At 39.0% G+C, this 72,089-nt stretch overlaps 1 protein-coding gene across 1 annotated transcript; it reads right to left on the bottom strand.

Annotated features, from left to right (window-relative positions):
* Positions 1-12,077: 12,077 nt before the first annotated feature.
* Positions 12,078-49,520, bottom strand: Vsig4 (V-set and immunoglobulin domain containing 4). The gene is given in 8 exon segments (XM_074062268.1): positions 12,078-12,121; positions 12,124-12,311; positions 14,924-14,945; positions 21,314-21,411; positions 30,460-30,544; positions 31,044-31,106; positions 48,150-48,431; positions 49,115-49,520. Coding segments are annotated over 8 exon segments (1,188 nt in total).
* Positions 49,521-72,089: the final 22,569 nt, after the last annotated feature.

Here is a 72,089-nt window from a genome sequence, read left to right as displayed (position 1 = left end):
TGTTACATGATACTTAAATCCTGCCTCTGCCATTTACTAGCTATGATGTAACCTCCCTGAACCTGAGATCCTCAGCTATCAAATAAGAATATGGTATCTCCCTAGTAAGGCTGTGGTGAAGACTGCATAAACTAATATGTGTGTGTGTGCGTGTGTATGTCTTGAAATAGTGTCTTGTACTTAGTGAGCTCACAATATTTCTTGATTATTGTGATCAGAGTACAAAAGGGATCTCTTGGTGGGTCCAAGATCTTTTTCCTGGTTTCTCCCAGAACCCATTAACTATGCTGGATGGGCCTTTTGGCCATTAGTATTCTAGTACATCCCTCACTAGTCAAAAATACTCCTAGGCTTAGATTTACCCCATTGCATCATAAGTCCCTTTAGTCACACAATTTCATTATGTCCTTCTTTACCTATGCACTTTTTCTTTTTGGTGCTGAGGAATGAACCTTGGGCATGCTAAGCAAGCACTCTATCATTGAGCTACAGCCCCAGCCCTACCTCTATACTTTCACACAGGTTCCTCCTGCTTTCTGTTATCTTCAAAGTTCTTTTTAAATGCTGCTTCTTCTGCAAAGTCACTAATTCAACCAGTTGGAATTAACTTTTCTTTCCTCTTTGTCTCCGTTACCTAAACTCCTCAAATCCAAGGCTTGGATATAGAAAGGTACTCTATTGTTTATGTCCTCTGTGGCTTCTCATGTCTCATTGGTAAGTCCCAAATCCTCAGCAAGCATACAAGACCTTCCTCTGTTTGGTTCCCTGCATAATTCTCTACCTGTTTTGTGCTGTTCTTTCTTTTGTTCACTCTATTTCAGGCCATATCAGCCTTTCCTTATCTTCTTGGAGTATGACATATTATTTCCCATCTCAGAGTCTTCATATATGCTATTTCTTCTGCCTGGAACTGCTTTTCAACTATTATTCATTTGGTTTACTCCTTTTTATTTTTCAATCTTACCTCAGAAGTTATTTTCTCTGAGAAGTTTCCTTACCTATTCAAGCCTGGTAGAAACCACTCTTATTATATGTTCTCCCAGTTCTCTGCAATCCCCCTTTTTTGTCACACCTATTTATGATTAATAGCTATTTTCCACCACACTAAATGCCAAGAAGGCAGACATCTTATCTGTCTTGTTCACTTCTATATCATGAGTTTGCATCACATTTGCCTTACAAAATACCTAATACTTAGAATAACATTCAACATGTAATTTGCTCAGTAAATGAATCTAGTCTAGGCTCATTTTAAAGTTGAAAATATGGAGTCCCAGAAATGGAGAAGGATTTGCTCAAGGTCATACACAGAATTAGTGTCAGAGAAAAGACTACAGCTTAGGTCTCCTGACTCCTGGTGCAGTGCTCTTTTCTACACATGCACTTCCAGTATGGTATTCATTCCTTGCATATGCTTCTGTAGCAGTATATGGTTCCTGGACTAGGCTGTGAATTCCTTGATGGTAAAGACCACGTCTTATACTTGTTCTGTTCAATAAGGTAGCCACTAGCCACATATGGCAATTGAACACTGGAAATATGGCTAGTTCAAATTGAGATGTACTGCAAATGTAAAATATCTTATTAATGAATATTTATATTGCTTACAGATTGAAGTAACATTTTGATACATTGGGATAAATAAAATATATTATTGAAATTATTCTCACATATTTATTTTAAAGAATTTTAATGTGGGCCAATAGATGTGCAATACAACTTTGTTGAATAAAGTTGATTTGTAGCTGGTGAATTAATTGTTGCTGCCTGTCTTGTCAATATCATTGGCTTTGAGGAAACCTTCACGGTGACACCCTTGTCCTTAGACTCAAAGTACAAGAAGTTCTTCAGTCCTGGTCTGAGGGTATCCTACACATTGCATTAGCTTTTGGGATCCTCTCAGAGGAAGCCTAGTACAATCCTATGCAGAGCAATCACCAGGGTTGAGGTGGAGTGTGTGGACACCAACCTCTTGCACAGGAAGTGGTCATAGCTTTGCAACTGTCCCTGGGCCTCTTGAAAGGCTTTGGAATGGAGGTGGGGCTGAGTAAGCAGAGAGATGAACTCCAAGGAAAAAAATGTGTGTGTGTGGGGGGGGAACCTCTCAGTTTCTTCATGGAGGTAAGATAAACTAAGGAATTTGGGGAATTTGGACCATGAAGCCTCCTTCCTTTGCTTGTATACTGACTCATTCATTTATTCCACTCACAATTCTGGAGAAACTATTTTATCCCTTGCCCTGGGAAGACAATAAGGAATCAGAAATAGTCCTTTGTCTCCTGGGAGAGACAGATACATAACAGCAGTCTGTAAAAATTTTTTTAGAATAGAGGAGGACAAGCTAGGGAGCAACTAATTTGTTGGAGGTGACAGTGAGAGAAGACTTTTCAAAGAAAAGGAGCATCATTTTTTCTCTGTATCTTTCAAGATATAGCTAAAATCTTACGCTTGTAAGAATTTTCTAATTTCCACTACCTCCTTGTCCTTCCTTTTCCTTCACTGGAAGAATCATGTCTTTCTTCTCTACTCCTCTGATGGCACTTGTAACTTTGTCAAATCATTTGTCACCTTCTGTAGAGTGACATAGTTCCTTTGGTAGAAAGCTGTCTCCCTTTCCCCTCTAGGCTGAGAACCCCTCAATTTGAGGCTCAGATAGGCAGTGTGTGATTATTCAAGTTCATATAATTAATGAGTTGCATAGCTGGGTCTATAATCCAGGGGTTATAATTTAGCATCTAAGACACAAGGACTCTCTTTCAAACAGAGTTCTTTCCACTTTATCCATTAGTGGATAAATGAATATGTCTATAATGTGGGTTCCCAGAACTGCCTGCCTACTTTCCCTGTCAACTCTCTTCCCTTTTTCCTCATCTCACTTCACAAGCCAGGCATGCCTGTAATCCCAGCACTTGAGAGGAGGCAGGAAGATCTCTAATTCCAGGCCAGCAAAGCAAGTTCCTGTCTCAAAAATTTTTAAAAGAGGTCCTTTATGCTGTTGTTGCAAATTTGGCTTTTCCCAGCATGCTTTGTGTTTATCAAGTAAAGAGAAACTCAAGTTGCTAAGTGCCCTTTGCTCTAATTCAGGCACTCTGCATAGGTGGCATGATTTGTGGATCTTTCTGGTACCTAATGCTCTCTTTCAAGGACCTGCTGTGGAGCTTAAAATGGACACTATTCATTACTCATTTAGGTGAAGATTTTGTGTCCAGAAAACTCTTGTTTGAAAGCCAGTAGAAAGAGGCTGGGATGTAGTTTAGCAGTCAAGTGCTTGCCTAGCATGTGTGAGGCCCTGTGTTCAATCCCCAAAGCTGCAAAAGCAAAAGATAGAAAGAATTTAAGAAAGAAAGAAACAGAAAGAAAGAAAGAAAGAAGGAAAGAAAGAAAGATAGATAGATAGAAAGAAAGAAAGAAGGAAAGAAAGGAAAAGAAAGTTAGTAGAGTAGCTTTACTGATAGGGCAGAAAAAAAGGAATGAGTAACTAAATTTAACTTCTATGGTATGAGAAGGGAGAAGGAGGGCCTTTCTTAGCAAAGTGCCCACAGGACCATCCGGCTTCCTCCCCAAGCTTTAGTTAGAAACCAAAAAGAAACAGGAACTGAATCTTCTGTAGAAGCCAGAACTGGAGAAATTGGTCCAAAGGCCTAAGCCAATAAATTATTCTGATATAAGGAAGTTTTTTGCAAAGTGATGTGAATGCAAATGGATCACTATCCCAGGCTATCCCAGAGCCTTAGGCCCTGAAACCACAGTGAGTAAAGAGGAGCAGGGCAGGAGGATTCATGAAGGAGCCAAGGAATGTTTGAATTGGAGAGGCCAAGATCATCTGGTCCAGCCTCTCATGGTTAAGAAGGGATAGAGTTGGGACTAGGGTTCAGGGCTCCTGGCTCCCAGGATATAGTCTTTTTTTCTTCTTTAAAAATTTTACTTTATTTTTGAATTAGCATGCATTAATAATATGAGGGTATTTCACTGTGATTTGTCTTTTTCCATAAGCCTGGATTTATAAGACTGTATGTGGTTTGGATTATTCACCATAACCTGAGTACTGTCCAGGGCCCTTGTACCACTAGTATAGGTTGAGGACTGTGACCCAGGCACAGCAATAATTGAAGGCTTTCCCAAATGTATCTCTGAAAGAATTGCAGGAATTGGCCCTTTTATCCTCTGTGTCACTAGAATTTTTGGTGGCTGTCACTGCATGATGGGAATCCATCATCTTCCGGGTTGTGAATAGGGACTTGCTAGGGAGGCTGTAAGACACCACTCATTTTCTTCACATCCTTCAGGTCCCTTTCTCAACCTTAAGATCACAGTTGAATTAGGGGTCTAGTACTATCTTTTATTTCTCAATGTCAGCGACTTTCTTTTCCCTTCCTGTGGCCAATATGGGGGAGTAGAAAAAGGCTAGCATTTGGAGTGTGCATTCTGCCTTTTCCATTATTTCCTTGTTTTGTTTGCTCAAACAAGCCACTTTATTTCAATGGTCCTCAGTTTCTTCACCTATAAACAAGAATAATGATAAAGCATACCAGAGGGCTCTTGAGTAATTAATATATGTAAAGCACATAATAAATACTGTGATCAATGTGAATTTCCTTTCTTTCATTTTGTAGATCTTCTGGATGCCAGAAGGTGACCTGTGGTCGTAGCTGTGACAACAGGGCCAGCTTCATAAGTGCAGTTTCACAGAGTGCCGTACTGAGAAGGACCCCACACTTGGTTTAATATTCTGTCTTCACCATCTTGAAATTCTTAAATTTTAAACAAAGGACCTATCATTTTCATTTTGTACTGGGACCTGAAAATTATGTAGCTGATTCTGTGTGCCAGGGGAGAAGTTGGAGGACCAGAAAGCATTATGACAGGATGAGAGAACACATGATTTTGGTAGAAATGGGATTAAATTTCAGCTTTGCCACAGCATGTTTCATGATGTTGGACCTTTCCTTTCATCCTTCATTGGTTCAACTTTTTAATTTTGACAACAGGGATTTTCATTAGATAATGTGGCAGCTGTGACATTCTAGGATTCCCTCAGCTACTCTAGGGAAATAGAGTCTAAGGATAGTGGCTTTCTGCTTTGCCTGTTCTGCAGCATGGGAAGCCAGTGACTTGAAGGCTGGCTGGGAGTGGGTGGGGGCACAGAAGTGGGGACTATTGCTGCATTAGCAGCCCCTTTCACAACAGTCCTGTTTTGTCATTTTGCACCCAGATTTCCGTTGCCTAACCTCAACCTTATCTTCCTCATTTCTCTTTCCTCTTCAAGACATCAAGGGCCCTTCAAAACACATGACCTTCCTGCTCACAACATAAAGCCCAGCTCTCTCTGGCTGCTAGAGTTTGGCTTGGAACCAGGGAACCTGAGTCCCCTGAAGACCAAGGCAACACTCCAATTAAAGGTATCGTATCCATTTGCTCTCTTCTTGGATTTCCAAGCCAGGGCATTGTCCACAGCAGACAAGAGTGGCTTGGACTGCCATGCCATTCTCCTCAGATCCCTGTCAGAGGTTCAGGATCAAGAATAAGCTGATATAATTTCCTACTGGCCCTCTATCCTGGAGCTTCTAGATGGGAAACAGATGGATGATATTTCCTAGCAAAGAAATATATTTAGGAGATAGTCATATGGGAGTGAAAAATTCTCTGGATCCAGAAGTCAGCAAATCTGACTAGTAGTCCTGGTTTTGTCATTTAACCAATGTTTGTCTTTGGATGAGTCTGTTCTCTAGTCTAGGATTTAATTTCTTTTGCTAAGAAGAGGAAGAGAAGGATTAGTTGGATGCTGTCTAAAGACTTAGTTTTTATATCTCTTATTTTGATGGTTGTCAACCTTCTGTTGAGAAAGGATAGTGGTGCTTGAATATGTATCTCTCAACAGGGCTGAACACATCCAGGAGAGCTGGTAGTAATTCTTTAGCACTCTCTGAGATAAAGCCTTTCTTCTCTAGTCTTATTTTGTGGCTAAAATAACAGAATTAAAAGGACCACTAGACACAAAAGGGAGGTCCAGAGAGAGGAAGGAAGGTACTTGTCCAAGGTTATGCAAAGATTCTGTGACAGAGCTGAGCCTGGATTCCCAGATCAGTGCTCTCTTTGTTCTATCTGAGGAGGACTCAGACACCAAGAAACAGGAGCCTCCATATAGATAGTCCATCCAGAGGTAGTCTGGATTTTTGACATGGTCCTGAGGACTTCTTTTTCTTCAATGCTTTTTCAAATTATTTTTCAAATCCCCAGATGCCTACTTATACTTCCGTCCCCAAGTCTATGTCCTCCAATTCCCTTAGTCATAATTGATCTATCCTTTGTCTCAATAACAATGGCTTTGTGGAGATCTCCAGTGGAGGATTTTGCATTTCAGATGAGGACAAATGATGATATTTCAGATAGTATAACAAACCAACAGAAGAGCTTTCAGAGTCCTTCAATATCATCTCATGTAGGTAACCATCTCTTCTTTTAGTTTGTATTTTTTTGGCAGTACTGGGGTTTGAACTCAGGTCTTTGCGCTTGCTAGTCAGGCACTCTACCACTTGAGCTATACCTCCAGCCCTCCATCTGTTCTTTTAATCTGTCTAGTTAATGTTTTTCAACTGAACCTGTTTTTCTTTTATGTATTCCATTGCAGAAGTATGAACTAGAACAGCAAGAGTGGAAATGAAGCTACTTTACTTCTGGCATACCCACTCACTGCTTCAATACTGGGGCAACACTGTCTATTATGGTCTTCAAAATCAGTGTACTAGGAATCAGTCCTTTTCACACTTCCCTTCCAGGCTTCCTGGGATGAATGAAGTCAGAAAGGGCAATTTGGGAGGCTGTGAATAGCTTTAGATTATCCAGGTCTTCTTCCTGCAGTTGGTAGGTAATGGAGACAAAAGAGGGGTACCAGTCCATTTCTCTCTCCTCTGCCACCCACAATTTAACTCTTTTAATCAGCTTCTTTGGCTAGTTTTCACTGACAGCTCCAGGGGCTGAGTCAAGTTCTTGCTCCAATATAGGAAGTTCTGGAAAACTCAAGAAACACTTTCAACAACTCTACCAGGTAAGTCTTGTCCCCATTTCTAGAGAAGACAACTGAAGCCCAAATGAAGCCGTGCCCAAGCCATGATTGGCTAATTGGTGGCCAAGACATCATTAGAACCCAAATTTGAGCTTTTGTTATACCATATATGGTAAAAGTGACTGCTGCTTTGGCTGATAGCTACACTTCTGGGAGGCTTAGTCTGAATTGGGTAGGTAGAGAGGGAAGTTAGGGAGTGGAAAAGAAATTTTTGATCCTTATCTTTGAAGTCATTCCTGATATCAAATTGGAGGGGCACATTACTCTCTTACATTTAGCTAAAACAGTTGAGAAAAAGCACTCTCAAGTATTTTCTTGCTGAAAAACTTCATTGAAAAGCTTTTCATTCTTGGTAATCTTGGAATGTTTGCCACTTTTCTTGCCAATATTTAATATAGACTAGCTACTTTCTTATAGAACAACTGGCACAGCTAGGAAGGGCAAGAATTTGACAATGGGAACATGGCTAAGGGAATTCTTTAAGAAGTTTCATGCCCAACTCTGCTCCTGGTAGCTTTTTTATTACTCTGGTGGCCATAGATTCAAGGATCCTAATGTCACACTGCCTGTTTTTGCTCATGTGTCTCTCCCCTTTCCCAGATATATATTAAGCAAGAAGATAAAAGAATAAATGAGGAAAGCTGGAGGGCACAACAAGGTGATAAATGGCTAACTATAAATGACTTTTTATATAACTTTTAGCAAGTCTCTTCCCTAATATGAATCTTCATTTCCTCATTTACAACCTTTAGTGGGTGAGACTAGATAATCTCTAAGGGCACTTTTATTGCTGTCATTCTTGAGCCCTTATGGGATAAGGGGATCATATTATACAAGGTGAAGGCCATAAGAAATCACTTGCATCTATCACATGTTTTTATTTTGTGGTTCTGGGGAATGAAACCAGGGCCTTGAGCATGCCGGGCAAGCACTCTACCACTGAGCTACATTCCCAGTCCTTGGGTTTATTTTTATGAGACAGGGTCTTGCTATGTAGCCCAGTCTGGACTTGAACTCACAATCCCCCTACCTCTACTGCTGGAGTGTTGGGATTAAAAATGTGTACTTCCATGTCTGGCTATAGCCACCATTTTTGAGCATTTGTTATATACCAAACACTAAAGGGTTTATATGCATAATTTCATGTCATTCTCACAATAATTTTATGAGGTCAGTACTATACATATTATACACATTTTGTAGCTGTGGAAAAACTAGGTTCAGGGAGATGAAATAATCTATCCAAGTTGTCCATCTAGTTAATGGCAGAGCTAAGATTCAAGCCCATGTTAAAATTCACACTCTATGTGCATAATGGTGACACTGTGAGAGCACATCTTGGGAGAACTAAGCAAGAAGGGGGGGCAGTGATAATGACTAAGGGCCTGGCCATTTCCTTAAATCAGGGAGGTAAGAAGTGATAAGATTGTCCTCTCTCTGATGCAAAGAGGAACCCATTGAAGTTGGTAATCCCTAGAGATGACACAGCTACAGGATTCAGGCCAGCAAAGTTCCCAGTTGAGCACTTAGGATCTCCTTTCTGGTTAGGAGTCTTATGCCTGTTTTTCTCACATCCCTATGATGAAATTTTGGCTGGTCCCTTAAGCTTCTTCAGGTTGTTGAGGCTTAGGATGTGACTTCACTATTACTTTTTCTCTTTCCTTCCAGAGCCACATCTTCCAAGAAGATCTCCCTGCCCCACAGGAGCCCCTGTCTGGCCTCCTGCAGTGCCACACTCCGTGTATTTGACAAGCTGAGTTGGACACTCCATGTGGTAGAGTGTCAGTTTGTCAAATACCCCAAGTGCGGCACATGCCTAGCAGCTCCAGGCCAGGGCAGATGGGACACAGCAAATAAACTGCTGGCTGGATATAAGAATGCTTACCAAACACCATGCTCTCTTGTTATTTTGTGTGACTTTGAGCTAAGGCATTGCATTTGAGGGGAAAAATGAGTGAGCTCTAGGAGCTACAACTCTGGGTTGTGTCTACACACATCATGAGAATGCTGAGGAGTGAATAATGATCTTGAAAAGTCATAAAGGGATACTAGGATGGAAGTGCTCTTTGATTCATTATTCTTTTCATTCTTCACACCCCCACCCCTTTCTCACAGCCAGGGCACCAGAATTCTCATTCAAACATCCTGGCTTATGTGAGAGAACAGGGCCAATATACCCACTTTCTTGACATTCATTCTTGCCTTCTAAATACAGCTTGACCTTGCTTTTTATTCCCTTTTCCTCCTGCTTTTTCTCCTTGTTGAAGTACATTTTCCATTTCTCTTTTTCTGTACAGTTCTTCCCTATATTTCCTAGCCCCACCACAGTCTAGTCTCTCTGGAGTCTTTGAAAAGTCAATCTATACTTTCCCTTCATTTGCAAAGCACTTCTTGCCTGGATCCTGCTGTGTGCCCTTATATCTCTTACCACCCAAAATAACCTTTTGTAATGCTAGGAAGTTTTCCAGGGGATGTTATTCTTGAAATCCTCACTGTACTGTGAGCTTCTAGAATAAAACACTGTTTCCTTGAATGATACCACCCCTACCATTGCTCAGCATTTTGACTACAGAAAATATTCAATAAATGTTTATTGATTGATTTAATTTCTACTAGTCCATTAACTTTGGGTTTGGGGGCTAAATGTCACCCAGGAATTTATGGGAAAGAAATCAAACTGTGGACACCACAATGTTATAGGGTATATGAGGTAGTAGCCAGCCCAGAGAATATTTTGTTCCTGAGAAATAAGGCCAAGGGTTGGAGGAAGAGGGCAAAAAAATAGGCTCAGAGGGCAAATAAAATTTGGAACTACTTGCTTACACAAACTCATGCAACTGCTTTATTATAGGATTTTTCAGAGTCTTTAATATTCTAATGTTGCACTGGGAATTTCTGAGATGGACCTATAGAGTGGAGCATTTCCCATGCTTATTGATCATAGAAATTTTTTCCATTGGCTATCTCCTGGGTCAAACATTCCATGGAACAAAATTTTGGAAACTTCTGTAAAGAAACTTCACCTTCCCTCTCTTCTGGAGACTTCTCTTTTCACTCCTCCATTTTCCCCTGACCAGACATTTACCTAAGACAGGCTCCATGTTATCACTCCATTGTTTTTAGACCCTCCAGAAGCTTCAGGCTACTTCTATATTTAGAAATCACTTACTGACTTATTCTGTATGGAGAAAATTTTTAGTTTGGGGATAAAGATGATCTCCAGAAGATTCCTGCTGTGATGAATGTATACTATTAGAAGTTCACAGACTTGACCTTTGGTCTCTGTTTTACCACTGACTTGATATGTATGACTTCAGAAAAGTCACTGTTTCTCTCTGGGCTTCATTTCTTTATCTGTAATACAGAAGTGTTGGGACCAGTAATCTCTAAACTCCTTAAGATGAAAGACTCTTGAGACATCCTTGGGGATTCACAGTTCCTCTGGATGGGATTCTCTGAACTTGTGATTCATTTTATCAGGAGAAATGTGACCAAGATTCACTCCTCAACCCCAGGAATTATTTTTTCTAAGGGTAGTAGAAAAAGAAAATGGGTATTTTCAAAGACTGGGGGGGTGGGTCTGGACACAGAGGTGTTTCATGAAGGAAGCTGAAGTATCCATAGAATGGGAGCCCTGTTTCAGAGGCTTGTAAATATGATAGGGAAGAAGTTGCTTCTTTCACCAATTGTGTGAGGTTATCATTTAGAGGTGAGGAAAATGCTGAGCATGGATTTGGCAGTTTGAATGGTGATTAAGTGGAGAACTCCTTGTTCACTTTTGTGTACTATTCTGACTTCTATAATCATTCCGGGGGGCAGGGCAGTTCTTGATGACCTGACTGTGTGGCTGTACTGGAACAAGAAGTGGTAACATGGCAGTTTCCATGAAGAGTAAGGAAGCTGATTTGATATGAATTACAATTGAGGAAAGGAAGCAATGTAAACCTGGCTCAAAAAAACAAGTCCTCACATGGTGACGTGATTTAAAGATGGATAAACATGTACATACAAAATGCACACACACACACACACACACACACACAGACCCATTTTTTACTTGAGGAGAAGGAATTTGTTGCTTTTACCCTACCGACATTGTAAGAAAACGTCAGGAGTTAGAGAAGATGACCTATGAAGAATGCAATTACCCCAAAGATTTTAGGATTCAAAGAAGTGAAAATCCTTTGGAGTGTAAAATCCTTAGGAAATCTCTTCATCTTTACATCCACAGTGTGCTGAGACAGAAGTAGGGCTCCTTCTCTATTAGACTACCAGTTGCCATTGGAAGAGTCATCCAGCAGAGCTAGCAGGATGACAGGGAGGAGAAATGGAAACCAGTAGAGTACTGTTTAATCAAAGATCCACTGTACTCCAGCTGGTGCTACTTGTGTTGTGAGAAGGGGTGCCATGAATGGGAAAGATAAAGACTGAGCAAAACAAGACAAGCAAAGCAAAACAAAACAAAACAAATCCAAAGGTACAATCCATACTCCCAGGGGTCCCGACAATATTAACTAGTCACACTTTGATCACTCTTGGTATGTTCTACCATACCCTGAGAGGAGACCAACACAACTGAGGTTGCTATCATTAGATGTTTATTAAGCACTAAAAGAATACCAGAATATTTGACTCAAGTATAGGAGAAGAACTGAACCCCAGCCTGTGACATGACAATCAATTAAAATCTGTCTGGTCCTATAGAAAAGGAGGTGATCCTGGGCACAGGTGGTCCCCTGAACTAGGAGAACTGAGCCTCTTCTGGTCTTCTAGTGGCACCTGGAGGCATAATAACCAAGCAAACCCTAGTGCTACAGGCATTTATCTGGTATTTGGAAAGGACCAGTGGATGTCCCAGTCAGAAATATTAGAAGGACCCAGGGCCAAATTCAGCAGCTGGCAAGGTAGACACTTTGGGCTATCCAGGAAGAGAGGTAGCAGGGAAGGGGGCTATGCAGGCCGCAAAAACTGAATAGGCAATTATGTCAGCAGACCTGGACCTAGTAGGGCATTTTTAGCAGACGCTCTTACCTTCAGTGGCCAGAATCTCATAATTGGGGGAACTGTGTGTAGCAGGCAGGCATAGTCACCATTGATCCGAGTGATGATCTGGTACTCCTGGCTCAGGCAGGGCTCGTCAGAATAGTCATTCTCAGAGCCTGGGAAGCTGGCTTGTCGTGGAGCAGCCACTTCCAAGATGGCCACTGTCATGGTTTCTCCAGAGTCGCTGGCGTCCCTAGCATGCACCCTATGACCCAAGACCCCACCACCCATAAGAGGGGGCTTTGGGCTTAGATCCTGGTTTCCTACCCTTCTTCCTAAGTTCTTACCAACTTATTCCCAGGCTCTAGCATGCTAGATAGGGATTCTGGGAGCAGAGGGCTGACACACCTAAATCTTGTGTGTTAAGTGGGCCAGGACAGAACCTCAGAGAAAGTAAAAAACTGTCCTGACCTTGAAGGCCTCTGGCTTTAAGACTAGCTCTATGTCACATCCCCTTCCTCCATGTTTTCTGCCAATATCCAATACAATTGAGGGCAAGAAAATGGGTCATAAGATGAAAAAGGAGAGGCTATCTTCCCTGTTCATTTCATAGACATGCTCCAGAAAAGAAGAAGGAATTATGTCAGAAGTTTCTATAAGGAGTGGACAAGGGCCAACCATGGACCCTGGGAACCAGTCAAAAGATGAGGGAAGAGGACAGAAAGGAGAATTCAATATGTCTCAGCTTTCTAATACTGGAAGATATTATGAGATTTTCAATACATAGGCGATTAGTAGAAATACAGGGATGAAGATTTATCAGAGAAGGGAAGAGCAAGCATTCTTGGTCACTGTCGCTTTGACATGTATGACTCGGGATATTGGTCTGGAATTGTTGCTTGGTGTGGGTGAGGGGAGAGCATGGGAACTTGATCTGCTCTCCACTCAGGAATCTCACCCATGATCCTCAGAGAATCCCTGTGGGAAATGTGACTGCCAGAGCCCAGGAAGAAAGGGCTTGAATAGTCAGATGTCAGGGACCATAGTGCAAGCCACAGCCAAGTACACCCACCTCCACTGCTTACCCAAAAAAGGCCCCGAGTCTGTGGAGGAAAATTATCCCATATTTCATATAGGCTGTAAGGCTTAGCTTGGCACTAAAGATGGGTATTTCTTGGTTCTTCCCTTTAGGTGCTTATACTCTTTCAGGTAAGCAACTGGAAATGTATATATAAAGTCACAAAAAAGTAAAAAGGGCAAGTCACAGACCTTCTTCCTTCTGGTAGGGCCTTGAATTTCTGTTTTACTTCCTTCATTGGCCTGAAGGCTCCTGTACTACAGAGGTTGTATCTTTTCATCCTTACACGCACAGTAGCTGTTTGGTTACTACATGTTAAATTTATGTCCTGAGGCTGTCTCCCTTATAGAGATATAGAAAACAGGAATTCTGGGAAAGCAAATAAGAAGGGGGAAAGCATAAAGGCATGATGGGTAAGGCCTACTTGCTTGTTTGACTTCAGTGACGGGAAATGAGAATAGGTAAAAGGGAGTGGTGGAGGTTCAAAAGGTAGGCTAGAATGGAATGCTACATTTTGGCTTCTATCCTCTAAGGCATGAAGAGCCAAGGAACATTTTTAAGAGGGAAAAAAAATCTAATGTGGTTATTGTTCATGCCCAGCCTCATCAAAATTATGATGAATGCTTTCCTTTTAGTTCTTCTAGAGTTTGTGGCCATTTGAAGTATCTCCACTCTCAAGTTTTTCCTGATGGGTCATAGCCATGCTAATGGGCTAGGACCAGAGCTTATATTTTGAGACTCTAAGGAAGAAGACATTCAAGATCTTTTTGTTAGCTGGAAAGACCCATGTAAAAAAACATTATTTATGAGTGGGAGATGCTACAGAGAAAGAGAAAAGCTAATGCTAGGCAAAATGACTAGTGCATTGGCACTGAGTTATAGCTAGGTTTTTCTTGAATTTTTTTTCTCCTCTGTTGGCCCATAGTTGTTAAACAGATTTGACAATAGTGTCTCCATCATGCCACTACCTTGTTCAAAAAAAAATGGGTGATATTTAGTGCCTTTCAAGCCCTACTGAAGAAAGTGCAAATTCTTTAGTCTGGCACTCAAAGCCTTCTATAATTAGAATGAAACTTTTGTAGAGCAATAGAGAGGTCGAATATGGAAATATCACAGAGAGGTCCTACTGCAGAATTAATATATGCTAATAAAATGTTAACTAAAACAAAGAAATGAACTTTGGTATTCCCCTAATGCTCATCTACATAAATTTTATTTATTGATGACCTCACACACAGTTGCATTGCATTAGGCCTTTATACTTCTTTTTAGTGTTTTTTAAATTTCTTTCTTTTATTCATATGCATACAATGTTTGGGTCATTTCTCCCTCCTTCCCCCCTTCCCTCTTCCCCCACCCCCTCCCTCTGCCTCCCACCCTCTGGCTACCAGGCAGAAATCATTTTGCCCTTATCTCTAATTTTGTTGAAGAGAGAGTATATGCAATAATAGGAAAAACCAAGGATTTTTGCTAGTTGAGATAAGGGTAGCTATACAGGGAGTTTACTAGCATTGCTTTCCTGTACATATGTGTTACATTCTAAATTAATTCTTGAACTAACCTTTTCTCTAGTTCCTGGTCCCCTTTTCCTATTGGCCTCTGTTGCTTTAAAGTTTCTGCATTAGTTCCTTTGCATTGAGGACATCAAATGCTATCTTGTTTTTTCTTTGTCCTCATATGTCCCTTGTGTGCTCTTGCCTCATCATGTGATCAAAGTCCAACCCCCTTGTTGTGTTTGCCCTTGATCTAAAGTCCACATATGAGGGAGAACATAAAATTTTTGGTTTTCTGGGCTTAGCTTACTTTGCTCAAGATGATGTTCTCCGGTTCCATCCATTTACCAGCAAATGATTAAGATTTCATTCTTCAACATGGCTGAGTAGTATTCCATTGTGTATAAATACCACATTTTCTTAATCCATTCATCGATAGTGGGACATCTTGGCTGTTTCCATAACTTGGCTAGTGCTGCAATAAACATGGGTGTGCAGGTGCCTTTGGAGTAACCTATGTGGCATTCCTTTGGGAATATCCCCAAGAGTGGTATTGCTGGATCATATGGCAGATCTATGTTTAGATTTTTAAGAAGCCTCCAAATTTTTTTCCAGAGTGGTTGTACTAGTTTGCATTCCCACCAGCAGTGTACCAGGATTCCTTTTTCCCCACATCTTCGCCAACACCTATTGTCAGTGGTGTTGCTAATGATGGCTATTCTACCTGGGGTGAGGTAGAATCTTAGTGTGGTTTTAATTTGTATTTCCTTTATTGCTAGAGATGGTGAGCATTTTTTCATGTGTTTTTTGGCCATTCGAATTTCTTCTTTTGAGAAAGTTCTGTTTAGTTCAGTTGCCCATTTCTTTATTGGTTCATTAATTTTGGGAGAGTTTAGTTTTTTGGATTCCCTATATATTCTGGTTATCAGTCCTTTGTCTGATGTGTAGCTGGCAAATATTTATTCCCATTCTGTGGGTGGTCTCTTCAGTTTAGAGACCATTTCTTTTGTTGAGCAGAAGCTTTTTAGTTTTATGAAGTCCCATTTATCTATGCTATCTCTTAGTTGCTGAGCTGCTGGGGTTCCATTGAGAAAGTCCTTGCCTATACCTATTAGTTCCAAAATATTTCCAACTCTTTCCTGTACCAACTTTAGAGTTTGGTGTCTGATATTAAGGTTCTTGATCCATTTTTGAGTTAATACTGGTACAAGGTGATAAACACAGATCTAGTTTCAGTTTTTTGTAGACTGCTAACCAGTTTTCCCAGCAATTTTTGTTGAAGAGGCTGTCTTTTCTCCATTGTATATTTTTAGTGCCTTTGTCAAAGACAAGTTGGTTATAGTTGTGTGGCTTCATATTCGGGTCCTCTATTCTGTTCCACTGGTCTTCATGTCTGTTTTTGTGCCAGTACCATGCTGTTTTTATTGTTATTGCTTTGTAATATAGTTTGAAGTCAGGTATCGAGATACCTCCAGCATTGTTCTTTTGACTGAGTATTGCCTTGGCTACTCACGGTCTCTTGTGTTTCCAAATGAACTTTAAGGTAGATTTTTCAATCTCTTTGATGAATGTCATTGGGATTTTGATGGGATTTGATGACTTTCTATAGTCTTCCTCAATCTCTTTCTTCAGAAGTTTATAGTTTTCCTTGTAGAGGTCATTCACATCCTTTGTTAGGTTTACACCTAGGTATTTGATTTTTTTTGAGGCTATTGTAAATGGAATTGTTTTCATACATTCTTTTTCAGTTTGTTCATTATTAGTGTATAGAAATGCTAATGATTTTTCTATGTTGATTTTATATCCTGCTACCTTGCTATAGCTATTGATGGTGTCTAGGAGCTTCTGAGTAGAGTTTTTTTGGGTCTTTAAGGTATAGGATCATGTCGTCTGCAAATAAGGATATTTTGACAGTTCCTTTTGAATTCCTGATTTTACTGATTTGGGTTTTCTCTCTCCTCATTTTAGTCAGGTTTACCAGGGGTCTATTGATCTTGTTTATTTTTTGAAAGAACCAACTTTTTGTTTCATTAATTCTTTGTATGTTTTTTTTGGTTTCTATTTCATTGATTTCAGCTCTTATTTTTATTATTTCTCCCCTTCTATTTATTTTGGAATTTACTTGTTCTTGTTTTTCTAGGAGTTTGAGATGTATCATTAGGTCATTGATTTGAGATCTTTCAGTCTTTTTAATATATGCACTCATGGCTATAAACTTTCCTCTCAGGACTGCCTTTGCTGTGTCCCATAGGTTCTGGTAGGTTGTGTTTTCATTTTCATTGACTTCCAGGAACCTTTTAATTTCCTCTTTTATTTCATCAATGACCCATTATTCATTAACCAATGAGTTGTTCAGTTTCCAGTTGTTTGCATGTTTTTTGCCTTTATTTTTGTTGTTGAATTCTAGTTTTAATGCATTGTGATCAGATAGAATGCATGGTATAAGAGCTGAAAGGATCTAGTGCGTGTCTCTTGCAGACAAAGCTCATCCATTCCTGTCTTACACCAAGGGATTCACACAGGATACAGTACCCTCATTGAAAAAGAATTTTGGGTTTAAAAACATGTGTATTCTTAGTTGTTGAAGTAACTGATTTGTTGTTGGTGGTGGTTGTACCAGGGTTAGAGACATTGACTATTTTTATAACAAATTCCTTCCCCAATAAAGCAAATGTCCACCTAAAAAAAAAAGAAAAGAATGCATGGTATAATTTCTATTTCTTATATTTGCTGAGGCTTGCTTTGTGCCCTTAGGATATGATCTATTTTGGAGAAGGTTCCGTGGGCTGCTGAGAAGAATGTATATTTTGTAGAAGTTGGATGAAATGTTCTGTGGACATTGACTAGGTCTATTTGATCTATGGTATATTTTAGATCTAGGATTTCTTTATTGATTTTTTGTTTGGGCGACCTATCTATTGATGATAGTGGGGTGTTAAAGTCTCCCACAACCACTGTGTTGGAGTTAATATATGCTTTTAGGTCCTTCGGGTATGTTTGATGAAATTGAGTGCATTGATATTGGGTGCATATAGGTTGATAATTGTTATTTCCTTTTGTTCTAGTTCCCCTTTTATTAGTTTGGAATGTCCTTCTTAATCTCATTTGATCAATGTAGGTTTGAAGTCTACTTTGTCTGAGATAAGTATTGCTACTCTTGCCTGTTTTTGGGGGCCACTGGCTTGGTAAATCTTTTTCCAACCTTTCACCCTAAGCCTATGCTTGTTTCTATCGATGAGATGGGTCTCCTGTAAGCAACAAATTGTTGGATCTTCCTTTTTAATCCAGTTTGTCAAACGATGCCTTTTGGTGGGGGAATTAAGTCTATTAACATTAAGTGTTAGTACTGATAGGTATGTGCTGATTCCTGTCATTTAGTTGTCTTAGTGGTTTGAGGGTTTGATCGTGTGTAGCTAAATCAATGTTACTCTCTACTTTCTTGCTTTTTCTTTTCCTGTATTTTGGTACTGCCTGCCATTTCACGGTTTTGCTAGGTTTCACTTTCTGTGTGCAGAATCCCTTGAAGGATCTTTGCAGTGGTGGCTTTGTGTCCATATATTGTTTTAGTTTCTGCTTATCATGGAAGACTTTTATTGCTCCATCTATCTTGAATGATAGTTTTGCTGGATAAAGTATCCTAGGGTTGAAGTTATTTTAATTCAGTGCCTGGAAGACCTCATGCTAAGCTCTTCTTGCTTCTAATGTTTCTTTTGAGAAGTCTGCTGTGATTTTGATGGGTTTACCTTTATATGTTATTTGTTTTTTCTCTCTTGCAGCCTTCAATATTCTTTCTCTAGTCTTTGTGTTTGGTGTTTTAATGATAATATGTTGTGGGGTAGATCTATTTTGGTCAGGTCTGTTTGGTGTTCTGGAGGCTTCCTGTACCTGTATGGGCATAGTTTTCTCTACATTGGGGAAATTTTCTGTTATTATTTTGTTGAATATATTACTCATTCCTTTTGCTTGCACCTCTTCTCCTTCTTCAATGCCCATGATTCTCAGGTTTGGTCTTTGATGGAGTCCAGTAAGTTCTTGCATTTTCTTTTTACAGGTCTTGAGTTGTTTAACTAATAATTCTTCGGTTTTCCTTTAATTACCATTTCATCTTCAAGTTCTGACATTCTGTCTTCTGCTTGTTCTAGTCTGCTGGATTGGCCTTCCATTTTGTTTTGCATTTCTGTTTCATTCTTTTTTCTGAGGTTTTCCATATCCTGAGTTTCTTCCTCTTTAATATTGTCTATTTTCGTCCTGAGTTCATTTGTCTTTTTATTTATCGTGTTCTTTGTTTCACTTTGGTGTTCATACAGTGCTTCTATAATTTTTTTTATTTGTTCTTGTGCTTTCTCAAATTCTTTATTTTTGTTGTCTTGGAATTTCTTGAGTGTCTCCTGTACATTTTGGTTGACCATATCCAGTATCATCTCTATAAAATTCTCATTGATTACCTGTAGTATTTCTTCTTTTAGATTGTTCTTGTGGGCTTCTTTGTGTTCTTTGGTATAGTTTATCTTCATTTTGTTGGAGTCTGGATCTGAGTATCTGTTTTCTTCATTTCCCTTTGGTTCCTGTACTAATTTATTGTTGGGGGGAAATTGGTTTCCCTCTTTTTTCCATCTTCCCATCATTGCTCTTGCTACTGTTACTGTCTCTGTAATGTGTGTAATTCAGTATTTTCTAGCTTATAATAATAACAATGATGATATCTAGAATGGAATGGTGAGAAAAGAGGAAAAGCAAAGAAGGTAAAGAAAAAGGGAAAAAAATACAACAAAACAAAACAAAAAACAGAGCCAAAGAAATAAACAGGGAGAGTTAGTGTACTAATCATCAGTGAGCTAAAGAGGCATTAAAAATACAGCGTATTAAAAAATAATAAAAAATAAAAATAAAAATAAAAAAATTCCCAAGTTCAAATGCAATAAAGTTTCAGTCTTAATAGATTTGGTGCTAGTCCTTCAGCATCCAGTTCTGGTATTGGTGTCTGAGTAGTAGTTCTGCTGTTGTCTCATCAAAGGGGAAAAAGAAAATATCCCAAGTTCAAATGCAATACAGTTTCAGTCTCATCAAAGGAAAAAAAATGGAGTCTGGAGACAGCTTTGTGATGTCTATCTGAGGCTGCAGCTCACCTGCCACCTCCTGTCAGCCAGCTGCTGCTACAGGCTTTATTTATTGCAGATCTCAGGAATGAGCTTTACACTCACCTAGCCCCACAGGCTTTGTTTATTTAGAGTACTCCTGGATGCATGCCCCTTTTGTTTTCTCCAGTATACAGCCCTGCCCGCCTGTTGCAATTGCAGTCTTTTTTATTTAGAGTTCGTGTGGGGAGGTGCCCCTCCCCCACTCTCCAGTGGTGCGTGCCACACTTTAGCCGCTGTTGGACACCTTCCCCTTCTCCAAGCAAACTGGGAGAGATGGCAACACACCTGCCTTCTCTGGCTGGCTTGTTTATTTACAGTTTGCATGGGAGAGTTCCGCTTCCCCCCTCTGGTGGAGCTTTCCTCATGAAAGCCACTATTACAAGCTTTCCCTGCTCCAAGGTTGCTGGGCAGGGGCCGCCACTATTGCCATCTCTGGCCAGCTTGTTTATTCACAGTTCATGTGAGGGAGTGCCCCTCCCCTACTCTCTGGAGCTCAGGGTGCCCCACCCTTTTTGTTATGTGTCTTTTTTTTTCAGCTGCTTGTTTATTATTCAGTTTTTTTTCCTTTTTGCCCTGGGCAGGGGTCAGTCTGTCTAGGGAGCTATGCTGATTTGTCCCAGGGAGTACCACATGCCACTTATTTGCTCACCTGGTGGTCTCCCAAGCAGGGTAGGAGCTGGCCTCTGGTGGCACGGGAGCACTCCTGGTTTCTCCATTTAACGTGGCATGGGGATGCTGTGCATGGGCTGGGGGTGTGGAAGTGTCAGAATTTTGCCTCCTCTTGGTGGTTTTTCCTGCCAGGTGTATCTCCAGTGTCTATCCAAGAGTTTACTTTAGGAAGCACACTTTCTGCTTCCTCCCTCTAGTCGCCATCTTGGAATCTCTCAGGCCTTCATACTTTTGCTCATGTAGCTCCCCTTCCTGAAATATAGTTCCCTTATACATGATTTTCATTCTCTATGACCTGGTCTCATTTTCACCTCCTGAAAAGTCTTGTTAATTACTCTAGCTCTAACTGACTGTCTTCTCTCAGAATCCCTTTAATATTGATTGTTTACTCTGGGTTTGAGTTTGGTACTCTTTTTTTTTGTTTGTTTGTTTTGATACAAGGTCTCACCAAATAGCCTAGACTGACCTGGAACTCACAATCTTCTTCTCTCAGCCTCCTCAGTTCTCGATTACAGTGTGTGCAACCACATGCAGCTGATTTCATAATCTTTAATATTATGAATTGTTATTGATAAATTCCATGCTTTAACCTTGAATCCCCTAAATTAATTGTAAGCAAATTGGTGGCAACTTACCTTGCATCCTTATAAGGCAATTCATTACAAGGATGGCTGCACTTGACTGGACACCAAGGATTTTTGCATCAACTACCATAAGTTTTATGTCATTGTTGGCATCAACATCTGTCTCCATAATCTCTACTTTCACTCCAAAACTTGGCTTGGAACTCACTAAAGTGTCTTGCACAGTGTCTCATGCACAGGGTAGGCAAATATACCACCAGAAAGAATGAATGACCAAAAGCCAACCAGCCATATTCGTCCCTCACCTTGTTGGGTTGTCTTCTGGCAGAGCATGATATAAGCCATAGTGACAATAACCACACAGCACAAGGAGATGATGAGGATGGTAGCAAAGCTAGGCAAAATAAGACCATAGGGAATGTGGTTAAAAATAAAGACAGAAACAGAAACTCTGGACAGAAACTCAGTCCAGATTAGTCCAGGCTTTTCTCTTTTCCACATACATCTTCTAATCTTCTTAGCTACTAAGAGAGATAAACAAAACTCCAGGCCCATGAAAAAGTCTTGAAAGCACAGAGATACCATGCTAAACAAGTTCTTCCACATTCATTTGTTGATAATTGATTCTGAGCATTTGAGTGAGACTTCCATGCTTTCTGTAGGACCAAGACAGGTTTTCCCTTTCCCTTAGAAAAAAAAGTGGTGCCCTGACTTCTCAGCTTTACCAAAATGCTATCTTATTGAGATTCTGGTCAGTTGCTTCTAGTCACAGAGATTCTTTCCATTGCAATACTGGGCTAAGTTCCTAGTTTCCTTCATTCTCAAAACATATTTCCAATGAGCCACTTGAGGTACATAATTCCATCATGACTAAAAACTGAAGGAACTACTGTACTGGGCTTCTAGTGCTGAATCTGTTATTTACTTGTTGTATGACTATAATCAGAATAATGGCCTTCTAGAGATGTTCACTTGAATTAAGGTTTCAAGGTTGATAATTAGCTGGTATTGAGATAGGGAGGTTATACTCAATTATCTAGGTGGGCTCAATGTAATCACAAGGATCATTTAAAAGTGGAGAGAGGAGAGCCAGGTGCTGGTGGCTCATACCTATAATGCTAGCTTGGGAAGCTGAGATCAGGAGGATTGTAGTTCAAGGCCAGCCTGGGCAGATAGATCATGATACCCCCATCTCCAAAATAAACAGAGTAAAATGGACTGATGGTATGGCTCAAACAGTAGAGCTCCTGCTTTGCAAGCATGAAGTCCTGAGTTCAAACCCCATCCTACCAAAAAAGTGCAGAGGGGAGACAAAAGGATGTACAACAGGAGGTCAAAGTCAGAGGGAGATTTGAGGATGCTAACATAGTTAGTTTTTAAAAAATTATTCATTTATTCACATGTTTATACATTGTTTGGGTCATTTCTCCCCCTTGCCCTCCTCCCCTTCCCTCTCCCCCACCCCCAGTTCCAGTCAGATCTTGTTCTGCCTTTATCACTAATTTTGTTGAAGAAAAGACACAAACCTAATAAGGAAGACAAAGCATTTTTGCTAGTTGAGTTGAGGATAGCTATAAAGAAATATTCCTAGCATTGATTTCTTGTACACATGTGTTATGACAACACAACATCTCTAACTGATCTTTACACTGTTTCCTGATCCACTTCTCATGTTAACCTCTGTCCCTTTCAGGTTTCTGTATTAGCTCATCTAGTGGGGACATCAATTGCTTTCATGTTTTGGGTTTTCTACCTATTTCTATATCTCCCATATGTGCTCTCCCCTTGTCATGTGATCCAAATCCAACCGCATTGTTGTATTTGCCCTAGATCTAAAGTCCACATGTGAGGGAGAACATATGATTTTTGGTTTTCTGAGGCTGGCTGACCTACTCAGAATGATGTTCTTGAGTTCCATCCATTTACCTGCAAATGATAAGATTTCATTCTTCTTCATGGCTGAGTAATATTCCATTCTGTACAAGTACCACATTTCTTGATCCATTCATCAGTAGTGGGGTATCTTGGTTGTTTCCATAACTTGGTTATTGTGAATAATGCTGCAATAAACATGGGTGTGCAGGTGCCTCTGGAGTAACCTGTGTTGCATTCCTTTGGGTATATCCCCAGGAGTGGGATTGTTGGTTCATATGGCAGGGTTATGTTTAGATTTTGAAGAAGTCTCCAAATTTTTTCCAGAGTGTTTGCACCAGCTTGCATTCCCACCAGCAGTGTATGAGGGTTCCTTTTTTCCCACATCCTCACCAACACATGATGTTGGTGGTGTTTTTGGTGATGGCTATTCTAACAGGGGTGAGGTGGAATCTTAGTGTGGTTTTGATTTGCATTTCTTTTATGGCTAGAGATGGTGAGCATTTTTTCATGTGCTCTTTTTGCCATTTGAAGTTCTTCTTTTGAGAAAGTTCTGTTTAGTTCAGTTGCCTATTTTTTAATTGGTTCATTGATTTTAGGAGAGTTTAGTTTCTTAAGCTCTGTGTATATTCTGGTTATCAGTTCCTTGTCTGATGTATTGCTGGCGAATATTTTCTCCCACTCTGTGGGTGGTCTCTTCAGTTTAGAGACCATTTCTTTTGTTGTACAGAAGCTTTTTGATTTTATGAAGTCCCATTTGTCCATCCTTTCTCTTAGTTGCTGGGCTGCTGGGGTTCTATTGAGGAAGCCCTTGCCTATACCTACCGGTTCCAGAGTGTTATTGCTCCTTACTGTAGTAACTTCAGAGTTTCATGTCTGATATTTAGGTCCTTGATCCATTCTGAGTTGATACTAGTACAGCATGATAGAAATGGATCTAGTTTCAGTTTCTTGCAGACAGGTAACCACTTTTCCCAGCAACATTCATTGAAGAGGCTGTCTTCTCTCCATCGTATGTTTTTGGCACTTTTGTCAGAAATGAGGTGGGCACCGTTCTGTGGATTCATATCCGGATCCTCTGTTCTGTTCCACTGGTATTCCTGTCTGTTTTTGTTCCAGTACCAGGCTGTTTTTATTGTTATTGCTTTGTAATATAGTTTGAAGCCAGGTATTGTGATACCTCCAGCATTGTTCTTTTTGCTGAGCATTGCCTTGGCTATTCGTGGTCTCTTGGTTTCAAAATGAACATTAGGGTAGATTTTTCAATCTCTGTGATGAAAGTCATTGGGATTTTGATGGGAATAGCATTCAACATGTAGATTGCTTTTGGTAGAATAGCCATTTTTACTATGTTGATTCTACTGATCCATGAGCACAGGAGATCTTTCCATCTTCTGTAGTCTTCCTCGATCTCTTTCTTCAGGGGTTTATAATTATCCTTGTGGAGGTCATTCACATCCTTTGTTAAACTTACTCCTTGGTATTTGATTTTGGGGGGGCTATTGTGAATGCAATTGTTTCCATATATTCCTCCTCAGTTTATTCATTGCTGGTGTATAGAAAAGCTAATATTTTTTGTAGGTTGATTTTGTATCCTGCCACCTTACTGTAGCTGTTTATGGTGTTTAAGAGTTTTTGGGTAGAGTTTTTTGGGTCTTTAAGGTATAGGATCATATCGTCTGCAAATAAGGATATTTTGACAGTTTCTTTACCTATTTGTATTCCTTTTATTTCTTCTTCTTGCCTAATTGCTCTGGGTAGAAATTCCAGTACTATGTTCAATAGGAGTGGGCATAGTGGCACCCTTATCTCATTCATGATTTTAGAGGGAATGGTTTCAGTTTTTCACCCTTAAGTATGATGTTGGCTGTAGATTTGTCATATATAGCCTTTGCAATGTTGAGGTACATTCCTTGTATTCCTAGTTTTCTTAGGGCTTTTATCATTAAGTGGTGTTGGATTTTGTCAAAGGCTTTTTCTGCATCTATTGAGATGATCAATTGGTTTTTGTCTTTGCTTCTATTAATGTGCTGTATTACATTTATAGATTTGTTTATGTTGAACCACCCCTGCATTACTGGCATGAAGCCAACTTGGTCACAGTGTATGATCTTTCTGATGTGTTGTTGGATTCGGTTTTCCATTATTTTATTAAGGATGTTTGCATCAATATTCATTAAGGAAATTGGCCTGTAGTTCTCCTTTTTGGAGGTGTCTTTGTCTGGTTTTGGGATGAGAGTTATATTGGCATCATAAAGTGAGTTAGGCAGTGTTCCTTCCTTTTCTATTTCTTGGAACAGTTTAAGGAGAGTTCATATTAGTTCTTCTTTAAACATCTGATAGAATTCAGCAGTGAATCAATCAGGTACTGAACTTTTCTTTTCTGGGAGACTCTTTATTGCCACTTAAATTTCTTTTTGTGTTATAGATCTATTCAGGTGATTTTTATCATCTTGGCTTAGTTTTGGTCATTGTAAGTTTCTAGAAATCTGTCCATTTCTTCAAGATTTTCGAATTTGTTAGAGTATAGGTTCTCAAAATAGTCTGTGATGATTTTCTGGATTTCTGTGGTGTTTGTTGTTATCTCCCCTTTTGCATTTCTGATATTACTGATTTGGGTTTTTTGTCTCCTCATTTTAGTCAGGTTTGCCAGGGGTCTGTCAATCTTATTTATTTATTCAAAAAACCAGCTTTTTGTTTCATTTTTTTTCTATGGGTTTTTTTTTTGTTTCTATTTTATTGATTTCAGCCCTCATTTTAATTATTTCTTTCCTTCTGCTTGTTTTTGGATTTGCTTGTTCTTGTTTTTCTAGGAGTTTCAGTTGTAGTATTATGTTATTGATTTGAGATCTTTCTGTCTTTTTAATATATGCACTCATGGCTATAAACTTTCCTCTTAGGACTTCCTTTGCTGTCCCATAGGTTCTTGTAGGTCATGTTTTCATTTTCATTAACTTCCAGGAATCTTTTAATTTCCCCTTTTATTTCATCAATGACCCATTTGTCATTGAGCAATGTGTTGTACCACTTCCAAATGTTTGCATGTTTTTTACTGCTGTTTTTGTTTTTGATTTCTAGTTTTAATGCATTGTGGTCAGATAGAATGCATGGGATTATTTCTATTTTCTTATATTTGCTGAGGCTTGCCTTGTGCCCTAAGATATGATCAATTTTGGAGAAGGTTCCATGGGCTGCTGAGAAGAATGTGTATTGTGCAGAAGTTGGGTGAAATATTCTGTAGATATCAGCTAGATCCATTTGATCTATGGTGTGATTTACTTCTTGGGTTTCTTTATTGATTTTTTTGTTTGGATGACTTGTCTATTGGTGATAGGGGAGTATAAAAGTCTTCCACTATTACTGTGTTGGAGTTTATACATGTTTTTAGGTCCTTCAGAGTATGTTTGATGACATTGGGTGCATTGACATTGGGTGCATATAGGTAGATAATTGTTATTTCCTTTTGGTGTATTTCCCCTTATATTAATATGGAGTGTCCTTCTTTATCTCATTTGATCAATGTAGGTTTGAAGTCTACTTTGTCCGAGATAAGTATTGCTACCCCTGCCTGTTTTCAGGGGCCATTGGCTTGGTAAATCTTCCAGCATTTCACTTTCAGCCAGTGCTTATTTACGTCGATGAGGTGGGTGTCCTATAGGCAGCAGATTTTTGAATCTTCCTTTCTAATCCAGTTTGCCAATTAGTGTCTTTTGATGGGGGAATTAAGTTTGTTAAAATTCAGTGTTAGTATTGATAAGTTTGTTGTGATTGCTGTCATGTACTTGTCTTTGTTGATTAAGGGTTTTATTATGTGTACCTGAATCATTGTTACTCTTTACTTTCTTGCCTTTTCTTCTCCTGTGGTTTGGTAATGCCTGCCCTTTCATGGTTTTGTTTGCTTTCATTTTCTGTGTGCTGAATTCCTTGGAGAATCTTTTGTAGCGGTGGCTTGGTGGTCATATATTGTTTTAGCTTCTGCTTATCATGGAAGACTTTTATTGTTCCATCTATTTTGAATGACAGTTTTTCTGGGTAGAGTATCCTAGGGTTGAAGTTATTTTCATTCATTGCCCGGAAGACCTCACTCCATGCCCTTCTTGCTTTTAATGTTTCTGTTGAGAAGTCTGCTGTGATTTTGATGGGTTTACCTTTGTATGTTATTTGTTTTTTCTCTCTTACAGCCTTCAATATTCTTTCTTTGGTCTCTGTACTTGTTGTTTTAATGATAATGTGTTGTGGGGTAGTTCTATTTTGGTCGGGTCTGTTCAGTGTTCTGGAGGCTTCCTGTACCCATATGGGCATAGTTTTCTCTAGATTTGGGAAATTTTCTGTTTTTATTTTGTTGAATATATTACACATTTCTTTTGCTTGCACCTCTTCTCCTTCTTCAATGCCCATGATTCTGAGGTTTGGTCTTTTGATGGAGTCAGTGAGTTCTTGCATTTTCTTTTCAGAGGTCTTTAGTTGTTTAACTAATAGTTCTTCAGTTTTTCCTTTAATTGCCATTTCATCTTCAAGTTCTGAGATTCTGTTTTCTGTTTGTTCTATTCTGTTGGAATGGCCTTCCATTTTGTTTTATATTTCTGTTTCATTCTTTTTTCTGTGGTTTTTCATATCTTGGGTTACTTCCTCTTTAATATTGTGAATTTTTGGCCTTAATTCATTTATCTCTCTGTTTATGGTGGTCTCAGTTTCAGTTTGGTGTTCATTTAGGGGTTCTATGATTTCATTTATTTGTTCTGGGTTTTCTCATATTCTTTGTTTTTGTTGTCTTGGAATTTCTTGAATGCCTACTGTACGTTTTGGTTGACTTTGTCTATTAACATCTCTATGAAATTCTCATTAATTATTTGTAGGATTTTTTCTTTCAGAGTGTTCTTGTGGGCTTCATTGGGTTCCTTGCTACAGTTTATCTTTGTTTTGCTGAAGTCTGGATCTGGGTATCTGTTTTTTTCATTTCACTCTAAATCCTGTAGTACTTTATTTTTTTTGGGGAAAATTGTTTACATCTCTTTTTTTTTCTTCCCATATTTCCATTAGGTACCATTTCTGTCTCTGGACTATGTGTAATAGCTGGGTTGCAATATTAATACTAACAAAACCAAGAGAGAAGGATAAAAAAGAGAAAGAGATAGAAAGAGAAAAGGAAGAGATAAGAGAGGAAAAAAAATAAAAATGGGAGTGCTGGTGGGTGATCCAACAGCAAACCAGGCATCAAATACTTAAAGGAGGGGGAGAAAAAAATGGGAGAGATGATGGGTGATCAAATACCAAAGGAGGCAGTCAAACCTTTAAAGAAAGGAGGAAAAAAAAGAAAAGAAATAATAAACACCAGTTATGGAACAGTAGAATTGCAGGCAGTCTTAGTTGCTCTGTTACTCCTTTAGTGTCCAGTCTTGTCTCTGTGTCTCTTAGGCACGTTTAGAGCTCTCTAGTGGTGGCCTGAGTGGAAGCCTGGTGGAGCAGTTATCTGGAAAGCCTGTAGAGCTGGGGCCTGGGTCTGCCCCAGGGGTGGGCATCAAGGTGGACTGGGGGATGCGGTTGTCTCATGCTAAGCTGGTGCCCAGCCCCGAGGCACAGGGATCCTGGTGGGGCGTGGCTCTGGTCATCCCATGCAGAGCTAGGGCCCTGCAGAGCCTGAGGGGTGGAGGGTTTGAGGGGAAGGGGTCCCGGTTGTGTCTGGATCCTGTGCGGCCCAAGAGGTGGGGGTCCAGGCAGGGCATGGATCTAGTGTGGGGCTAGGGCCCAGCACAGCCTGAGGGGTGGGGTTCCTGGTGGTGGTGGTTTGTGGATCCAGCATGGAGCTGTGGCCTGGCACAGCCGGAGGGGCAGAGATCCCAGCAGAGCAGAGAGGCAGTTCTGCAGGCCTATGGGGTGGCGACTTGGCAGGCCACCTGTTCTTACATTAGATCATGGCGTGGAGAAGACTTCCACGATCTAAGGGTTTAGAGTGCCATATTTTTGGCTCTCTCTGGTGCTTTACCTCATCTAAGCATGTCTCCAGCATCTCCGCAGAGTGCCTGGTTCAGGAGCTCATGAGGTCTGCAGCTTTGTCTCAGTCGCCATCTTGAAGAATCCACATTGTTAGCTTTGAAAATGATGTCAGATTAGGAGCCAAGGAATATGGGTAGCTAAGCTTCCAGAAGGAATGTAGTCCTGCTGCTACCTGATTGTAGCTCAAAAATAACTGTTATACTTCTGATTTGCAGTAAGTTTTTACAGTCATTGAAGAAAAACCAATACAGTGACTTCAGTTAAATCATTCTTTCACTGGGCCTTAGTTTTCCCATAAATTCAATGAAACATTTGGATGACACACTTTTAGCTATACTATTATGAATCTAGGTGACTAGGTCATGGGATAGAAAGGAGTAGGGAAATGAATTCTAGTACCCTTCAGAGATGATGCTGAAACTGGATTTTTATTAGATTGTGGGATCCTGTTTCATAAATTGACTATTTGTGGTTCTCTGAGCTTCTGATTATAACTGAGAGAGCTCAAGTTATAAACTGGTGCTGATCAAAGAAAGATTCCCCTTGACAGGAGTCAAGTAATGAAAAACTTGATAAGAACAGAATACATATCCAATATCTGAGATCTTATACTCCTCCCAGGATAGTCTCATCTTCTCAACTCAATTTTCCAAGGGCCATATTCTAACTTCCCTTTTCCCAGTGGGTGCTGGTCTGGGAGAAAAATGGAGCTGTGGAAGCTTTCAAAATAAAATTGGCAATGCAAAGATAGCACACAAAGCAGGTTTGGAGCTATGCCCAGAGACAGCTAAGAAACTGTACAACCAGGAAGGGAGACGTACAAAGTGCATTAAGAAGTCCACCCCCAATGATACAGAGCTAGGGGATGAGACACAGAGTGATAATCAAACTATCTCATACCATCTAATCAAATCATACTATTTAATCAAAACAGATACCTGATGTAGAACTGGAGTCTTAGAGATCCCTGGTATATTAGGAATTGACATTTTATTTGCAGGGCCATGAGGTGGTCTGGAGAGATCTGTCAGATGGACTATGGCAGCCCCAGGTGATAATGGAGAACTCAGGGCTTAAGGGAAGTAGCTGATTATCAACTGGTTTGAAAGTAATCCATTATTTTAATAATCAATTCTGTTGTGTTAGTGCATACTAGCTATCAGTTTGGGGTAAAAATAAAATATCTTTTCTTTGATGTTTCAAGGATTCCTTGATTTCCTTCCCTGACTTGGGAATCCTTGAGACTTTGAAGGAACAAAAAATTACTTGCAAGCTGCTGAGAAAGCTCTTGGTTAATGAGGTACTGCTATTATCCTTATCTGTCCTAATGTCTGTCTCCCTGTGACAGCTGACTGGGCTCTATCCATATTCTTGTTCATAGTGTTTTAGAAGTATTTTACTGTGGCAATAGGGAACAAGCTAAGAATACATTTACCACTCCCTCAAACTGCACTACCTTTGTTCACCCCTGTATCTGTACCTGAATCTCTCTATCTCTATTCCACTACTGCACTCAGCTTTAGGGCCCTTAATGGTTTTTAGAGCTGACTACACAGAACAATGTGCATAATGCACAGCTCAGATGCCCTTACCTGGCCCAGGAATGGTCTCCCCACAGTAGCCATCCACTCCAGCAGTCCAGTCCCAGGATGAATTCACTGTAGATGTTGCTATGACAACAGGGAACCAGGGTCAGAGGCTCCTTCTTCCAGCAAGGAGCTATGAGGTAGGGTATGGCTGAAAAGATTGGGGGTCTTCTCTGGGAATCCATGCTAGGATTTCAAGATTGTCTGGCCATATCATTGATCACTAGTACTATGAGTAAGGCATATTAGTTTCTTACTGTTAGGTGTGGTCAGTAGAAGAAGTTCCATGGAGGGGAAGTAATATACCTAAAGTCACACAGAAAGTCAGACTAGGAGCAAAATCTAAACCATAGCATTCTCTTTTGCTACAGTTGTCACAAAGAAAAGTATATATTCATGATTCTATTTCTTCATTACCCTTAACTCCTTGCTACCTTTCTTTTATTTCTATTCATTTACTACTATTCTTTCTCTGAGTAACCCACCTCTTTTTCGTCAGTAAATGACACTGGGGCTCATGCCTTGGTTCACATGATACTATTTGATACCTTTCCTACTCCCACAGAACCCTAGTAAAATTCACCTTCCAAGGTGAATTGCATTGTTGTAGGTGTCTCAGTCTTGGTCTTAGGAGGATTTGAGAAGCCTGCAAGGAAAAGGGAGCCCAGTCAGAGGCCACGGTACCACTGAGTGAACAGTTTAATGCCCTAGAAAAATTAGGAAGTAAGTAAAGGCCAGTAAGGTCCATAGTTAGACTTCTCAACACATCTCATGATGCTAATAAGTCCTGTTGCCTGGTCATCCTTCAAATATCAGTCTAGGGCAGAATTTTTAAGTCAAGGTTGGTAGACCTGCAAGGAATCTGCCTAGAGTTCAGAAGGTATTTGGCAAATATGGACAAGAAAGTATATTTTAGTTTTACTAACTTTTAACTGAAATTTAGTGATTTATTCTCTTAAGAGGGACTTTAGAAGTCTCACAAAGGTAATAATGTATGACATTAGTGAAAATGTTGGAGTGATAATTTCTAAAAATTCACCCCTTCACAAAAGCAATGAAATAACTGGAAAATTTTGTCATAACCAACTTTTTTCCCCTAGAATTTTGGAAATTACCTAAAGATCTGTAGCAACTTATGGAGGATTTATGGATGAAAAACATCCCAATTTTGGTAAGAACATCAAGATTTGTAACATTTTACCTTATCAGAATCCTATCATGCCTTCTCAGCTCAGAGGTAGTCAGAAAAGAGAATCCCATTCCAGATACTGGAGTGAGCAGAATAGACTTAATTTCCAAACAACTGTTATTATTTGGTTGTTCCCTGAAAGACCTGACTCCAAAGGCTTGTTTTATTAGTCATTCAGGACTAAAAGATTGCTTGAGGCCATGGATAACAGTTTGGGGAAACAAGACACTAACGAAATAATTATAAAAGGAAAAGCTAGGAAATGAGATGTTCATAGGGGCTTCAAAAACCTTTGGCACATTCCTGGGAATCTAGAAGGCTACACACATCTACAGGGATGTGTGCTTTGCTCATGAAAAAACATGAGAAAGCCATAAGCTCCTATCTGTGGTTAGCCTTGAGGTGCTATGTAAGCAGAAAGTGAACACGAGGGCACAATTGTAAATTGACTGGATAAGTGTTGAAAATATGGCTCAACAGACAACAGAGTTCTCTGGTAAAGATTAGAAGATTTATTGGATTCAGGACTTTAAGAAAATCTCCATCCATTTATTAGCTGACCACTAAGCTAACCAAGTAGATTTCAGTAGTCATTTGGGAAAATGAATACAAAAGACTATATGGAATTAGTTTAGAAAAGTCATTAAACAAAAGAAAACTATTGGAACAATCAGTGCCAATAAGCCTGAGGGGGAGGATAAAATTTCTAGACATGCCACATTATATTATTCTAAATTCCAATTTTCAACAACAAAATATATGAGTCATACAAAGATATTAGAAAGTAGAACCCATAAACAGGTGTAGAAAAATCAATCAATAGAAATTGTCTATAGGAAACACAGATATGGAATTTACCAGACAAAACAATTTAAATGCTTTCAAAATGAAAATAAAACATTTTGAAATAACTAAAAGAAAGAATGACAATGATTTAAACCAAACAGAAAATATCAATAAAAAACTAACATAAAAAGTATCCAAATAGAAATACAGAAGTTGAAAAGCAAGATCGAAAACTTGAAAGAAAAACTGAAAGAAAAAGTTCACTAAGAAGGGAGAAAAATTCACTAGAGCAGATTTGAGCCGGCAGAATAAAACATCAGCAAACCTGAAGACATAACAAGTGAAATAATCAGGTTAGTGGAAGAGAAAGGAAATGAATTTTAAAAATGAACAAAACCTCAGAGAACTTGGGATACATCAAGTATGCCAACATACATAATGGGAGCCCTAGAAAGAGAAATGAGAAAGGAGAAGACAGATTATTTGAAGAAATGATGTCAAAAATGTCTCAATTTGATGAAAAACATATCTGAGCATCCAGGAAGCTCCATGAACTTAAAACATTCATACTTAGGCACATCATGATCAAGAGCCAAATCTAAAGAGAGAATACTGAGAGCAGCAGATAGAAGGAACTTATGTGCATGAGATTGCCAATAAAATTAATGGCTGGTTTCTTAGCAGAAACAAGAGAAACAAGAAAACAGAATGATATATTCAAAGTGCTGAAACAAAAATCCTATCAATCAATTAAGAATACTATATTCAGTAAAATCACTCTTTGAAAATGAAGGAGACATCTGGACACAGTGGCATACTCTTGCAGTCCAGTTAATTTGGAGGCTGAGGCAGTAAAACTGCTTGCTCCCACAAGTTTGAGACCAGTCTGGGAAACATAGTAAGACTCCATCTCAGATAAAAACAAAACTAAACCAAAACTGAAAACCCTGAATGAAGGAGAAATTAAGACATTTCCAAGATAATCAATGACTGAGAGAGTTTATGATTAGCAGATGACCTATAAGAGATGTTAAAAAGCATTCTCAGGTTGAGACAAAGGACATTAGACACTAACTCAAATCAACATGAAGAAATAAAAAAGCACTAGTAAAGGAAGGTAATTCTGAAGGTAAATATGGAGTATGAATATATTTTTCCTGTCTGCTTAAAAAGAAACTGCATAAAGCAATAATTATAAATCTGTGCCCATGTTATATAAAGAAGTAATTTGTTATAATGACAGCATTAAAGGAGATGGAATTGAGTTCTATAAAAATTGTATACTATTGAAATTAAGTTGGTATAAATTCAAACTAGATTGTAAATTAATAATCTATGCGGAAACACTGAGCAAATAACTAAAATATTTAGTAAGAGAAATAATAAAGGAATTACATATTATGCTAGGGATTAGCTATTGAATATCAAAGATAGCAACAATGCAACATCCCTGGTGGTAAAGGAAATTCAAATCAAAACCATGTAAAGATTCCATTTCATTCCTGTTATAATGACTATCATCAAGAACACAAACAACAACAAATGTTGGTGAGGATGTGAGAAAAAAAGAACCCTCATACAGTGCTGGTGCGAATGTAAATTAGTACAATCACTATGGAAAATGCAATGGAGGCTCCTCAAAAAACTAAAAACAGAGCTACCATATGACCCAACAATACCACTCTTAGGGATATACAAGTTACAACAAAGACATCTGCATGCCCATGTTTATTGCAGCGTTATTCACAATAATAAGGTTGTGAAAACAGTCAAGATGCCCACTAATGATGAGTGGATTAAGAAAATGTGGTATTTACATGTGATGAAATTTTATTCAGCCATAAAGGAGAATGAAATTTTGCCATTTGCAGGTAAATAGATGGAACTGGAGAACATTATCTTAAGTGAAGTTAGTCCGGTTCAGAAAGCCAAAGGCCACATGTTTTCTCTCACACTTAGAATATAGACTCAATACAAATGCAAACAATATTATATATACATAGAAATATACACAGAGCATGTATCCAAAAGTGGAACTGGTAGAGGAGACTAAGGGAGAAAGAAAAAAAGATAGAAAATAATGAAATACATTACATCTATGTAGGAACAAGACATAAGGAAACATGTTAAAAACTGTTAAACAACACAGGATAAGGGGAAAAGGATGAAGAAGTACAGTGGTGGGGCTACATTGACATATGCACAATCCAAGTACAGGTATTATACTAAGGCAAAAATCCCACTGGTCAATAAACGGACACCTAAGCAATGAAGGACAAGAATGAAAAATAGGTCATGCTAAGGAGAGGGCTCAAACAGGAGGGGACAGTAAAAGAAGGATGTAAAGAAGGTGAATATTGTGATATACTTTCTAAACAAAGATGAATATAGAATTTTTAAACCTGTTGAAAGCACAATTAGAAGAGGACTAAGATAGAAAGGAGAAAAATGGAGGAGATGAACCAATTTGGGATACAATACATATATACATAGAAATGTCATAAACTTTCTGTATAGATATCTTAAACAAACAAAAAAAAGATGGCAGCCATGAAAGAATAAAGAAATAAGATAAAAGATAAATAGAATAGAAATAGAAAATTGGCAGATATAAATCTTAACTTGTTAGTATTCAAATTAAATGTAAATAGATTAAACTCAAATTTAAAGGTAGATATTGGCAAAGTAGATTAGAAAAGCATAATCTAATTATATGCATACTTACGGTTGCATATCATACTTACTTAGGTTTTAAAGACACATGATTTGAAAGTAAAAGGACAGAAAATGATATACCATGCAAACATTAAACAAAATATAGCTGGAGTGGCTATAGTAATATCTGACAAAATACACTTTAAAATGAAAAAATGTTGCTAAAGACAAAAAACTATTTATAGTTATAAAAATCAATCCATCAAGAGAAATTCAATTATAAACATATACTAATAACAGAGCCTCAAAATTCTTGAAGAAAAAGTGACAAAATTGAAGGAAAAATCAGTCAATTTAACAATAATAGTTTGAGAGTTCAATAATCCTCTTTCAATCATGAACAGAAAATCAGAAAAGAAGTTGAAGACTTGAACAATATTGTTAACCAACCAGACCTAAGAACAGACATATAACAGAGTACTTTATACAATAATAGTAAAATACACATTATTCTTAAGGAAATATGGAACATTATCTAGAATAGACCCTATTATAGGCCATAAAACTAATCTTAGGAAATGTGAAAGATCTAAATAATGAGTATGTTCTCCAACCACAATGAAGTTAGAAATTAATTTCTGAAGAATAGAAAACCTGAAGTGACAGGATTTTAACCAGTAAAAATATTGGATTGCTCATCAAACAACTGCCCAGAAAGAGAAAATCAGGGTAAGTAGCTTCACTGGTGAATTCTACCCAACATTTAAAAAAAATTAATGAACAGTAGGCATGATGGCACATGCTTATAATCCCAGCACTTGGAGGGCTGAGGCAGGAGAATTGCAAATTCAAGGCCAGCCTGGGCTACATAGGAGGACATTATCTCAGAAAAATAAGTTGTATTTCTATGCATTACAATGAATGATAGTAAGAAAACAATTCTATTATGTAAGCATAAAAATAATACAAAAGCCCAGGTCCATCCATGCTGTCACAAATGATGGGATGTCATGCTTTTTATGGTTGAATAATATTTTATTATGTATGTATATCACATTTTCTTTATCCATTCTAATGTAAAAACTAGTACAATACTTAGAAATTTAGCCATTGAGAGTACAGAAATAAATCCATATCATTGGTCAATGATTTTTCAACAAGGCTGCCAAGACCTATGCATGGTAAAGCACAGTCTCTTTAGATTATGGTCTGGAACAAATGGATAGCCACATGGAAAAGAATGAAATTGAGTCTCTATATCATACTGTATACCAAAATTAACTAAAAATGGATTAAAGACCAAATTGTAGGGCTAAAACTATAAAACTCTTAAAATATAGGCATAAATTTTCATGACCTTGTTTTAGGTAATTGATTATCAGATATACACAAAAACCCAAGTATTAAAATAAAAAATAGGTAGGAGTTTATCAAAATTAAAAACTCTTTTGCCTAACAAGAAAGGCACAAAAAGACACTAACAAGAAAGTGAAAAGATAACATAAAGAATGGGAGAAAACATTTGCAAATAATATATTTGATATATATTCAGTATTCCAAGTATATAAATAAATCTTACAACTCAACAATATCTTTATGTTCAATTTAAAAATACACTGCTGGTGGGAATGTAAGCTAGTACAACCACTATGGAAAACATTATGGAGGCTCCTTAAAAAACTAGACATAGATCTATCATATGATCCAGCAATACCACTCCTAGGGATATACCTGAAGTAATGTGACTCAAGTTATAACAAAAGCACTTGAACACCCATGTACAGCACTATTCACAATAGCAAGCTATGGAAATAGCCAAGATGCCCCACTACAGACGAATGGATTAAGAAAATGTGGTATTTATACACAATGGAATTTTACTCAGCCACAAAGAAGAATGAAATTTTGTCATTCGCAAGTAAATGGATGGAACTGGAAAACATCATCTTAAGCAAAGTTAGCCAGGCTCAGAAGGCCAAAAATTGTAGGTTCTCCCTCATATGAGGATTATAGACCTAAAACAAATGCAGTAATATTGTTGGACATGGGTCACACACTAACAGAAGAATGAGCACCAGAGAAATAAGAAAAGGGAAGGAAACCTAAAACTTGAATATGGTTGATGTGCTCCCTGTTGAGTGGATAAAGTTATATTAAATTAGCAGAGGACACTATGGGAAGGGGACCAAGAAGTAGTGAAGAGGTCTGGTAGAAATGAACCAATGTGGATTGCAATACACATGTGCATGGAAGCAATGCTAGGAATCTCTCTGTATAGCTTCCTTATCTCAAACTAGCAAAAATGCTATGCCTTTCTTATTATCTATTATGTTTTCTCTTCAACAAAATTGGAGAAGAAGAGGACAGAATAGATTCTGCCTGGAAGCGAGGAGAGGGGCAGATGGGGGGAGGTAGCACAATGTATACACATGTGAGTAAATATAAAAATGATAAAATAAAAGGAGGAAAAAAAGGCTAAAGGAATTGAATAGGCAGTTCTCAAAGAATGCCAGAGGTACCCTACCTAATACCCAAAATCAAGAGGCACAGTAACCAAAACAGTATAGTACTGGCATAAAAATAGACACATAGGCCAATGGAACAGACTAGAGATTTCAGTAAATTCACACATCTACAGTGATTAATTTTTGAGAGAAATGCCAAAAAAGAATACATTGGAGAAAGAACAGCCTCTTCAACAAACAGTTCTGAACTGAATGTCCTTATGTTTGAAATGTGACTCTTACTTCTCACCCTGTATGAAAATCAACTCAAAATGGATAAAATACCTAATGTAAGACCAGAAATCCTACAACTACTAAAAGCAAACATAGGGAAACACTTCAAGATATTGATATAGAAAATTATTTTTTAGATATGACCTCAAAAGTACTTAAAACAAAAGCAAAAAGTGACAATTGGGATTACAACAAAATAAAAAGCTGCACAGAAAAAAAATTCACAGAGTGATGAGACAAGTTATAGAGGGAAAATATTTGTCAAATATTTGTTGGACAAAGGGCTAATATCCAGAACAACAAGACTTAAAGAGTCAAAAAATTTAATAACAGGAAACCAAGTAATCCAAGTTAAAAATGGACAAATGAGTTGAATAAACACTTCTCAAAGGATGAAATACAAATGACCAGCAAATATATTTAAGATTTTCAATATCATTAGACATGAGGGAAATGCAAATCAAAATTAAAATGAGATAACATCTCACCCCAGTTAGAATAGCTACTATATTAAAAAAAAACACAAATGTTTGTATGAATGTGGAGAAAAAGGAATTCTTACATATTGTTGATGAGTATAGCCATTATGAAGGACAGTATGGAACTGCCTCAATAAACTAATAATAGATTGTCAGTATGAACCAGCAATCCCGCTTTTGGATATATATTCAAAGGAGATGAAATCAGCACACCAAAGAGATATCTGCATGACCATGCATTATTCACAATAGCAAAGATGCAGAATCAGCCTAAGTGCCCTTCATCAAATGAATAGATATGAAAAATGTGGAATATATACACAATGGAATGGTTTCAGCTATAAAAAGAAAATCCTGTCATTTGAGGCAAAATGGATGGAACTGAAGGACATTATTTTGAATGAAATAATCTGACACAGAAAGACAAATTTTGTATGTCCTCACATGTAGAAACTGAAAATGGTGGTCCTGAACGTAGAATAGTGATTAGTAGAGGTTGGGAAGGGTATAAGAAGGTGGATAAAGGGAGGTTGCATTTGATCAGTGCACATTGTATGAATGTGTGGAAATATCACATTGAATCCCATTAATATACACAATTAATACATATTAATACATTTTATTATTTCATTAATAAAAAATGAAAGAAGGCATACAAATGGTCAATAAGTACATAAAAACATGATTAACAACACAGTCACTAGAGACATGCAAGTCATAACCACAGTGAGATTCCACTTCACACATAGCAGGAGGGCTATAATGTAAAAAATAAAACCAAAAATAAGTGTTGGTGAGAATGTGGAGAAACTGTAACCCTTATATACTACTTGTGGGAAGTTAAAAATTATATAGCTACTCCAGGAAAGGGTTTGAAAGTTCCTCAAAAAGCTACTATATGACTTAGCCATCCCACTCTTAGTCATATACCTAAGGAAATTGAAAATACATGTTCACACAAAACTTTTACACAACTTTTCATAACAGTTGTTCATTCATAATGGCCAAAATGTAGATGCAATCTAAATGCCATTGACTGAAGACTGAAGAATAGATAGTGTGGTATATCCATGCAATGTTATATTTTTCAGTAATAAAAAAGAACAAAGTACTGACCTATGTTACAACATGAATGAACCTTGGAAACATTATAATAAGTGAAAAAATGAGCACAAAAGTTCACATATTCTATGACTCAATTTATATTAAAAATTCAGAATAGATAAATTTATAAGGACAGAAAACTGATAAGAATTTTTTAGGGCTTACAGGGATAGAGGAATGGAAGAGACTACTTAGTTGGTATGGGGGGGAGCTTCTTTTGAGGGTGATTGACATATTCTGAAAGTAGATAATGGTGATGGTTACCCAACCATATGAACCACTGAACTATATATTTTAAAATGTTGAGTCTTTCAGCATGTGATGTAAATCTTAATACTAAAGGAAGGTATCAGTGATAGGTCAATAGGATTTCTTTAGACTGAGAAGGTGGAAAATATAGCAGGCAGAGGGAACAGCATGCTGTTTCAGATGTAGAGAGACAAAGGTAGGCTTGGGACAGATAAAAAGAGTTTGGACTTTGTTCTTTGAATGGGAGAATTTTGTAGAAGATTTTTGAAGAAGGGGGTAAAAACTTTTCAGTTGAAGTTTTAGGAAAATAATTCTGGCAACAGTGTGGTGTAATTTTGGAAGGTGAGGGAATAGAACATGCTGTCCACTCATTAGCAAATATTTCATTTAATGTCTTTTGCTCACTAAGTACTTTACTGGACTCTGGAGATCAGCCATGAATAGATAGACAGGCAGAATTCTGCAGTCTTGAATTTTATTAGCTAGTGACATGAAGTAGATGCTTGATATGTGCTAAATAACCTGATGCTTCAGTGAGGATAGCAGACATAGGTAGACCATTTAGAAGACCATAAATTTTCTAGGAAAAATGATGATAAGACCATGAAGCTATGGCAAAGAAAAGCAGGTGAATTCACACTACTTGGAGATCTTTGTGATCATTCGACTGTGAGAAGTAAATGAGAAGGAGTCAATGATACCTCTATGCTTTCTGACTGGTTTGAGAAATAGGTTTCATGAATGAAAGGTAAATTAAGATTTGAAGAAGCTGAGATTAGAAATGAAGCTGTCCAGGAGGTAAGTAGATATTGGGATCTAGTACTCAGAAGAGAAATTAAAGATAAAATTATGGTTTGAGAGTTACCAACATAGAGCTGATATTTGAAGCTTCTCTGATACTACAGATACTTGAACTTAGCCTTTAAGAACATGTATAATTAAGGGATTAATGAAAGAAAAGCCAGCAAAGTCATCTGAGAAGGATCAGTCTGACAGATTGTAGGAGAACCAAGTGTAAAGTGGTGTTATTGATAGCAACAGTTGAAAGAACTTTGAAGAGGAAGGAATGACCAATAGGATCAGCTGCTCTAGAGATTTTGAGGTAGATGGGTATGAATGGAGAAAACTTGGGCTCTGGTTATTTGGAGGTCAGTTTGTAAAGTTGTATGGTAAATTGGGAGGCACGGCTGGTGGGAACTACCTTCTTCAGAAGATTGGTCATGATCATAGGGGAGATGGTGTGACAGGTAGAGAGAAAGATACTTTTTGGCAGTACTGGGGTTTGAACTCAGGGCCTCACACTTGGTAAGCAAGTGCTCTACCAACCTAGTCACTCCATCAGCCCTTTTTGTGGGTATTTTCAAGATAGGATCTTGTGAACTATTTGTCTGGGCTGGCTTTGACCAGTGATCCTCCTGATCTCTGCCTCCTGAGTAGCTAGGATTACAGGTGTGAGCCACTGACGTGTGGCTGAGAAATATATTTTAAAACAACACATACACGGATGCTGGGCACAGTGACTCACACCTGTAATTCCAGTTACTCAGGAGGTGGATATTTGGAGGACCACAGTTTGAGGCCAGCCTAGGACAAATGTTAGTAAGACCCCCATCTCAACAAAAAAGCTGGGTGTGGTGGCATGCACCTGTTATCTCAGCTATGTGGGACTCATAAGCAGAAGGATTACAGTCCAGGTCAGCACAAGGAAAAATCATGATACCCTACCTGAAAAATAACTAAAGCAAAATGGCTGGAGGGTGTGGCTCAAGTGATAGAGCACCTGTCTAGCAAGTGTGAGGCCTTGTGTTCAAACCTCAGTGCTGCCAAAAAACCCCATACATATGTAATTTATATATACATATTAGGCTTGAAAACGTTTAACATATGTAGTACACATGCATGTATATTAGGTGGAGTAGGGAATTGGAGTAGTTGAGGTTAAGAATTCAAGGGGAGGGCTTTGCTGTGAATAAGAGAAACACATATCTCACTCTGAGCCAAAAGGAAATAGGAGGGAAATGTCAAAGTAGAGAGGAGGGTAGTTAATAGAATTCACATCTGAAGAGGGTCTGGATCTTTCTGGAGCAGAATGGGGTGAGCCCATCTTCTTGGAGCAGGACTGGCTGCCTCAAAGAAAATGGAAATGTTCTGAACTGCTGCTATAAGGAATGAGACAATGATAACAAATGAATTGACAATGGGGGCAGAAAGTGGATGTTACAGAGCATGAACTTCAGTGGGATCAATGCATATCTGTGTTTTGTTTTGTCAGCAGGGCACCACAGTCTAAGAACACGAGCAAAGGCATGGTCTACAGGGCTATTACAGAACTGTTGAAGCACAGAGGGTGAGGTGGAAGGGTGAAAGGTTGAGCGCTCACCAGAACATAGGATATAAACAGGGGACCAGACTTAGGGGACCAGGATGGGGTGCAGAGGAAGGCAAGCAGACGAAGCCAAGAAAAAACAGCTTGGTTTAGACAACAAGGAAGGGTGGAAAACTGAAATTAACTTCTATGAGCCTGTTTCCTTATCTATCAGTAGGAGGCAATGGTGAGCACTGTCTAACAGTACTGTTCTAAGAATCACAGACTGTGATAAGGAATAAACAGGCTGATTGGCAGTGAGCAAGTTCTTGCTGAGACTGTCTAGGAACTAACTCACAGAAAAGAAATTTTTCTCTCTGAAGTATATATTCTTGGGCTTTCTAGTCATGTCCTGTTCTCTCTGCTAACCAGGTAGCTAAATCACTGTCTATACACATTTCTCAGAGTAAGACCACCTTTATTCCTTCCAAAACTAACAGAACAGGATCTACAGCACATACATCCTCACTACAACTCAACTTTGGGAAACAAATACCTCCAGGCAAGCATAGGAGTTTCAACAACATCAGTCTCCTAACCTAAGTGGTGATAGCCAATTTGCTGCTTCTCCTAATTCAGAGCTATCCTCAGAGGACAGTCATTTTCAGGAGGCTCTGAACTCAATTCTTTAAAAGCAGTTAGATCCCAACATATTTTGGGCAATGACAGCCTTGTTGGGGGTACTTGTCTTCCCTTTCAAGGAGATCTCTTGGTAGGCAAGAAGACTCATTCAGTCACATCTCTTCTGGACTCCTCATTTAATGCTGGCCCATAGTCTTTACATGCATAGTTTGTAGTGCTCTTAGCACAGTGCTATGAGAAATAGCCAGACCTTAATTAACCAGCACCTGTCTTCAAGAAAATCTCAACCACAACTTACATTTCAGGGGGATAATTAAAAAAAAGTATGTAGAGATCTGGACTTTCTCATGAGGCAAAACAAATCTAACCAAACAAATCAACAACCAAAAAAATCCCTGAAGAACAAATAAAAAACAACAGTTTCTAAACAGTGCCCAGTATCTGATATAGATGTAACCATAAGAATCAATCAGACATAATGGAAAGAGCATGAAATCTGAGTGCAAATCCAGATTTGTACTTCCTTGTTGTGAGTCCATGAGCAAGCAGATTCCCCTTTTAGACTCTCAATTTCCTCTTCTGTAAAATGAGGTAATGATAGCCATCTCATGAAACATTTATGGGATTAAATGAGAAAATGTGTGTTGAGTTCTTAAACTTTGTATCTGGCAAATATGAGGTACCTACTAAATGTCAGTTTTCCTTTTACCATCTTTATATGACAGGCACTGTTTCTAACCCTGATGTCCCCAGTTGTGAATTGTGTGTGTGTGTGTTTCTACAGTCATTGCCTAGTCAGGACTCCAACTACTCTCTGAGAATGGGGATTCTATAATAAGGTATCTCTGAGAATGGGGATTCATGATGGCAACTACAGGGCAGAAGCAGACAGCGTGAGTTCTGTAAATCAAAAATTTTGCTGAGGTGCTTGGACTTTGGTCATATGATAAGGCAAGAACACACAAGGGAGGTATGAGGATAGGTGAGAGATCCAAAAACATGATAGTATTTGATGTCCTCAATGCAAAGCAACTAGTGCAAAAACTTTAAAGTGACAGATGCCAATAGGAGAAGGGGATCAGGAACTAGAGAAAATGTCAGTTCAAGAAGAATCAACTTAAAATGTAACACCCATGTACATGGAAGCAATGCTAGGAATCTCCCTGTATAGCTATCCTTATCTCAACTAGCAAAAATGCTTTGTCCTTCTTGTTATTGTTTATACTCTCCTTCAACAAAATTAGAGATAAGGGCAGAACAGTTTCTGCCTGGAAGTGAGGGGATAGGGGAGGAGAGGGAGTAGGTGGGGGGGAAGGAAGGGGACTAGGGGTAAGGGGAGAAATGGCCCAATCATTGTATGCACATATGAATAAACAAAGAAAAGAAAAAAGAGAAAGAAAAGGAATAAATAATCTCCTTTCTATTATTCATCTAAAAAAAAATTTTGCTCAGATGCTGGAGCCACACTTGGCAGAAAAAAAACCACCAAGAAGAAATCAAAACTCTAACACCCTGAACCTCCAGCCTGTACAAAGCTTCTCCATGCCACGTTACACTGAAAAAACAGGAGGGTTGCCAGACACCAGCTCCAAACCTGCTTGGTAGACACAGACCAGGAGGATGGCTAGTGGGCCACAGAGCTGACCTCCAGAACCTGAGGACAAGCCACACCTCACTGAGGGAGGAGCTGATGAAGCAGCTGAAAGACCTGAAAAAAAAAACTGGTGAGTCTCCCCAACCACCTGGCGAGACTAAGACAGAGCTTCTGCTTAAATACCAACACCAGGACTGGATGCTGAAGTTGTAACACGAGAACTACTAAGTCTGAAATTCTATTGTTCCTGAACCTGGAATTTTGTTTTATTTGTTTGTTTGTCTTGTTCCCTGTTTGTTTGTCCACCACTTCTCCCTGTTAATTTCTTTGGGTCTCTTTTTTTCTTTTTCTTTCTTTGGGTCATCAATGACATAAAAGAGGAAATTAAAAGGTCTCTGGAAGTTAATGATAATGAAAACACGACCTACCCCGAACCTGTGGGAAACAGCAAAGGCAGTCCTAAGAGGAAAGTGTATAGCCATGAGTGCATATATTAAAAAGACAGAAAGATCTCAAATCAATAACCTAATACTACAGCTGAAACTCCTAGAAAACAAGAACAAACAAATCCCAAACAAGCAGAAGGAAAGAAATAATTAAAATCAGGGCTGAAATCAATGAAACAGAAAAAAACAAACCAACAAAAAAAACCATAGGAAAAATCAATGAAACAAAAAGCTGGTTCTTTGAAAAAATAAATAAGATTGACAGACCCCTGCAAGCCTGACTAAAATGAGGAAAGAAAAAACCAAAATCAGTAAAATCAGAAATGCAAAAGGGGAGATAACAACAAATGCCATGGAAATCTAGGAAATCATCAGAGACTACTTCAAGAGCCTATACTAAAACAAATTCGAAAATCTTGAAGAAATGGACAGATTTCTAGAAACTTATAGCCACCCAAAACTAAACCAAGAAGATAATAATCACCTGAATAGATCTATAACACAAAAAGAAATTGAAGCAGCAATAAAAAGTCTCCCAAAAAAAGAAAAATCCGGGACCTGATGGATTCACTGCTAAATTCTACCAGACATTTAAAGAAAAACTAATATGAACTCTCCTTAAACTGTTCCATGAAATAGAAAGGGAAGGAACACTGCCTAACTCATTTTATGATGCCAATATAACTCTCATCTCAAAACCAGACAAATACACCTCTAAAAAGGAGAACTATAGGACTATTTCCTTAATGAGTATGAATGCAAAAATCCTCAATAAAATAATGGCAAACTGAATCCAACAACATATCAGAAAGATCATTCACTATGACCAAGTCAGCTTCATCCCAGGGATGCAGGAGTGGTTCAATATACACAAATCTATAAATATAATATGGTACATTAATAGAAGCGAAGACAAAAACCACTTGATCATCTCAATAGGTGCAGAAAAAGCCTTCAACAAGCTCCAACACCACTTCATGATAAAAGCTGTAAGAAAACTAGGAATAGAAGGAATGTACCTCAACATTGCAAAGGCTATATTGACAAACCTACAGCCAACATCATACTTAATGGTGAAAAACTGAAACCATTCCCCCTAAAATCAGGAATGAGACAAGGGTGCCACTATCACCACTCCCATTCAATATAGTACTGGAATTCCTAGCCAGAGCAATTAGGCAAGAAGAAGAAATAAAAGGAATACAAGTAGGTAAAGAAACTGTCAAATTATCCATATTTGCAAACGATATGATCCTATGCCTTAAAGACCCAAAAAACTCAACCCAAAAACTCCTAGACACCATAAACTGTTATAGCAAGTTGGCAGGATAAAAAAACCAACTCACAGAAATCATTAGCTTTTCTATACACCAATAACGAACAAACTGAGATGGAATATATGCAAACAATTCCATTTACAATAGCCTCAAAATAAATCAAATACCTAGGAATAAACTTACAAAGGATGTGAATGACCTCTACAAGGAAAACTACAAACCCCTGAAGAGAGAGATCGAGGAAGACTACAGAAGATGGAAAGATCTCCCATGTCATGGATTGGAAGAATCAACATATTAAAAATGGCTATACTACCAAAAGCAATCTACATGTTTAATGTAATTCCCATCAAAATCCCTAAAGTTCGTTCGGAAACAAAAAAAAAGGGAACAGCTAAGGCAACACTCAACAAAAAGAGCAATGCTGGTGGTATCATAATACCCGACTTCAAACTGTATTACAAAGCAATAGCACTAAAAACAGCACGGTAGTGGCACAAAAATACACACAAAGACCAGTGGAACAAAATAGAGGCCCCAGATATGAATCTACACAGCTATGCCCACCATATTTTTTGACAAAGGTGCCAAAAATATATGATGGAGAAAAGACAGCCTCTTCAACAAATGTTGCTGGGAAAAGTGGTTATCCATCTGCAAAAAACTGAAACTAGATCCATGTTTATCACCCTGTACTAGTATCAACTCAAAAAGGATCAAGGACCTTAATATCACACCTGAAACTCGAAGTTAGTACAGGAAAGAGCAAGGAATACTCTGGCAGTAATAGGTATAGGCAAGGACTTCTTCAATAGAACCCCAGCAGACCAGCAACTAAGAGAAAGGATGGAGAAATGGGACTTCATAAAATCAAAAAGCTTCTGTACAACAAAAGAAATGGTCTCTAAACTGAAAAGACGACCCACAGAGTGGGAGAAAATATTTGCCAGCTATACATCAGACAAAGGACTGATAACCAGAATATACAGGGAACTTAAAAAACTAAATGCTCCCACAATCAATGAGCCAATAAAGAAATGGGCAACTGAACTAAACAGAACTTTCTCAAAAGAAGAAATTCAAATGGCCAAAAAACACATGAAAAAATGCTCACCATCTCTAGCCATAAAGGAAATGCAAATCAAAACCACACTAAGATTCCACCTCACCCCTGTTAGAATAGCCATCATCAAAAACACCACCAACAACAGGTGTTGGCAAGAATGTGGGGAAAAAGGAACCCTAATCCACTCCTGGTGGGAATGTAAACTAGTACAACCACTCTGGAAAAAAATATGGAGGCTTCTTAAAAATCTAAACCTAGATCTGCCATATGATCCAGCAATCCCACTCCTGGGGATATACCTAAAGGAATGTGACACAGGTTACTCCATAGGCACCTGCACACCCATGTTTATTGCAGTGTTATTCACAATAGCCAAGTTATGGAAACAGCCAAGATTCCCCACTACAGATAAACGGATTAAGAAAATGTGGTACTTATACACAATGGAATTTTACTCAGCCATGAAGAAGAATGAAATCTTACCATTTGCAGGTAAATGGATGGAACTGGAGAACATCATTCTGAGCAAGGTTAGCCAGGCTCAGAAGACAAAAAATCATATGTTCTTCCTCATATGTGGACTTTAGATCTAGGGCAAATACAGTAATGTGGTTGGACTTGGGTCACATGCTAAGGGGAGAGTACATATGGGAGGTATGGGGATAGGTAGGAAACTCAAAACATGAAAGTATTTGATGTCCCCACTGCAGAGGAGCTAATACAGAAACCTTAAAGCAACAGAGGTCAATTATGGGAAGGGGATCAGGAATTAGTGAAAAGGTCAGGTAGAGATTAATCAACTTGGGTTGTAACGCATTTGTACATGGAAGCAATGCTAGGAATCTCTCTGTATAGCTATCCTTATCTCAACTAGCAAAAAAGCTTTGTCTTTCTTATTATTGCTTATGTCTTCTCGTCAACAAAATTAGAGTTAAGGGCAGAACAGGTTCTGCCTGGAAGCGAAGGGGGGTGGGGTAGGGATGGAAGGGGTTGGGGATGGGGCGGGGAAAAATCGCCCAAACAATGTATGCACACGTGAATAAATGAATAAAAAATTTAAAAAAGAATCCCAGTACAATGTCAAATACCAAAAAAATAAAAGTTATCTCTGGCTGAATGTGTTCTGTTAAGATGCTTACCATGAGAGAGGATTGCTAACCTTTAACTACAAACTTCACAATGTTGCTGCACTGCTCAGAGCCAACCTGGCTCTTGGCAGTACAAAAATAGGAGTCCGAGTCAGCCACCACGGCAGTCTTGAAGAGTAAGGTACTCAAAGCTGCTACTTTGATGGGCTCCTGGTTATCAGTCTGTTCTTTGTAGCAAGCATAACTGATGGGGGTAGAACACCAAGCTTGGCATTGAAGGCTAATCCTCATTCCCTGGGGCACCGTGAAGCCATAACCGCTGCCAGTTGTCACTGTTGGCTTGGAGACAGAGACTGCAAAGGGAAGACAAGAGAGGCGGCTCTGGGAAATCATAAGGATATGGGGACACGAGGCTAAGTCATCCTTACTGGGTATAAGAACATGCATATATCTGCAGCTGGAGCTAAAGGGGCTCCTGACTTGGAATGGAAGAAGGCAAAAAGTCAATACAATTGAAAATAGCTTCCTTTGGAGGATTAGGTACTCTTTTGTGTAATCTGGGGTTTGGGATTATCTGTAGTTAAAAATCAACTGATTCAGAAATTGATGCCATTTTTTTTAGGCTCAAGTAGTTTTTGGATTACTTGCAGTTTTCAATTACCAGTGTCAGATCTTTGTCAAACTGTCAAGGCATCAAAACTAATCTTGTCTAACTCCTGCCTAATATCCTGATCAGGTGTACTAATTTTTATGAGTTTTAAAGCACAGAACCTAAGGAGCACAACCAGGCTATAGATGCCAAAATTTCTGGGGCTCTTGAAAAGGCAGGAAGCCTTCCCAACACTTCCTACCTTTTACTATGGGAGTGATGACTCTGAGGATCCTCTGCCTGTCCACTTCCTCTGATTAGCACATCTAACTGAAGAGAGTCTGTGTAAAGAAAAATCAAGGTCTCTCAATATCTCAGAGGTTTCTATGATTACAGTACACTATGGGTCTTTGCCTATCAATGCTTTCCTGATCCACAGTGACTCCAGTTTCTGGACGTGGAGCTCAATGATTTTCTCTCTCACTACTTGGTTGCCATCAGGGGTATGCCAGATGACTTCACATGTGTAGTGGATCCCATTGTCCATCTCTAGAGTATTCAGCTGGAGGGACACAGCCCCTGGAACATCATGGCTTATATGCACATGGTCTCAGTGCTTTGCCTGCTGAATATGGTCTTCAGAGGAATCTTCTACATGTAGGAAGATGGTGACTGGGTCTAAGCCACGTTGTACCAGCCATTTCACCAAGACTTGGGTGTAACCTTTCAGAGGACCATACATACAGGGAATACTCACATCCCCTTTCCAGCGCCCTGTTACACTCTCTGGGGCTTCAAGGATGAGACGGCCTGAGGAGAGGGAACAGAGGATGGAAGCAAACATTGATGGCATCCCCCACACCTAGGAGTTAGGGTGGCAGCAGCAGGCCTCAAGAGGTTTCTAAGAAACATTTCTCAACTTTCCTTTCATTACACTTTCATGTTCTTTGTGCACCCCCTCCTTTTTTTGTTTTAATGCTAGCCTTCTTATCAACCAGAACCAGTACAGAGAAGGGAAGTTCATACCACTGTTTAGCTCTTATGAGTTTCAGGTCTTTTTCACATCACTGCCTTGCTTGGAGGTGACCCTGGATAAGTCAGTACCACCATAAAAGAACAATTTTCTTCATCTATGATGTGGTAGTTTGAATAGAATGAACTATAGGGATTCTACCAACTCTGACATTCTTCATGTCCATGAAAAATTTTTTTCTTTCATTTTCCAAAAGAGATGTGGGAGCAAAAATGATGAACAGTTTAGTCAGGACTATTTCAATTTGTGTAAATATGTGCCTGGAGAAATGTGGAGTCTTTAGGGCTTTCCAAGCAAGAGCCCTATATCCTGTTATTCCCCTTGCTTCTTCAGGAGAAGGGCTCAGTGACTGGGGTCCCAACTCCAAGTTCATCTCTGGAGGAGGTAGGCAACAGGCAATCATGAGGATGGAACTTGGGGTGAGGAAAAGGCCTGGGTGTGTATTCTCATTTTTATTTGTTTTCCTTTTGGTTTCTTGTAATTCTCAACAAAGATACAGTGGAAAATTTCATCCTGGGGGAGAAAAAGATTTCGCCCATGCTTGGTCTAGAGAGGAAAAGAGTCTGAGTAAAGCCCTGGAGTTGGCTGTGCTTATGATGCATGGTAGGAGCAAAGAAAGATTGCACCTTGGTAGTCTGGGGAGGAAAATCTAGAGAGGAAAAGGTAGGGACATTTAAATAGCCATTGTCTACCATTATAATTTTCAATCCATAAGCTCATATTTTGAGGATTTTGTGTTCTATTAACTGGAGCTAAGAGTAGGTGGGTTATACTTGGGGTCTTTTTGTATCTCCCAGGAAAGGTGGTTTCAAAGTACAAGCTAGTACCAAATGAAATCTTTTTCCTTAGCCCAGGCTTCCCAGTTTTAAGCCCAGAAGATAGAAAATGATGCCTTATGATGGGGGTATGCTTTATAGTCCCCAAAAAATACTGTCATGAACCTGAGCTTCTATTAATGAGAATACTGAAGTTGAGCCTTTGGCTTATGCCCTCACCAGGAACTCTTGGAGCATCAAGAGCATATTTTGGTTAAAGGCCTTGAGTAGGAAAGAATAAATAAACACAACTTTGTTGCTAGATCCACCACATACTCTCAGACAGTTTCTGACTTGGCAGGGAGCAGAACTCAAACCCATGAATGGGGAAAAAAAAGAGGGACAGATTTTAATTTGCCCCCCAAAATAAACTTTGTAACCAGAGTTTTCTATGGATGGATTAAGACATCTGGGGAAGTTCTAAGGTTTGTTTGGCTCTTAGACAGCAAAAAACCCAAGATGGTCCAGTGTTAATACACTGTAATAGAAACAGAAGCTAAATAATTATGTTTTAGCTACTGTTGAACTTTTACCATGTAGTGGGGTTAACTATGGGTATTGGTAGTTCATGCTTTCATGCACATGCAGACACAGTTCATCATCATTATGGACACACATTCCCATCCGTATTTCTGGCCATATGCAAGCATAAACATAGCATCCCTATGTTTCATGCAAACCATCTGAGCCTCTTGGTTTAATGGGTTCTTTCCCATTAATCTTCCTCTGACCTTCCCCAATCTCCCTTTCACCCACTGAAAAGCATTCTCACACTTCCCTTCTGGGCAACAGAGAAGCATTTGGTTGTGAGGACATTTGAATCTGCTTTGTATATACGTAGGCATGTCTTCCCTCTGACCTTAGAGGAGCTGCAAAGTTTGAACTGCATTCCCCTTTTAGGGAATTTGCTAGAGATTCTCATATACCCCACTCTGGTCTGTCAAGATCTTGCCAATCCAGTCCCAATTTCACAATTTTGAAATTAATTTCTGGAAATAAGTCAGGCTTGACTCCTCCATCCCCAAATAGGGGCATGGGTCAGAGTTGGTAATCAGACTTTTCAGAATAGCACATTTTTCCTTGTGTTTACTTTTTTCTTTCCTTCTCCCTCTTCTGTCCTCCTTCCACCAATTTCCCATCTGCTTTTTTCTCCTTTCTTCTGCTTCATTGGTAGCACACAGAAAGATTGGATAGTAGACACAGGACATCACAGGAAAGAAGACATTGCACTATTCTTCATGTTTCCTGATCTCCAAAGTGAAGGAAACCACAATAGCATTGGCTTATACTTTCCAACTAACCCTGTAGTGCCCAGAGAACTTGGGAAAATACCTAGTATGAGAACCTAAAGAGATCAGGAAGGTAGTGAAAGACTTTAAAATATAGTAAAAATAACACTATCTAGATCCAATGTCTGTCTTACAATATTTCTTTCTCTGTTTCCTGGGGTAAATTGCTAAACCTATACAAACTTTAACTTAGGTTATTATCAATAAAGTGAAAATAATAATTAATATTCCATGGAGTGTTATTGTTGACATTAAATGAGCCAGGAAGTGCGAAAGCACTTAGCAATAAATATAGCTGATATTAAGTGGGTGTTGAATAAATGTCAGTCTTGTCTTATGTTTGAAGTAAAACTTCTCATATTTGTCTTGATTCTTTCTGTCCTGTGAAAGTCTTCCATATTTCTTTCCCTGGTTAAACAGATTCATTTTATTGGAACTGAAGAAGTTATCACATGACAAAGCAGGACCCAGCCCCACCAGCCTGATAGTCTTTACTTATTTTTTTGTTGTTGTTCATTTATTCACATGTGCATACATTGTTTGGGTCATTTCTCCACCCAGTCCCCCTCCCCCACCCTTCCCCCCACCCCTCCTCAATTCCCTTATCACTAATTTTGTTGAAGAGAAGACATAAGCATAATAAGGAAGACAAAGCATTTTTGCTAGTTAAGGATAGCTATACAGAGAGATTCCTAGCATTGCTTTCATGTACCCATGTGTTACGACCCATGTTGATTCAACTCTAACTGATCTTTACATTGGTTCCTGATCCCCTGCTCATGATAACCTCTGTCGTTTTAAGGTTTCTGTATTAGTTCCTCTAAAGTGGGGACATGAAACACTTTCATGTTTTGGGTTTTCCACATATTCTTATATCTCCCATATGTGCTCTCCCCTCGTCATGTGATCCAAGTCCAACCACATTGCTGCATTGCCCCTAGATCTAAAGTCTGCATATGAGGGAGAACATACAATATTTTGTCTTCTGAGCCTGGCTGACCTCGCTCAGAATGATGTTCTCCAGTTCCATCCATTTACCTGCAAATGGTAAGATTTGATTCATCTTCATGGCTGTGTAATATTCCATTGTGTACAAGTACCACATTTTCTTGATCCATTCATCAGTAGTGGGGCATCTTGGTTGTTTCCATAACTTGGCTATTGTGAATAACACTGAAATAAACATAGGTGTGCAGTTGCCTCTGGTGTAATCTGTGTTGCATTCCTTTGGGTATATCCCCAGGAGTGGGATTGCTGGATCATATGGCAGGTCTATGTTAAGGTTTTTAAGAAGTCTCCAAATTTTTTTCCAGAGTGGTTGCACTAGTGTGCATTCCTACCAGTAGTGGATTAGGGTTCCTTTTTCCCCACATCCTTGCCAAACATGATGTTGGTGGTGTTTTTGATGATGGCTATTCTAACAGGGGTGAGGTAGAATCTTAGTGTGGTTTTGATTTGCATTTCTTTTATGGCTAGAGATGGTGAGCATTTTTTCATGTGTTTTTTGGCCATTTGAATTTCTTCCTTTGAAAAAGTTCTGTCTAGTTCAGTTGCCCACTTCTTTATTGGTTCATTGATTTTGGAGGAGTTTAGATTTTTGACCTCTCTGTATATTCTGGTTATCAGCCCCTTGTCTGATGTATAGCTGGCAAATATTTTCTCCCACTCTGTGGGTGGTCTTTTCAGTTTCGAGACCATTTCTTTTGTTGTGCAGAAGCTTTTTAATTTTATGAAGTCCCATTTGTTCATCCTTTCTCTTAGTTGCTGGGCTGCTGGGGTTCTATTGAGGAAGTCTTTGCCTATACCTATTTGTTCCAGAGTGTTTCCTGCTCCTTCTTGTAGTAACTTCAGAGTTTCAGGTCTGCTATATAGGTTCTTGATCCATTTTGAGTTGATACTAGTACAGGGTGATAGAGATGGATCTAGTTTCAGTTTCTTGCAGATGGGTAACCACTTTCCCCAGCAACATTTGTTGAAGAGCCTGTCTTTTCTCCATCGTATATTTTTGGCACCTTTGTCAAAAATGAGGTGGATATAGTTCTCTGGGTTCATATCTGGGTCCTCTATTCTGTTCCACTGGTCTTCGTGTCTATTTTTGTGCCAGTACCAAGCTGTTTTTATTCCTATTGCTTTGTAATATAGTTTGAAGCCAGGTATTGTGATACCTCCAGCATTTGCTCTTTTTGCCGAGTATTGCCTTGGCTATTCGTGGTGGTCTCTTGTGTTTCAAAATGAACTTTAGGGTAGATTTTTCAATCTCTGTGATGAAAGTCATTGGGATTTTGATGGTAATAGCATTCAACATGTAGATTTCTTTTGGTAGTATAGCCATTTTTACTATGTTGATTTTACCGATCCATGAGCATGGGAGATCATTTCAAATTCTATAATCTTCCTTGAGCTCTTTCTTCAGGAGTTTGTAATTATCCTTGTAGAGGTCATTCACATCCTTTGTTAAATTTACCCCTAGGTATTTTATTTTTTTTGAGGCTATTGTGAATGGAATTGTTTCCATATATTCCTTCTCCGTTTGTTTGTTGTTGGTGTACAGAAGAGCTAATGATTTTTGTAAGTTGATTTTGTATCCTGCCACCTTGGTGTAGCTGTTTATGGTATTTAAGAGTTTTGGGGTAGAGTTTTTTGGGTCTTTAAGGTATAGGATCATATCATCTACAAATAAGGATACTTTGGCAGTTTCTTTACCTATTTGTATTCCTTTTATTTCTTCTTCTTGCCTAATTGCTCTGGCTAGAAATTCCAGTACTATGTTGAATAGGAGTGGGGATAGTGGGCACCCTTGTCTCATTCCTGATTTTAGAGGGAATAGTTTCAGTTTTTCACCATTAAGTATGATGTTGGCTGTAGATTTGTCATATATAGCCTTTACAATGTTGAGGTACATTCCTTCTATTCCTAGTTTTTTTAGAGCTTTTATCATGAAATGCTGTTGTATCTTGTTGAAGGCTTTTTCTGCATCTATTGAGATGATGAAGTGGTTTTTGTCTTTGCATCTATTGATGTACTGTATTACATTTATAGATTTGCATATGTTGAACCACCCCTGCATCCCTCGGATGAAGCCAACTTGGTCATGGTATATGATCTTTCTGATGTGTTGTTGGATTCAGTTTGCCATTATTTTATTGAGGATATTTGCATCCATACTCATTAAGTAAATAGGCCTGCAGTTCTCCTTTTTGGAGGTGTCTTTGTCTGGTTTTGGGATGAGAGTTATATTGGCATCATAAAATGAGTTAGGCAGTGTTTCTTCCCTTTCTATTTCGTGGAACAGTTTAAGGAGAATTGGTATTAATTCTTCTTTAAATGTCTGATGGTATTCAGCAGTGAATCCATCAGGTCCCAGACTTTTCTTTTTTGGGAGACTCTTTATTGTTGCTTCAATTTCTTTTTGTGTTATAGATCTATTCAGGTGATTAATATCCTCTTGGTTCAGTTTTGAGTGATTGTAAGTTTCTAGAAATCTGTACTTTTCTTCAAGATTTTCAAATTTATTAGAGTATAGGCTCTCAAAGTAGTCTCTCATGATTTCCTCAAATTCCATGGTGTTTGTTTTATCTCCCCTTTTGTATTTCTGATTTTACTTATTTGGGTTTTTCCTCTCCTCATTTTAGTCAGGTTTGCAGGGGTCTGTCAATCTTATTTATTTTTTCAAAGAACCAAATTTTTGTTTCATTGATTCTTTGTATTTTTTTTTGTTTCTATTTCATTGATTTCAGCCATTATTTTAACTATTTCTTTGCTACTGCTTGTTTTGGGATTTGCTTGTTCTTGTTTTTCTAGGAGTTTGAGCTGTAGTGTTAGGTTATTGATTTGAGATCTTTCCGTCCTTTTAATATATGCACTTATGACTATAAATTTTCCTCTTTGGACTTCCTTTGCCCTGTCCCGTAGATTTTGGTAGGTCGTGTTTTCATTTTCATTAACTTCCAGGAACCTTTTAATTTCCTCTTTTATTTCACTGATGACCCGTTCATCATTGAGCAATGGGGTGTTCAGCTTCCAATTGCTTGCATGTTTTTACTGCTGTTTTTGTAGTTGATTTCTAGTTTTCATGCATTGTGGTCAGATAGAATGCATGCGATTATTTCTATTTTCTTACATTTGCTGGGGCTTGCTTTGTGCTCTAAGAGATGATCAATTTTTGAGAAAGTTCCATGGGCTGCTGAGAAGAATGTATATTGTGCAGAAGTTGGATGAGATATTCTGTAGACATCAGCTAGGTCCATTTGATGTATGGTACATTTTAGATCTAGGATTTCTTTTTTGGATGACCTATCTATTGATGATAGGGGGGTATTAAAGTCTCCCACTACCACTGTTTTGGAATTTATATATGTTTTTAGGTCCTTCAGAGTATGTTTGATGACATTGGGTGCATTGATGTTGGGTGCATATTGATTGATTATTGTCATTTCCTTTTGGTGTATTTTCCCTTTTATTAGTGTGGAGTATCCTTCATTATCTCATTTGATCAATGTAGGTTTGAAGTCTACTTATCCGAGATAAGTATTGCTACCCCTGCTTGTTTTCAGGGACCACTGGCTTGGTAAGTCTTCTTCCAACCTTTCACTTTCAGCCAGTGCTTATTTCTGTTGATGAGGTAGGTCTCTTGTAGGCAGAAGATTGTTGGATCTTCCTTTTTAATCCAGTTTGCCAATTGCTGTCTTTTGATGGGGGAATTTAGTCCATTAACATTCAGTGTTAGTATTGATAAGTATATGGTGATTGCTGTCATGTAGTTGCCTTTGTTGATTAAGTGTTTGATTGTGTGTAGATGAGTCAGTGCTACTCTTTATTTTTTTGCTTTTTTTTCTCCTGTGGTTTGGTATTGCCTGTCCTTTCATGGTTTTGTTTGCTTTCATTTTGTGTGTGCAGAATTCTTTGGAGAATCTTTTTGTAGTGGTGGCTTGGTAGGCATATATTGGTTTAGTTTCTGCTTATCATGGAAAACTTTTATTGTTCCATCTATTTTGAATGATAGTTTTTCTGGGTAGAGTATCCTAGGGTTGAAGTTGTTTCCATTCATGGCCTAGAAGACCTCACTCCATGCCCTTCTTGCTTTTAATGTTTCTGTTGAGAAGTCTGCTGTGATTTTGATGGGTTTACCTTTGTATGTTATTTTTTTCTCTCTTATAGCCTTCAATATTCTTTCTTTCGTCTCTGTACTTATTGTTTTAATGATAATATGTTGTGGGGTCAGGTCTGTTCAGTGTTCTGAAGGCTTTCTGTACATGAATGGGCATAGTTTTCTCTACATTTGAGAAATTTTTTGTTATTATTTTGTTGAATATATTACATATTCCTTTTGCTTGCACCTCCTCTCCTTCTTCAATGCCCATGATTCTCAGGTTTGGTCTTTTGATGGAGTCAGTGAGTTCTTGCATTTTCTTTTCAGAGGTCTTTAGTTGTTTAACTAATAGTTCTTCAGTTTTTTCTTTAATTGCCATTTCATCTTCAAGTTCTGAGATTCTGTCTTCTGTTTGTTCTATTCTGTTGGAATGGCCTTCCATTTTGTTTTGTATTTCTGTTTCATTCTTTTTTCTGAGGTTTTCCATATTGTGGTTTACTTCCTCTTTAATATTGTCAATTTTTGCCCTTAATTCATTTACCTCTCTGTTTATGGTGATCTCTGTTTCAGTTTGGTATTTATTTAGGTTTACTATAATTTCATTTATTTGTTTCTGTGTTTCCTCATATTCTTTAATTTTGTTGTCTTGGAATTTCTTGAGTGCCTCTCGTACATTTTGGTTGATCATTTCTAGTAACATCTCTATGAAATTCTCATTAATCACTTGTAGGATTTCTTCTTTCAGAGTGTTCTTGTGGGTGTCATTGTGTTTCTTGGTATAGTTTACCTTTGTTTTGTTGGAGTCTGGATCTGGGTATCTGTTTTCTTTATTTCGCTCTCAATCCTGTATTACTTTATTTTTTGGGGGAGAATGGTTTCCCTCCTTTTTTCTTCTTCCCATATTTCCACTAGGTACTGTTTCTATCCCTGGACTATGTAATTTAGTATCAGCTGGATAACAATATTAATACTAACAAAACCAAGAGAGAAGGATAAAAAAGAGAAAGAGATGGAAAGATAAATGGAATAGAGAAGATAGGAAAAGAAAAAAAACTAAAAAATGGGAGAGATGGTGGGTGATCAAACAGCAAACCATGCAGCAAATCCCTTAAAAAGGGAAAAAAAGAAAAGAAAAAAACCCATCAGTTCTGGAGAAGTGGAATTGCGGTCTTAGTTTTTCTTTTTTTTTTTTATTATTCATATGTGCATACAAGGCTTGGGTCATTTCTCCCCCCTGCCCCCACCCCCTCCCTTACCACCCACTCTGCCCCCTTCCTCTCCCCCCCACCCCCTCAATACTCAGCAGAAACTATTTTGCCCTTATTTCTAATTTTGTTGTAGAGAGAGTATAAGCAATAATAGGAAGGAACAAGGGTTTTTGCTGGTTGAGATAAGGATAGCTATACAGGGCATTGACTCACATTGATTTCCTGTGCGTGTGTGTTACCTTCTAGGTTAATTCTTTTTGATCTAACCTTTTCTGTAGTTCCTGGTCCCCTTTTCCTATTGGCCTCAGTTGCTTTTAAGGTATCCGCTTTAGTTTCTCTGCGTTAAGGGCAACAAATGCTAGCTAATTTTTTAGGTGTCTTACCTATCCTCACCCCTCCCTTCTGTGCTCTCACTTTTATCATGTGCTCAAAGTCCAATCCCCTTGTTGTGTTTTCCCTTGATCTAATGTCCACATATGAGGGAGAACATACGATTGTTGGTCTTTGGGGCATCCAAACCTGTCTGTGTGTGCCTCTTAAGCAGGTTTGGAGCCTTCCTGTGGTGGGTGGCAGGTAGGTGGGGTCCCATGGGCTTATGGGCTGAGGCCTTTTGTTGATGTGAACTAATGGGCCTTTGGAGCATAGGCCTGGTGTGCCTGTAGGGTGTGAGCCAGCAGAGTGGAGATCTTGCGTGTCTGTGGATTGCTGGCTTGGCAGGCTTTAGGGACACAGTCCTGGTGGACATTGTGCAGGCTTGGAGCCTTCCTGTGGTGGGTGGCAGGTAGGTGGGGTCCCATGGGCTTATGGGCTGAGGCCTTTTGTTGATGTGAACTAATGGGCCTTTGGAGCATAGGCCTGGTGTGCCTGTAGGGTGTGAGCCAGCAGAGTGGAGATCTTGCGTGTCTGTGGATTGCTGGCTTGGCAGGCTTTAGGGACACAGTCCTGGTGGACATTGTGCAGGCTTGTACAAGTGTGAGGCATGCAGCCCAGTGGAGATCATGGAGGCGTATGCAGGCCTGAGGGAATGGCCTGGTGGAGATAATGCATGTGTGGATTGCCTGCTTGGCAGGCCTGAGGGGCATGGGCCAGCAGAGTGGAGATTGTGCAGGCCTGTGTAGGCCTGGGGGGCACAGCCTGGCAGAGTGGAGATCGTGTGTGTGTGTGTGTATCATCAGCTTGGCAGGCCTTGGGGGCATGGCCTGGCAGAGCGGAGATCATGCAGGTCTGTGCAGGCCTGGGGGGCACAGTCCAGTGGAGCAGGGAGCATATGTGTGTGGATTGCTGAATTGGCAGGCCTTGGGGTCATGGCCTGGCAGAGCAGAGATCATCCAGGCCTGTGCAGGCCTTAGGGCATGGCCCAGCAGAGATCATGAATGTTTGTGGATTGCTGGCTTGGCAGGCCTTAAGGGCTCATCTGGCAGAGATCTTGTGGGTCTGAGGGGTGGGAGTTTGGGGTAGCATGGCCCTGGTAGGGCTGAGGAGCAGGGCTGGAAGATCAGAGATCCCACGGCACTTGGAGCAGCAGCACCATGGTCATATGTGGCAGAGCTTGGTGTGCAGCACCAGCTATTTTTTTTTAGTATATTGTGGCATGGAGAAGCCTTCCACAAGCTAGGGGTTCAGAGTGCTGATTTCAGCTCTCCCTGGTGCTTTATCTCAGTCAAGTGTGTCGCCAGCCTCTCAGCAAAGTCCTTGGATCATGGAGCTTAGGAGGTCTGTGGCTGTGTCCCGGTCGCCATCTTGGATCCCTGATAGTCTTTATTGACAGGCAGGTACTAGGCCATCTGTAGGTGGAAGCCAAAGAGGACATGGCATATGATAACTGGGCTTGCCTGGCAATGTGAAATGTTGGTCAAATTAAGCAATACATCTGACTTTCCTGGAAGACCAGGTAGAAAAAAAATCCATTCTAGGAAAGCCCTGTCTCCTGGGAAAATGCTCATCCCATTATGGATGCCTCAAAAACACCAAATGGTGAGCCACTTGGCACAACATGGTTTGAGGAGGGATGGAATTTGGAGACTTCTAGAATGGCATTACTGGGATGCTTTTAGAAACTTCTTAGTCAAATTTCCTTGTGGGTACCTATGGATTAGCCCAGGGAGGGAGAGAAGTAGGAAGAAAGGGAGGGAGAGAAAGGTAGAGAAAGAGGGAAGGAGAGTGGGAGGGGGAGGGAGGGAGGGAGAGAGAGAGTAGAGAGAAGGAGAAGAGAAATTGAGAGAGAGACAGAGACTCTCACAAAGTCTCACAAATAGCAAGGCAGAGTTGGGCCTAGAGGCCTAGAATACAGGCTTTCAGATACTATACCACATTACCTCATAATTTATTAAACTATCAGCCACAAATGAAACCAGCAAATTCTTATTTAGACCTACCTGACATGGTTGCAGGGATGTTATCCTAGGACTAGATATTATCATTCTTACTGCCTAGAGAAAATGCCACCATCTGACAGCTGCTTTCTAAAAAATCTTTCTCAGAATCACAGAGCCTTGGTCTCTTCCCTCAGGGAAGAACTTGGCTTTCTTTAAATATTGGTCACCCTTAAGAGAAAGAGCAAGTTTAAACATTGGCTCAGAGGGTTTGTTGAATTAGGGTCTCAGCTTGGGAATTGGGGGGATATTATACAAATGTTAAATTTAATTTCTTGTGTGCATGTGTTTGTTCAAGAGGGAAAAGGAAAAAGAATGAGCCTGAGAATTCTTGTGTGTTTTGTTCCTTCACCATATGGCACCTCCAACCTGGGAAGCAAGCCTCCTATTTGTGTATAAGACCTGAGATTCAAGATATGCTGAATGGCCAATAATCCATCACTCTTTCTGGATACCAGTGTTCCCATCTTACTTGTGCATTAGAATTGACTTGGCTGATCTCAAAGGGGCCTGCCAGCTGGAAAGCTCATTGAGACTGGGGCTTCATTTCTAAAAATCCTGTAGGGGCATTAGTCTCCCAAAACAGCCCTGACAAACTGGGCTATATCTACAGAGAAGTAAGTTAACCCACGAAAGGATAAGAAACTAGGTCCTATAAAGATTTCTTTCCTTCCTTCTTTCCCTTCCTTCCTTCCTTCCTTCCTTCCTTCCTTCCTTCCTTCCTTCCTTCCTTCCTTCTTTCTCTCTCTCTCTCTCTCTCTCTCTCTCTTTCTTTCTTTCTTTCTTCAAAATGACCTTTGAAGGGCTATCACAGGAAAAGGGAGCAGATATATTCTGTGTTGACTCTAAGAAGCAGAGCTGGGGACTTTGGATGGAAGTCACAGTGAGCATGGATTTAGTTCAACACAAGAAACAGTTGGAGCTGTTCCTGGATAGTTTGGGGATGTAGTAAACTTCCAGTCACTAAAAATATATGAACCCACAATGCAGAGCACTTGTTCATAACAATGAATGGTGATATAGGTTACTTCTAACATTCTATCTACCTATTAGACAGTGTTCCTTCTTTGGAGGCTGTATAGCTTAACAGGAACCAAAGCTTGGAAACAGAAATTAGGTCTAGTGGTAGAATTTTAGATAGAAAAGAACAGATGGGGGAGATTGGGTGGTACTTGATGTCCCTGAGATAAAAGAACTGGAAAATCATTCAGATGTTTCCCAAGAAGGGATCTTTTTCAGTTTCTATCAAGTTTGCCTTCTAAATCATCCTGCAACCTCCCTCCCTTCCTTCTGCTCAAAGATAAGAAAGGCTGTAGCATTAGTTAAGAACACTCACCTGTCCAGCAAGAATAGGCTTTCCTCAGTAAGCATTCAATACCAACCCCAAAAACTTTTGTCTGGGCCAACAGTGGTAACCAGGCCCCCACTTGCTTCCTTACCATAGGTGACCACTGTTAGTTAGCCCAGCAGCAGCAGGCCCAGTAAGATCCCCATCACAGCCAGAGCCCTTCTGTCCTTTCTTCCAGCTTCCTGCTGCCAAGGGGAGCTTGCTGGCTGCCGGTGTCTATGCCTGCTCACTTCTCTTCCTTTTCTATATCTTTTAAACTCCTAGTCCCATTGCACATTCCCTTTCCTTCCCTATTTCAGAACAGTCACATGGGGTTTCCATTCCCCCTGTCTGGGGATTCAAGGGTGAGTGAAGCAATCCCGCCCCCTGCTGGGGTACTTACTTGACTTTCTCTGGAGCCAATATAACTTTGTGGTCTTTGATCTCCCAGGTTGTATTTATTTTGGGTCTCCTCCATGAGAATCAGAAGTTGGAGGGTGGCAACCTTTGGGCTGAGTCTGCTTACTCCAGTTTGGGGGTGTTTTTCTTTCTGGTAGGCCCAGGAAGATGAAATCAACTTTGCCAGCCTATGCAATAATACAGCTGTTATGGGGGGAAGTGCCCCATATCTCATAATAGAAAAGCTCTTTGAATCCTTTCACCCATAGCTTTACCTCCCTGATGGTAAGAGATAATTCATTCTCATTAATGCTCCTCATGCTTTATTATAAGGCATCTATTATTTATTTCTTTTAAGGTAAAGAAAGGCCTTTCTTCCAGTACACTAGAACATTGACTTGAAAGTGATATGTTCTATTAGGCTGTACTTTTTATTGATTTCTAATAAACAAAATGACATGAAGCCCTCTAGCAAAGCTCAATTAACCCTCTTCAGATCCCAGAGTGACTGTAGTTTCATCAGTGGTCTAATTTTAGGTTTGACACTGTCTGTAGTTGACAAAACTTTGAAAATATAGCAATTCCAAAAGGACAAATACACCTCATAAATTCATACTGCACTGTAAGCAATATCTAAAATTTGTTTTCTTTTCCTTTTTGCCCTGTGGTACTGCGGATTGAACTCAAGGCTGCAATGCTTGCTAGAAAAGTGCTCTATCATTTAAGCATTGCCCTCAGTTCTTTTGAGCTTTTAAGTTTGTTTTTCAGATAGGGTCTCATGCTAACTTTGCCCAAGCTGGCCTCGAACTTCAATCCTCCTATCTCTCTCTCTCAGGAGCTAGGATTAAAAGCATGTACCACCATGCTCATCAAGACTTTTTTCATTTTGATTAGAGGGATATGACCAGCTTTGGTCAGGGAAGGGGGCTTGTGCAGAGAGGGGGAATAAGACTCTAAAAAGAGACATGCTTACCAAGAGTTTGTTGTATACAGATGAGTTGGGGCTATGCAAGGGATAAAAGGAAGACCCCAGAATTTTATACCCCATCACATGTAATTCTTCTAAGTCCCTCTTTTTCCTGAACCCAATCCTCCTTCTTGTTGTACCTTTGCTTTTTGATTACTTAATTCATTGCATCTTACTGGAACTTCCATGCATCCTCACTCAGGGAACCTTGAACTCCAGAGGGCTTTCCCTTTGTGTTTTCCAACCAATACCCTATCCCCACAACCACTGTCAGCATACAAACACACATCATCCTCTCCCTCTATTCCTTTTCCTATTAAGGAGCCCATTGGACTGATGTGAATTTCTTCATGGCCTCATGGTTTGTTTGTTTGTTTTTCTGAGACAGGGTCTTTACTATGTAGCCCAGGCTGGCCTGGAACTCATCTTTCTGCCTCAGCCTCCTGAATGTTGTGATTACAAGTATATTCCACCAGGCCCAGGTGTTGAGTGTGTACCATTTGAGCTGTGCCTTGCATCTTGTTAGGAGCTCATAGATCTGAAGATAAAGAAATGTCCTGGGCAGAATGCTAAAAGGGTTGAAAAAGATTGTTTCTGAGAAAAAGGAAATGTTTTAATAAGCCTTGTAAAAAGATTTGGTTTTCTTGATTACATGCAAGTTTAATTAGCAAACATGTGTTGTATAAATATGTCAAACGCTGATGAGTAACATAAAGTAAAATAAAGCAGGGCTGTGAGATAGAAAGTGTAACAGAAAGAATACTGAACCCCCAAGGATGTCCACATATTAATCTCCTGAAATTGACTATGTTGCCTGGCAAAGGAGAATAAAGTTCACAGATGGCATTAAGCTAGCTAATCAGGTGATTTTAACTTAGGGAGATTACCTTTAATTATCCAGATGGGTCCAATGTAATCATAAGGGTCCTTAAACATGAAGAGGGTTGGCTGGACTCTGTGGCTCATGCCTATAATCCTATTTGGGAGGGTGGGTGTGGGAGGATCATGATTTGAGGTCAGCCTGGGAAAGCAGTTCATGAGACCCCCATCTCCAAAATAACCAGATCAAAATGGACTAGAGATGGGGCTTAAGTGGTAGAGCACCTACTTTGCAAGTGTGAAGTCTGAAGTTCAAACCCTAGTCTCACCAAAAAAATAAAAATGAAGAGGGTGGCAGAAGGGTCAGAGAATCAGAGCTATGGGAAGAGGTGACTATAGAAGATTGCTGGCATTTGAAGATGAATGGAAGACAGCATGCTTCAAGGAATGTAGATGGCATCTAGAAGCTGAGAGGGGCAAGGAAATAAATTCTCCCATAAACACTACAGTAAGTAATGCAGTCCTGCTGACATCTTGACTTTAGCTCAACAAGATCCATGCCAGACTTCTGATTTCTGGAACTATAAGATGGTCAATTTGTGGGGGGTTTTGTTGACATGGATCATGCTATGTAGCCCTGACTGGTCTCCAACTCCTGGGATCAGAAGATCCTCCTTCATCAGCCTCCTGCGTAGCGTGGGCCCCAGGCATGTGCCACTACACCTGGCTCAAGTTTGTGTTATTTTAAGACACTAAGTTTGTGCTAATCTGTTATGACACAAAACTAATAAAGAGTAATAAGGTAGTATGTACTCTCTGGGGAAGAGATATTTGAACCTGAATGAAAGGAACAGGCTTGGCAGATATCTGGGGAAAAGTAGTTTTAGAGTTGAAGGAGTACAAGTGCAAAGACCCTAAGGAGTGAGCATACCTGACATGTTCCCAGAGATGTGTGACATGCTTCAAAGAGCACAATGAGTGAAGGGGAAAATTGGTATAAGTTGAGATGAGAAAGAAGAGTAACAAGAGGAAGTCTATCATGTGGGGTCATTTAAGGATTTTAGCTTTCACTGTGCGATTAAGGAATGGTTGGAGGCATCTAACCAGGGGAATAACACGATATTATCAGTGTTTTAAATGTTTAAACCTATTGAAATCACCATAAGAAGGGGACTAAGGTAGAAAGGAGAAAAATAGAGGAGATGAACCAATTTGGGTTATAATACATATATACATGGAAATATCACAAGGAAACTCCCTATATAGCTATCTGAAACAAACAAAAATGTCATTTTTTTTCTTTTACAAAATCAGAGAACAGGAGGGTGGATCAGGTCCTGTCTAGGGGGTTGGTACCAGTGTGTTGGGGGAAGTGGAGAAAGGGTGTAGGAGAAAGGGTGAATATGGTGCAAATACTGTGTACACATGTATGTGAATGAAAAAATGAGACTGTTGAAACTATTCCAGGAATGGGGAAGGAGAATGCTGGAGGGGGTAAATTCAGCTATGATATATTGTAAGAACTTTTGTAAATGTCACATTGTACTCCCAGCACAACAATAAAAATAATTGATAGCCAAAATAATAAATAAATAAATTAATTAAAAAGTTGATATCTACAGAGTATTTCACCCAACAACCAGGCAATATACATTCTTTTCTGCAGCTTATGGAACTTTCTCCAAAATAGGTCATATTTTAAGATACAGAGCAAGTCTCAACATATTCAAGAAAACTGAAACAAGCCCTGCATCCTATCAGATCACAATGGAATAAAACTAGACTTGAAAAACAAAATAAACCACAGAAAATATTCAAACACATGGAGACTGAACAACACACTGCTAAAAAACCAGTAGGTGACTGAAGAAATAAAAAAGTTCCTAGAATCCAATGAAAATGAAAATACATCTTACCAGAATCTGTGGGACAAAGCAAAGGCCATGCTAAGAGGAAAGTTTATAGCTATAAGTGCCTACATTGAAAAAGCAGAGACCTCTCAATAAGCACCATAATGATGCACCTTAAGCTCCTAGAAAAACAAGGACAAAACAAACCTAAAACCAGCAGACAGAGAGAAATAATAAAGATCAGGGCTGAGATCAATGAGATTGAAACCAAACAAACTACACAAAGAATCAATGAAATAAAAAGTTGGTTCTTTGAAAAGATTAATAAGATTGACAAACCCTCAGCTAACATGACAAAATGGAGGAGGGAAAAGACTCAAATTAATAAAATCAGAAATGAAAAGGGGGACATAACCATAAATACTAATGAAATCCAGAAAATCATTAGAGAGTACTTTGAAAACTTATATTCAAGTAAACTGGATAATCTAGATGAAATGGATAAATTCTTAGATGCATATAACCAACCAAAATTGAACCAAGAAGATATTAAACACCTAAATAGTCCTATTACATGCAATGAAACTGAAGCAATAATAAGAGTCTCCCTACAAAGTAGAGCCCAGGACCTGATGGATTCATGGCCAAATTTTACCAAACCTTTAAAGACAAACTAGCACCAATACTCCTCAAACTTTTCCAGGAAATAGAAAGGGAAGGAACACTACCAAACTCATTCTATGAAGCCAGCATTACACTCATTCCAAAACCCAATAAAGATGTAATCAAAAAAAGAGAATTATAGACTAGTATCTTTAATGGATATAGATACAAAGATTCTCAACAACACATCAAAAAGATCATACACCATGGCCAAGTCAGTTTCATTTCAGGGATGCAAGGATGGTTTAACATACATAAATCCATAAACACAATACAACATATTAACAGAAACAAGGACAAAAAGCACATGATCCTCTCAATAGACACAGAAAAAGTCTGACAAAATCCAACACCCTTTTATGATAAAAGCTCTGAAAAAACTAGGAATAGAAGAAATGTTTCTCAACATAATAAAGGCTATATATGACAAACCTGGAGCCAACATCATACTAAACAGAGAAAAACTGTAACAGTTCCTATTAATGTCAGTTTTGAGACAAAGCTGTCTGCTTTCTCCACTCCTCTTCAATATAGTTTTGGAATTCCTAGCCAGAACAATAAGACAAGAGCAAGAAATAAAAGGGATTGAAATAGGGAAGCAAGAAGTCAAACTATCCATATTTGCAGATGACATGATCCTATATCTAAGAGACCCCAAAAACTCTATCAAAAAAACTATTAGAGATCACAAAGTCTTTTGGGAAAGTAGCAGGATACAAATTTAACATACAGAAATTAGTAGTCTTCCTATATACTAACAATGAACAGACTGAGAAAGAGATTAGGGAAACAATCCCATTTACAATAACCTCAAAAACAATAAAGTACCTGGGAATAAATTTAACAAAAGAAAGCAAACACTTTTTTAATGAAAACTATAAACCACTGAAGACAGAAATCAAAGAAGACATCAGAAGATGGAAAGACCTTCCATGCTCATGGATTGGTAGAATAAACATTGTGAAAATGGCCATAATACCAAAAGCAATCTACAGGTTAAACATGATCCCTATCAAAATTCTAATGACATTCTGCACAGAAATAGAAAAATCAATCTGGAAATACATATGGAAACACAAAAGACCTCGAATAGCCAAAACAATTCTGAGCAAAAAGTCCAATGCTGGAGGCATCACAATATTCAACTTCAAACAATGCTACAGAGCCATAATAATAAAACCAGCATGGTATTGGCACAAAAATAGATAGGAAGACCAATGGATCAGACTAAAAGATCTAGATATAAACCCATGCATCTATAGGCAAATGATCTTGGACAAAGGAGCCCAAAACACATGATGGAGAAAAGACAGCACTTCAATGAATGTTGTTGGGAAGACAGAAACTAGATCTCTGTCTTTAAACCTGTACCAAAATCAACTCAAAGTGGATCAAAGACCTTAATATAAGGCCTGAAACTTTGAAACAACTCCAGGAAGCAGTAGGAAATACAATGGAACAGATAGGTATAGGGAATGATTTCCTAAACAGAACTCAAACAGCTCAGCATGTAAGAGAAAGAATGAACAAATGGAACTGCATCAAACTAAAGAGCTTCTGCACAGCAAAGGAAACAGTCACCAGACTCAATAGACAGCCCAGAGAATGGGAGAAAATCTTTGCCAGCTTCTCATCCAATAAGGGACTAATATCCAGAATCTACAGGGCACTCAAAAAACTCAGCCCCGAAAGAATCAACAGCGCAATGAAGAAATGGTCACATGAATTAAACAGGGAATTCTCAAAGGAAGAGGTACAAATGGCCAGTAAATACATGAAGTGTTTAACTTCTCTGGTTATAAAAGAGATGCAAATCAAAACAAAAATTAGATTTCATTTCACCCCAGTTGGAATGGCCATAATCAAGGGTAATAACAACAACAAATGCTGACAAGGATGTGGCAAAACAGGAACCCTTATACACTGCTGGTGGGAATGCAAATTAGTACAACCCCTATAGAAAGCAATATGGAGATTCCTCAAAAAACTAGAGACAGAACTACCATAGGATCCATTGATACTGCTCCTGGGCATCTACCCAAAAAAAAAAAGATGTAGAGACACCTGTACACTGATGTTCATCACAGCACTATTCACAATAGCCAAGCTCTGGAAACAATCCAGATGTCCTACAACTGGATCATGAATGGATCATGAAATTGTGGTTTATATACACAATGGAGTATTACTCAGCCACAAGGAACAATGACATGTGTTTTGAAGGTAAGTGGATGCAATTGGAGGACATCATGTTAAGTGAAGTTAGCCAGGATCAGAAACACAAAAGATGCATGTTTTCTCTCACATGTGGAAGATCGATCCAAAGATAAACATATACACAAAACAAGCATGATCATATGTAAACTTGGATGTATAACATGTTTGTAACAGTAGAAGTACTCTATGGAACTCAGGGAAAGGAAAAGAAAGTGATAGAACATCAGTAATATTGCATAACATAAGATGTGAAAGTAGAGGATATAAGAATGTGTGTTGAAAGCTATTGAAAAATGGGGGCTGGGAGGTAAAGGGGTAAGGGAGAATAAGGGAAGGGGCTGAATGGACTTAAGTAAAGTATACCCACAGAGGGCATACATTGAGACACCCCTTTGAACATCAACTTAAATATTAAAAAATGAAAACCAGGACTGTAAAATACAATGTGTGTTTGTGGGTACTAGTGGGAGAGGAAGTGTGAAGGAAGGAGATTAAAGTGACAGTATATGGTAGATGGACTTCACATACCTATATGAAACAGAACTAAGAAACCCTCTTGCTTTAAGTGGGATGAGGAGGAGGTTGAAGAGAGAGAAGATGGGGACAATGTAAATAATGTACAACATAAGTCTAATCAGAATTGTCACTATGAATCCCTCCATATAATAAATATAACCTAATAAAAAATAAAAATATATTGATATCCAAAAAATAAATAAAAATAAATAATATTTACTTTTTTTTTTCATTTTTCTTTTATTATTCATATGTGCATACAAGGCTTGGTTCATTTCTCCCCCCTGCCCCCACCCCCTCCCTTACCACCCACTCCGCCCCCTCCCTCTCCCCCCCTCAATACCCAGCAGAAACTATTTTGCCCTTATTTCTAATTTTGTTGTAGAGAGAGTATAAGCAATAATAGGAAGGAACAAGGGTTTTTGCTGGTTGAGATAAGGATAGCTATACAGGGCATTGACTCACATTGATTTCCTGTGCGTAGGTGTTACCTTCTAGGTTAATTCTTTTTGATCTAACCTTTTCTCTAGTACCTGTTCCCCTTTTCCTATTGGCCTCAGTTGCTTTAAGGTATCTGCTTTAGTTTCTCTGTGTTAAGGGCAACAAATGCTAGCTAGTTTTTTAGGTGTCTTACCTATCCTCACCCCTCCCTTGTGTGCTCTCGCTTTTATCATGTGCTCATAGTCCAATCCCCTTGTTGTGCTTGCCCTTGATCTAATGTCCACATATGAGGGAGAACATACGATTTTTGGTCTTTTGGGCCAGGCTAACCTCACTCAGAATGATGTTCTCCAATTCCATCCATTTACCAGCGAATGATAACATTTCGTTCTTCTTCGTGGCTGCATAAAATTCCATTGTGTATAGATACCACATTTTCTTAATCCATTCGTCAGTGCTGGGGCATCTTGGCTGTTTCCATAACTTGGCTATTGTGAATAGTGCCACAATAAACATGGATGTGCAGGTGCCTGTGGAGTAACAGTCTTTTGGGTATATCCCCAAGAGTGGTATTGCTGGATCAAATGGTAGATCGATGTCCAGCTTTTTAAGTAGCCTCCAAATTTTTTTCCAGAGTGGTTGTACTAGTCTACATTCCCACCAACAGTGTAAGAGGGTTCCTTTTTCCCTGCATCCTCACCAACACCTGTTGTTGGTGGTGTTGCTGATGATGGCTATTCTAACAGGGGTGAGGTGGAATCTTAGTGTGGTTTTAATTTGCATTTCCTTTATTGCTAGAGATGGTGAGCATTTTTTCATGTGTTTTCTGGCCATTTGAATTTCTTCTTTTGAGAAAGTTCTGTTTAGTTCACATGCCCATTTCTTTATTGGTTCATTAGTTTTGGGAGAATTTAGTTTTTTAAGTTCCCTGTATATTCTGGTTATCAGTCCTTTGTCTGATGTATAATTGGCAAATATTTTCTCCCACTCTGTGGGTGTTCTCTTCAGTTTAGAGACCATTTCTTTTGATGAACAGAAGCTTTTTAGTTTTATGAGGTCCCATTTATCTATGCTATCTCTTAGTTGCTGTGCTGCTGGGGTTTCATTGAGAAAGTTCTTACCTATACCTACTAACTCCAGAGTATTTCCTACTCTTTCTTGTATCAACTTAAGAGTTTGGGGTCTGATATTAAGATCCTTGATCCATTTTGAGTTAATCTTGGTTAGGGTGATATACATGGATCTAGTTTCAGTTTTTTGCAGACTGCTAACCAGTTTTCCCAGCAGTTTTTGTTGAAGAGGCTGCTATTTCTCCATCGTATATTTTTAGCTCCTTTGTCAAAGATAAGTTGCTCATAGTTGTGTGGCTTCATATCTGGATCCTCTATTCTGTTCCACTGGTCTTCATGTCTGTTTTTGTGCCAGTACCATGCTGTTTTTATTGTTATTGCTTTGTAATATAGTTTGAAGTCAGGTATTGTGATACCTCCTGCATTGTTCTTTTGACTGAGTATTGCCTTGGCTAATATTTACAATAGACTTCTCTACTACAGACTGTAGAGGGGCAAGGGTGGAAGCACACACCAGTCTGGATGCTTTTGTAACAAATAAATGCAGATGGTCCCCAATTTAGTATGGTTGAACTTACAATTTTTCAACTTTAGGGTGATGTGAAAGAGGTACACATTCAGTAGAAACCATGTTTTGAATTTTGATCTTTTTCCCAGGCTAGCAATTTGACACATATGGTATAAAGCTCTCAAGATGCTGGGAGTGGCAGGAGCCACAGCTCTCAGTCAGCCACACAACAACAAATAGCCAATACACAGTGTACTGCATTCCCAAGCTATGATGTTAGGCATAGTAATTGTAGTTCTGGCTTAAATTGCTTTCAATTTCTAATAGATCATCAGAATGCAACCCTATTATAAGTCAAGGAGCATGTGTAAATACAGGATAGTGGCAATGAAGTCAGAACTATGGGTGGAGAACACAAGAGTTCCTATGGGGCCTCCTCTTTTTCCACCATTTTCAGACTCAGAATCACAGAAAGTCAGAACCTAGAGGACCATTTGATGCCTCAATGGGTTCTACTTTGTCTCATTGTACAAAAACAGAAGCCTAGAAAGAGAATAACATTTATTCAAGGATACAAAGTACAGGTCAGTGGCAGAAGCAGGAGTAGAACCCGACTTCTTTTAACTACACCACATTGCCACTCATATTTCTGTAGTCCCTCCATACTTTGGAGAGGCTGCTTTTAGACTGTACAGAGTGGAACTGATTAAATGTGCCTTAGTTTTCCTCCCCAAAGTAATGCTAATGAAATTGATCAATCTATTGAAGCATCTAAGAATATGTTTGAAAATCAAGACTTGATCCACTGGGGCCAGGCAAAGTGGTTTATGCATATAATT

Source organism: Castor canadensis, chromosome X (genome assembly GCF_047511655.1).
Source record: "Castor canadensis chromosome X, mCasCan1.hap1v2, whole genome shotgun sequence".
Taxonomy (NCBI): Eukaryota; Metazoa; Chordata; class Mammalia; order Rodentia; family Castoridae; genus Castor; species Castor canadensis.
Note: the sequence above shows the minus strand (reverse complement) of the source record. Positions and strands in the feature narration are given on the sequence as shown.